The sequence below is a fragment of the Argopecten irradians genome, chromosome 4, assembly GCF_041381155.1.
Source record: "Argopecten irradians isolate NY chromosome 4, Ai_NY, whole genome shotgun sequence".
NCBI classification, from domain to species: domain Eukaryota; kingdom Metazoa; phylum Mollusca; class Bivalvia; order Pectinida; family Pectinidae; genus Argopecten; species Argopecten irradians.
The window spans coordinates 23,281,114-23,333,339 of NC_091137.1; the positions used below are offsets into that span (position 1 = coordinate 23,281,114).

The following is a 52,226-nucleotide window of genomic DNA, read 5'->3' on the forward strand; positions in this document are numbered from 1 at the left end:
ACAGTATGTATAATGATTTAAAAATCTTGGTAATGTCTAACAAAAAAACATAAAACGAGAAATATTGAACGCTGAAGAACTAAACTTTACATCCCCAGCTATATTTAAGGTTCATTAATCTTTTCTATAAATTTACTTAATATGTATATCAATCGACAAAATTTGATAAACATAAAATCTTACTAGTAATGAGAAACTGATTTATTCAGTAATTAATACTGACAAGAAGGTAACAACTCGACAAATACATCTTCCCTGGCATCCTCATTACCTCAACTAGAATTACCATACCCAACACAATAAGCGCCAATGTCCTACTACTTCAACCCAATAAGCACCGCACCCCCCCCCCCCCCCCCCCCCCCCCTTTTGTGGCCTCAATTTAATTTTTTCAATTTTTCAAACGCCTGGGTGCTTATTGATTCGAATACGGTGTGATTTTTAATATACACTTATCAGTGTGAGAATATATATATAACGAGAGTCTGAAGTTTCAATTATTCTTCATGTACAATCTAGAAAAGAGACAATTAAAATATCACAACCAATCATATACACACGTATAACAAATAAAATGTTTGTAACATTATGTCTAACCAGGAAAAATTTATAAATGCTTGAAGTTAAAATCCTTCTAAAATATATGTAGCTCAGTCCCGCATTTACAAGAAGAGTTCAAATTAAAATATTCTTTTGAAATTAATATAAAACTCCCACTTAACATTTGACAATAACTTACAACATTAAAAATAATTATAGAAAAAAATATAAATAAATCAGTGAATAAAAAGAAACTAGCTAATTTAAATTATAATAACTATAGCACTAAACCTCACAACACTGGCAACGGATATAAAATGGGACTAATTCATGTACCATGTAATACCCAACAACGTTTGTGTGAGACTATAAGTATCTCCAGTGGTGATGGAACACAACTCTTTGTAATCTTCGAATTCCCTCTGAAATGACGTTAGCACAGGATATATATCCTCTATTACCATAATTCCATCACCAATAGAAGCAAGAGTCCCACAAAAATGTTATCAGGTATCACATAGTACATGAACTAGTCCCATTAAGAACTAATTTTATGAATAGTATTTGGCATTATTGACAGAGATACATAGCTTTATAGCAATTACTGATATGGCATATATAGATCTATATGCTATTCACTTTCTGCAGATATAAATATATACATTGGATAGTAAATTGACCCTCCAGATTTTTAACACTGCTCAATTAATGGATATATTGGTTCATTATTATTTTTGATGCTTTAATAAATCATTTATAAATATTCAACTTCAGTAAATGTGCCATGCTTCCTCAGATAAATTAAATGTTTTTCTTTAAAAACTATCATAATGCTAAAAAACTTGCCTCGATCATTAGTGACAATAGTAACATACATATCTGGACATTTCCTTTCTGAAAAACCAAATCATCAATGAGTGGATAAAGATCACCAACTATACTGGTAGTACCAAAAGTTTTTGTCACTTATATATAAATATATATATATATATGAAACAGGGTGCAGGATTTACAATAACTTTAATACCTGCCTCTGCTAGGGATCGAACTCGGGACCTCTGGATTACTAGTCTGACGCTCAACCGATTGAGCTAAAGAGAAGTTCTCTCTAGCCGAGCGATATATTGCGGCTAGTATTGACCAGGGTTACATACTCCCCCTCCAGGAATCAACTCGTCCTCGAGTTTCCAGGGGTCACAATGATTCCTTCACAGGTATCGTGAAGTATCATTCCCAAGTCCCGACATGGGCGCCAATGAAACAGTGTGCAGGATTTACAATAACTTTAATACCTGCCTCTGCCAGGGATCGAACTCGGGACCTCTGGATTACTAGTCTGACGCTCAACCGATCGAGCTAAAGAGAAGTTCTCTCTAGCCGAGCGATATATTGCGGCTAGTATTGACCAGGGTTACATATAAATAAAAAATGTATATGTAAAGAAACGAAAACCAGTTACAGTAACTGCACAAATGTAATAGAAGATATCTTTTTCTCTTTTTATTCCATTAAGACCAAGACATTTTACTTAAAAGTTTTTTGCAGTTACTGTAAATATTGCAAGACACTGTCATTTATACCGATAAATCATTTCACTTCAAAAATAAAGAATACCGATAAATCATTTCACTTCAAAAATAAAGAATACAATTACAGTTGTACTTGTCATATTATCCAACATCCTTTAACCAAGCCATCAACACAAAAAATTACTCTTGTCAACCTCCATTTAGTTATTATGATTGTTAATAAGAAGAAAAAAAAACATCATCTTTTATTTAATTGAAATATAGCACCATTTACACATGTTACTACGTGTATATATATCATTAGTACTGCATACATAATAATTAGCATGGACCGATATGAACAATTGAAATTAATATATGTATGTAGATCTATACATATATTTATATAATTAATGTATAATTGTTACATTTTTTTGTAAATAAAGACATTGGTCAGTACCATATACCGTGTAGGTACTTGAAATAAAATAATAATGAAGATGAGACTTGTGTGATTTTTGGATCTATAATGATTCTGTAACTGACATAACTTATTGTATGGTGTAGGATCTTTATTTGCACAAATGTTGCGCTATAATTCTCTTTAGAAAAACTTGGCCCTGATTTTTGGAATACCTGTTAAATGGGAAATAAACTTAAACTGTAAAGACCAACTTGAATGCGCAGTCACTTCTAAGAAGAGATGTCTTTTCAGGAGATCATCCAGCTTATAGATGAAGGAGCTTCCAGATACAGATGAGCTACAAGTGGTCGCAAGTTATATTCAAAAGTAGTAGAGGGCAAATCGTGTTAGGGCTGAGGTATTGATACTTCATACTGTTGAGACCTATGAACATGATAATGTTTACTTGATTTTTAAGAGATATGAGGCACATAAAAATGCAGGTGGTGTCGTACAACAGTATTAAAAGACACATATTATACTATGAATTGTCAATTATCATCTTGGTCAATGCACATTCCTGCTAAGATAAATATCCAACACAATTAGTGTCCAAGTTGCTATTAATTTTGTTTTGCAACACATTTCACTTTTGTATCAGCTGCCTGTTGAAGAAAATACAAACATTTTTAAAGCTCTATAAAATATTTGTAGTTTGTTTACGAGGTGGTTGCACTAATTAATCATCATGTCCAACATAAGTCGAAATGTCTAGTCAAATGGGCTTTTTTGAGTCTCTGCATGAAGATTGCCATATTACACTAGTGCAGTTAGCACTGAGGAGCTTGTGAAAGATTTCATAGGCTCAATATTAATGTACACTATGGTCAAGTAGAGAGCTTGTGGGATGAGGCCTCCTTAAATAGAGCACAGGTTAACCAAAAATCCTGTAGGACTGCTAAAGAGCAGAAGCTATGAGCCCATTCATGAGTTTATACCATCAAACCTTTGTAATGGAGAACAAGTCGAAACTGGTTCACCCACCAGGACCAGAAATTGTTACATTAAAGGATTTTCCTTGTACTGTCATCCCGGCACTTCTGGTAGAGATGATAAACAGCAGTAGAGGCCAACACCTTTCTCTTTTATGACATGCAAACATATTAATACTGTACTGAGCAGCACGCTTTATGAAGCCTAAACATCACTGTATGGAACACACACCACTAGACTTCTGAGAAGGCTGTGGAGCAGCGGACGGTGCAATGAGGGCTCGTCGTCTTTGGGCTGAAAGTTTATTACAGAATTAATACTCCATATCCGGCTTTTAAAAATTACAAGCTGTTTGAAATTGAACTGTGAAGAAAATTATTTTCAACATTCATTTCCTCTTTCATTGTCCATATAGTTGAGTTTTTTCACTTTTATTTTTATGACATGTGACTTCAACATGTCTGATTCCAAACCTCTATAAATGAGACCACTAGGGGGAGATAATCTAGTGGGTTTTTTGTTGTTGTTTTTTTCAACGAGAACTATTTCATGATTTGGACATACAATGTATGGCAATTAATATTTTTCAATTAATCATAGTTCTAATTCAGAATTGAGTTCAAATTATTAACGGAAATGACAATAGTAACTTATCAAATACCCTTGATACAGTAGGTATGTATTTTAAATGAAACACATTAAAACTGTTTTAATAACACATTACTTTATACTTCTTATTAATAATTTTGTCAAATTATTCTTAATGCATTTAGATATATTCTTAAAAAATAATTAGTAGTAAACATCCGTAAATTTTGCTCTTAGACTAGTATATTTATTTTTCTGCATAAATCAAATCAAGGTATAAACATAGTTAATGTATAAACATACCTGCCACATAGACATCCCGATCAAATTTACCATTGGCAAGCTGTATGCTGTAAAACAGAAAATATGAAAAGTGCTAAATGTTTCTCATTTTGGGTATATTATCGTACATGTCTATAACTTTAGTAAATGTGTAATTGTCAATTACAGAAACAAATAATTTCTCTTATTAAACATTGTAAGATATACATGTATCCTATTATATTTCAAAATACATTTCTACGATACTTTTTTTTCACGGTGATAGACTCAAATGTTTGATATCAAAGATATGTGTTGGAATTAATACGTCTATATATTTCTTGTGAATCTGTGAGTTATTTCCCCTTCTCATACACTGACCAGTAATAATACTGTAAATATATAACAGAATTTTCATTTGTCAAATATGACTGACAATATATCCATTAGGTAAGAGAATTATTAATAATAAAAAAGAATTAATTTTAAATTCTAATGTAAATAGAATGGGTACTTACTTATCAGCGCCAGGTTTGACAGCAGCCTCGTAGACACCGTACACAGGACGATGATCCGACACTCGGATGTTCATCACAGCATCATAGTGAACACAGCTTATGTGGTTCTTTTTCTTTGAATGATAAAGTATTCGGTCCTGTAATCAAAAACATGTTGTTTTGTTATAATATAATTCATCAATTTGGAGCATCAGTAAAAATGTCTCCAAGGCTTCTGTATACAATAATCATGAATAATGTATATGTTTAGTGTACATAAATAATTATCCTAACATTGAACTGGTAATATCCCTTCACTTACTGTATAGGAAGGTATCCTGAACTTCGGGGAGGTGTCATACGCCTCCGAATCTAAGTCAAACTTGTATGTTGGTTTGAAGTTTATTCTTCCCTCTGTGAATCCTTGGAAGGCTTTGTCTAAAATCCAATATCAATTAATTTTATTTAATTGCGATGAGTAATATATTGAAGGCTGCAGTGCATTGTACATGTTATAGATTTGTACAAATGTATATCCATTTACAACAAAATTATATTGTGGGATTTCCAATAATTCTTCAATTATCAGATTCACTAAGTCCATTTTTTTAGTTGCTGTCTTCATTCACAATGAACAATCAAAGTTTTATTTTCAGAATCAATAATGACAAGAGTAGAGCTGGTTATATTGACAAATCATGCTTAATTCAGGAACAGGTTTAACCATTCCAAAAGGGGAGATATTTACAATTGTGTGACAAAATACATACCAAGGAAAAACACCATTTAGATGATGAAATAATTAAATAGATTACACAGAAATACATTTAACAAATATCTACAGGAAACTGAAAGTTAACATTTAATGAATGTATCCCTTTTAATTAGTACTATATTCCTCCAACTAATCAATTATGGACAAGCCTTAAAGTAATGACTTAAAATATTGAAACCAATTCATTGGTGTTTGAAGCTCAAATGGATTCAAATACTTGGATCACATATCATGAATCAAGAAAAACCTATCTTACCTTGGTAAATACACTGTGCTAGCTCATCCCCGTGAAGGAGGTCCTCAAAGTTTGGGTGCTCCTGTTTCACGATAGCATGTACTAGATCCTCTACTGTATGTCTGCCCTTCTCCAAACGGAAGTTCAAGTCCCCAAACCAGAAAACTGAATCAAACTTTGTAGTGGCAGGCCCTACAAACCATGTTTGTTATAATCAAGTTTGCCGAGATATTTAATGCATTAAATAATTATAAAATATTTGTTCATAATCTAGAATAAAAATTTGTCAATTAAATTAATTTTACTACAAAATAGTTGTTTATACCTTGTAGGTTAGACTGTGAGCCTGATGCTGTTTTCGGCAATTTCAAGGATGTGTTGATCTTTTGAAAATCGTTGATTCTTTCTTTTAGCTTTCCTGAATCAGCTGAAAAGTCATTGAAATGGACAATATACGGTAATAACATACCGGTAGATTACAACAGTATATATACATTACAGTTCATTTTGGATAACATGACTGTTCAAATATTCAAAATAAACATTGAATTTATATGTATATAGTATAGACCAATATATTGAAAGGAAAACAACAATATTTTAAATATATATATATACATGTACTAGAAATATTTACAGTAGTACTATCACAATGTGTTATCCGAAGAATTAATTACCATAGTCATTAAAATCCTGATTTCTTTTATGATTTTTTCACTTGTACAAATATATTATATAATCTTGAATCAATATCTCAATTTTATCAAATGTAATAATATTGATAAATGCAATGTAAACTTTAGTTTTAATAATGGAAGCCCCAGTTGTTTTTAGTGTACTCATTAAAATTTAATCTTCAGCAAATTGCTAGCTATATACATGATTTCCAAAATGACAAAGATCAATTCAACATAACAAGCATTCTCTGTTTTCTTCTAAAGTGCACACTAAAAAGCAATCTGTGTTCCAGATATAATCATACCAGTCACACTACAGTGCAGACACAAGGGAATGGGTTTGTCATTGAACTCTGGGAGTGATCCAAATCAAACGCACAACATAAAGAAATAGGCTCAAAAGAGAGAATAGGAACAACACCTTTCAAAGGGTTCTACAAGTAGCATTACAGGTAAATAACATTACACTGGTTAAGTTTTTCGGGTGTTAATTAAAGTTTGGGATAACTCAATCAATAAAAGAAAATACTAACTAAATGTCTGATTTGACTTGTTTGCTATCCAAAGAAACAAGATAAAATCACAAGGTATAGAGATCACAGTATAAGTAAATATCTGAATATATGATGAAAATACAAGAAATGAAATTGACAGGTCAATTAATTTTTCTGCAAACTTACAGTGCTGTCAATTTTAATACAAGCAAAAACTACACAATATCTAAATAAGAGTATTAAGTTTGAAATTCATCTGAACATGTATGCATATCACCAAGATAATTTATCTTGTTTCATATTATTGTTTGTTTTTGTATATATAATAATGCTGATTTAAACATTCAATGTTAATTCCCTGGTATACAGGTTTGTATTTCACATGATTAGGCCCATAAGCATTAATTGGAATGTTAGCTTCATTTTATGTCCACAAATACAATGTATGTGTATCTTCCACTCATTTTAAAACAAACATATTTTAGATGTGTTTTATACATGCATATTAAGACAACTTATGTGTACATGTAGTATCTCTCAACCAATTTTCAAAACGATTAAGATATAAATAACATACAAGAAGTAACTAATGATATCACAGGAAAAGAATAATCCCTTTTTGCAAAGACTAACTTTGAAAGATGAAAAGACTAAAAAGACCATCTAGTAATATAAGTATCAATTAATATTCATGTTAGATTCTTACAGTGGGTACTTCTGTTTGCTAAAATAAATAATTGATAATGTCAATCAGTTTTAATTTGTAATAACTTCTTTAGAATTAGGACATGACGTTTTCGAACACAGACTATTGAATTTAAGCTATTTCTTAAACATAGAGTACAATATACATCTTAATGCATAGTAGATCAAAAGGAAGGACTATAGACAAATTTGCCTCCAAGACAATAAAATGATTTAAAACACAGATTATCGATTAAGAAATCCTTTTCTGCATTGGGACAATGTTTGTGTGCTGATGTTCTACAATTTTGGTAGTGGAAAAAAAACCTGAGCTCTCAGAGAAAAAGAGGAAATCAAAGACTGAATTATTTAGTACATGTTTAAAGCCAATGTCTCAAACATACTCATAAATGACAGATTTAAATTTAATTTTAGATTGTAAGATACCTTCTATCTCAGCACAGTAGCTCTTGTGTTGTATGAGTACAGGAAATAAAGCTTTTCGGAAATGAGGACAGAAATTTTGTCTTATTTTTATAAAACAATCAATTAAAAGCATTAATTTGATGAACCAAGACAGAAATGTGAAGAAAACAGTGTCATCATGCTATATTTTACTGGCATTATCAAATGAGAAGCTAAAATGAATTAACAGAAAATGAGCTAAGATTACTAAAAAAAACAATAAATACACATCCAAATGACAGCCATACTTACAAGCAAAATGTGAATTGATGAAAAGAAACGAAGTTCCAAAGAATGTAAATGAGACAGCAACAGCACCCTTTGTTTTCACCATGGTAACAGCCCTCGTTGTTACTTGGTCCTCCTCAGGTTCTGTAACCATAGCAACCCAACAAGTAAACAACATATTCCTAATATATTTAAGTTTTATTCATCTCAGCACAATTAGTTTATGTATTTAGCTTTCTGAAAGTCATAGCATATGATTAATTATGAATATTATGTATATAAATTATATTAAAATAATTTGTTGTAATTTCCAAATTGATGACTAAAATGTTATATCAATTAAAATTTATTTCTTTTTTAAAACAGTTTTTTACATACCTGAACAAAACCAGATGAGATCCCTGCGTATGAAGATGGCAAGATGGAGTGAGCCATGAGTGGCCGAGTAGAAGAGTACATGAGATGGACCGAGTGTTGTCTGTATAATCACTTCCCATTCCTTCCTGTTCACAGAGATTAAATATTTTACAATAATCAACATGAAAACAAATGGCGAAAAAAGTAGAGAAGAAATAGTTAATCATCACTAATGTTAGCTCGAAATCAAAAAATACAAAACACGTTTACATGTATTTATTAGATTGGTTACAAGACTATAAGTTTTTTTTATAAGATTTCTCAGCTGATTATCTCCCCCTAGTTTGAAAAAAACTAGATTCACACATGTTGCAAAGACAAAAATTAACAAGTCAAATTTTAGTGGTATTTTGAATACATTGATCTAAAGCTTAAGGCTGGTGGTGAGTCTTTCTTTAACCTCACAACTTGTATAAAGTTGATGATCCTGTTTTAATTAATTGTTAGTAAAACTGTACTTATTTTTTTTTAATCAAATAATAAACAAAACAATAAAACAAAAATTTAAAAAACAACCTTCCAAATTCATCTTGCTGGGATATTTTCATTTTTTTTTAAATATATTTATTACAATGTTATGTTTTTTTAAGATAACAAATTTTGATCAGATACTAGATAGAAGATAGATGCATAAATGTAATGGTTTCTGTACAAGTATTGTTATGGTACAATTAGTGAAAGTCTCAAAGTATATGGTATTGAGGTACCGGCATGTATCAGGCACACTTTTAGGAGATAGTATCAAGAAACATTGACATCTATTGTAATTTCAGATACAAATTCATGAGATGACAATAGCTTTTGCACAATATTATTTGCAGATTAAAAAGTTTATTTGAGATCATATTTACTTGTTCATGTTATTTTCCTGTGTTCCTATTGCATACAGGTCCTGTACAAAATCACTGGCTTCTGGTAGCAGAAAATCTTGTAGACTAGCCTTGAACTCCTGCAATTACCAAAATGAAAATTTATCAAGTTCAACTAAATCTAAAACACAATTCACGTCAGGAACCGATGTACAAAATTCAATGTACCAGCCTGAGTATACACATTATATTCATTATCATTTCCAGGTTATTACATATCAAGTAATTAATCTACTTTTAGTAAAATATTTCTCATTAGCATCATCCATATTTCTCTCTTTTAGTAAGGTTCACCATATATATTATAATGTAAATATTTTGCTGAATGAAATACAATTGTATAAAAATCAATACCTTACCTTAATTTCTCCCATGTTCCAGCTCCCTATCCACACCTTGACCCGCCTGTCCTGTAGATATCGGTCAAGTTCAGATGGACCCAACAAACTGGATGAGACACTGGCATTTCCACTCCCCATCCTTCAGAGAAATAGAGAATGGCAAAAGATGTTTAAAAAAGAACAAACATGATGGAAGATTTAGATTTTTAAGATTTTTTACCTGCAAATATTGTCAGAAATTTTTGAAAAACAATCTAGTGATAAGAAAAAAAACAACACTTAATAATATTTAATGTTTCTTATATTTTTTATCAATTATATGGTCAGTATTCTTTAAAATAGATTTATTTCCCCCATTATCAAAAAGAGTGAAAACATTCATTCTGAATAATATGAAAACCTGAAAAAGAATCTAATAAACAGCAAAAAGAATTTATTCAACCTTGGAAAGACTACAAGGCAAAACAACAAAAAGATGATTCCTATATGTTTAGACATTATGGTGACTTGAAAAAGTATATTCAAAACTTATTCATTCTGAATGTTTAAGCAAACCACATATATGCAAAAATAAACAGTATTAAAATATTCCTACCTTGCTCGAGCCTCTGTTATGGGGATTTGGTGGAGAACACTTGATGATGACATTGATCTCTGGGACATCGTGTCAAATGGTGGATGATGTATAGGGGGTTTCTGAAGGGGACTACCTAAAACTCTGGGAGAGGCTGGGGGTACACTCTCTAGGTATTTATTCAGGGTATAAGATGAATCAGTCTTGTAGGCAGTTTTTAAAGCCTGTGAGGAAATGTCTTCAGTCAATGGCGGTGGATGGTTCTTTGATGTAATTGGTTCTAATTGTCCAGTTTTTCGCGGAAGAGAATCACCACTCAAAATATTTTGGTACCTGCTATTAATGTCTTCTTTCAAATCTACTCCTGAATCTATTGTAATATTTGGGTCAGCTTTATCCTTTGTCTGTTTTTCAGACACAGAAACTTCATCCATTTGCATTTGTTTTAAATCAGTTTGTGAACAAGATTGTTTTTTCGATTTCGCTCCCACCTCTAGTTCCTCACCAGAAGAATTGGGATCACGGAATCTTTTCTCGCCTTTCTGTTTGATAACTTTCTGTCTCACTTTTTTATCACTTTCAGGTGTAGATTTATTAGAACCACCTTTTTGCTCTGAGCGTGGGGTAGATGGTGGTTTCGGTGTAAATGGACTATTTCGTAACGATTCTACTGAATTGGTTCTCTCATTTACATTGGCCATCTTCAAGGCCCTAAAACGATGTATTGTGGCATCAGAAGGTGCCTTCCTACTAATGCCGTCATGTTTATCATCATCACTGTCAGAATCAACGTCCATAGGAGGAGGAGGAGATAACTCCTCTGGTCGTATTACGCTATCACGTTTTTTATCCCTTGGTTTAGGTGTAGGGGTAACTTTTACACTGTCTTTGTTCCTGGTGGTTTTAGGATCAGAATCTTTCCCACCAGCTGCTACCTTTTCCGATTCTGTCTTAGAATTTTTATTATTGCTGATATCATTATTTGAGTTGGTGTTTAATTCTGTTTGATTGTGTCCTGTCTCTTTGCTTACAGTTAATTTACTTGCATTTGATTGAAGAGAATATGTAGAACCAAATTCACTTCCACTTTCATTGTTGCGTCTTTTCTCTGTTATCTTTGAAATTGCACTACGTTTTTTCTTTCCTTTTTGAGGAGCAGGGGTACCAGTTTCTGTAGGAGGCTTCTTAGAATTCTGGCTTATTGTAGTAATTTCCACCTCCATCTTGTTTCCATGATACATCAACAAATTCAAAAATCACACACACAGTTTTTCTTGCCAAAGATTCCATGGAATCTGTAAATGAAAAAAGAAATTAGGAATACATTAAATTATTCAATGGCGGAAAAAACCCCAAAGAAATCTCATTACATAAACATTATACTAATAAACAAAGTAAACTTTTAATGGTAAAAACATATATACTATGTATAGATATAAAAAAAAAATCTTTCTGTGTCATTAAATAATTCACTTGATAAAAAACAGGGATATCTCATTGCATACTAAACAAAGTTAGCCTAATTTTAATGTTAAACATATAGTATATCATACATCAGTTTCCTTCAGTGTCAAAATAAATTAAGAAATAATTAATTGAAAGCAAAACATATATTTAAAGTATAAACATCATACTCCATCCCCTTTAAAAAAGAAGAGATTTATTTAAAGTTAATATGATGTTCTTCTACAATGATATTCTGTAAAAATGAACCCAATTGATTCCACTGACTTAATTGATATTATCACATTATGGGCACAGGGACCTGGCACGAAAATTTTTAAGCAACAGTATACATATATATATGTTATAGTATCAAGGGTATGAACTCGGCGGTCGAGAAAAACGGACCTATTTTTTTAAAACCGTGATTATTTTCATAAATGGGTTCTATACAACATTGACGGATATCTTACCTTAAAGAGAAATATTTTATCTTTCCATTGAGTGCTTGATGAACAAAATTGGCCAAGTATTGACGAAGTTATGGCTTGATATATCAGGAAATTTACGAAAAATATGCTAGGTAGACATTTCCCTGTCCGGTCGAAATGTTGTCTCGGCTCTAATGGGTACCTCAAAAACCAAGCCAAAATCACAAAATCTACGCTTGTAGTGGTAAACAGTACCCATAACTGTGTTCATCCAAAATCTCCTTTGGAGGTGTCATGACCCGTACTTTGTAGAAACTACATTAAAACATTGTGTAGCTCACTTACTTTAACCGTCACCGCCATGTTCATTTTTCTCTCGGAACGCTTCTCGACTTTACATATCGTGACTACATTATGCAAGTTATGTAATGTTGTGCTTTTGGGTAAACTCGAGAAGCGTTCCGAAGAACAAATGAACATGGCGGTGACGGTTAAAGTAAGTGAGCTACACGATGTTTAAATGGAGTTTCTACAAAGTACGGGTCATGACACCTTCAAAGGAGATTGTGGATGACCACAGTTATGGGTACTGTTTACCACCACAAGCGTAGATTTTATGATTATGGCTTGGTTTTTGAGGTGCCCATTAAAGCCGAGACGACATTTCGACCGGACAGGGAAATGTCTACCTGGCATATTTTTCGTAAATTTCCCGATTCATCAAGCCATAACTTCGTCAATACTTGGCCAATTTTGTTCATCAAGCACTCAATGGAAAGATAAATTATTTCTCTTTAAGGTAAGATATCCGTCAATGTTGTATAGAACCAATTTATTAAAATAATCACGGTTTTAAACAAATAGGTCCGTTTTCCTCGACCGCCGAGTTCATACCCTTGATACTATAATATGTACAGTATATGTATACTGTTTGTTTAAAAAAATCGTGCCTGGTCCCTGTGATTATGGGCACCAATTAAAAGATCAAGGCAAACCAGAGGTACTCTATCTACTGAATGACACGGATGTACTGCTTTAATCAGTTACTCTTCTTTGTAATATACCCACCTCAAATTATTTATAAAATTAGAAAATATATATATTATAAGTATATATACATGTACAGTGTATCTGCCTGCACAGGAGTTTGGTGTTCTGTCAATAATACACTTGATTTCTAAATATAAACACACAAACACTTCTTTAAATACATGTTTTTCATAGTAGGTCTAAATATTGGATATCATTATGCTTTAATTTGAAGCTTTAATATATTTCATACAGAACGACAAACTCCTGTAGATTTTATTCATTTCTTAAATAACCATTAACCAATACAAAACCTTTTGTGAACTCCTTTTAGCATAAAGATCTTTGCAAAAGTGACTGATACCAGTACCTGTCTCAGCATCTTAAGTTTACAAGCATAGTGGAGATACACATGTACAGTACTGCCTTAGATCTTCCCTTCCAAATTCTAGTAAGAACACTCAACATCATATGTAAGGATATGATTTACCTGTTTCCATGGCCATGACCAGCCGAATCACTAAAATATTTGACAACAGGAAGTAAATAATATAACAAAATTTCCAGAAGAAACACCCAGTAATGATTAACATTAATGAGTAATGTAATCTCACCGCCTAGCCACTGTCAAAACAAAAAATTGCAAATATTGTTATGCTTAGCAACTTCGTTGTCGATGCCTTTTGAGCTGTTATGCATATTTAGGCTCGCCGGATATTCTATATGCACTTAAAACTCCACCAATCGTTTTCAAATAACATGCAACATACCTGGTAACTTCAATATCAACACCGTTATTTCCGAAACTTTTCAACGAGGACGCGATTTTTGGTGTTTTGTTCGTCCATGTTGGAATTTTGGAAGCTGCACTTGCGCAGTAGGTGTGTTTAGGATCATCTTTGATCTGGGTCATTTTAAAACTTCAATACATGTACGTTAACGCTGATTCAAGCATGTCATGTACCGTAAACGTAAAGATATACTTAGATGTCGCACACACGTGTTTGTTTAAAATCAAAATTATATTTAAAAGATATCATAAACTAATTAAATCTTAATACAGTTAACAGATGCGATATCTCTTATGAATTGTAATTTGACAATTTAGTGTATAACTCTCGTAATTGCAAGTCGCAAATAAGAGGCACCACAACATGGGATCCATAGCAGGTGCTCGTATATGCAATTCAATATTTCGTTTATCGACAATAATCGCATGTATACAAAATCTAAATTTACCCTGAAATATGATAACCTAAAAAATGATATAAAGAGTTCTTTTTGTGCCTTAACAAACCATATCGGTATGCTATTTTTGTTTTTGTTTACAGATACGAATACAAGTTCCCCGTATTGGGCCTCATTTAAAGTGTGACTGGTAATGCTTGATTAAGCTGACTGCTTACCAACACGAATTGTTTAACAATGGAGGACGGGCCTTGCTATAAGGGTGCGAAACGTCAATGTACCAAGAGTGTTGCAGATATATAAACCATACATATGAATGTGATCAATAATTCTAAATGACTATTTCTTTGCCCGTTGGTGTCATGACAGCTGATGAAAAGCCAGAATCAAGCCATGAATATAATTTTTTTCTCGATAGACAACTTCAGAACAAACTTTTGGAGTTTGACGAACAGGATATAGATTCAAGGTATTTTCAAAATGTCAAACTTGAAGGAAAAGCTTACAGAGCACAGGTGCGAAGTGAGGAAGTCACAGGATGGGTATTTGACACTAAAACTAACTTTAGAAAACCAGAAAAAGAATCTAATAAACAGCAAAGAGAATTCATTCAGCCTTGGAAAGACTACAAGGCAAAACAACAAAAAGATGATTCCTATATGTTTAGACATTATGGTGACTTGAAAAAGTATATTCAACAGTATCGTGAGGAGCATTCAAATGTGTTTGGATTTCGACCTCCCGGAGTTCCAATGAAGTCGGATGCTCCAGTAGGGGAAATCCGGAAATATCTTAATCATCATTCTGCTCCAACTCCCAGTGCCGGTGCTACACATCATAATCAAACCTCAGCACACAACCACACCTCATCACAAACTCAGGTTTCAACTGTATGCACGCAGTGTACAAATTCCAGTGGAAATCAGCAGTTACTAACTGCTTCTATGTACTATACTAATCGGAAAGATAGTTCAGTTTCCTTACCAAATGGTGCTTCAGTGAGTAACTCTCGTAACAACCATAACAGTCATAGCCACGGACATCATTGTAGTAAGCACAACAATCATATAAATCCGGATCATGCCTATAAATATAAGTTAGCCCCTGAAGCTGCCTGGCGATCAGATTCAGTTCAATCTTCATGTGTTGATTCGGACCGGAATGATGGTGTTAGGACTCCAAGAATAAACTCTGCGAAAGGAGATCGAGGAAAATCCCCGACTAAGGTTATGGTTCCAGCCGGTGCTTCCAATGGGCCCCCTAAAGGCCATCCATTGCAGAGCGTCACAGTGTAAGTATGATCGGTGGGAAATTATAAATTTACCGGTAATATAAAAATTTAGTTAGCAAACAGTACATAGTATGTGCATGGTCTATGCTTCTTACAGCGCTGTAAGGCCATATTATCTTAGATGCCAGCTAGACCTTGAAATTATTAAGAATAACAAAATGTATCTAGTGTTGGCTGCAGCTTCACCCTGCATCAATAATTTACTAATTTTAACATTAAGGTACTCGTCAGTTAATTCAAACTCATGTATGTTATAGTCCCTGCATGGGACTTATTAATAATTTGTCTGCTTTATAGAATACGATGATAGCTTTTATGATATTAATTTTGAGTAAGTTGATTGGGAGGCTAAATAAAAAATAGTCAAGGTTTCCTTTATATAAGATGCCTTTAATTTATGTTGCCGGCATGTATGCTCCACAAAGTAATTGTGGGGCCATTAAAAGCTGACTATATGTTTCCAAAACAAAATTATCAACAAGTTTTTCACCAACAATCATAACACCATGATCATCTAGATATTGATGGCATAGACTAAATTACAACATGCTGTATGTTAGTTCCCCCACATCTGTATAATGAATTTAGGTCCATTTTGGTGTTTGACCCGATGGCATTGTAATATAGTCATTGAACAACTGTGTGGTGATTAGGTGGAAAGACAGGGAAGTGTAAGACAACCTGAATAAAATTCTTGTCTACAATACATATATGTACATGCAAACATCAAATTAATTCTTTCAGCTGCCTGCATAGGTTGAAACTTTGAACCAGTATATATTTTCAATCCTTTTTGAAGACCTTCAGTTTGTAGCATATATGGAAACTTGTGGCAGGTTTTATAGTACTGGTCAGTAATTTTGCTTTGTGTTCTACACAATGTATTATCATGATCACTTTGTTATCAATCATTTATAGAAATAAAGTGAATCAATGATATATAATGTTACAATTAATTTTGGTTGGTATTTCATGTCATGGTAATATCATTGATGATTTTAAGTTTCATTGCTGCTTTGGTCTTTTTTGTGATTTTGGACTACAGCATTACATGTTTCAGTCTTAATTAACTTTTAAGTTAAAACACAGAGTATTCATTTAAAGAAATTCTAAGAAGAATTCAAAGTGGGGAAATATTCTTTGGCAAAGAGACTGTAAAAGCTTTAATGTGATAAAGAAGTTTTGTATAAAAATGTAATGATGATTTATTCAATATACAATGTATTATGATATCATTTTATGTGTGTTGTTTAGTTTTGACAATTTATTCATATCTAAATAATGATAATAGATTGAGGCTCATATATATATAATTGTTTTTCATTCATTTGGATAGTGAAACTCTTACATCAATACTAGTACTAGATAAGGTGTTGAATTGTTCGTTATCAATACATTTTTTTTTAATTACCATATTTGATTAATGGCACGTTTCTCAGCATGGGATGTTTACTCTGCTCTGTGAAATGTCTGGAATACATTGATCGAGAACTTGTGGCCTTAACTTACATGTCACCAGGTGATAGAACTTTACCCAATTATTTTGATATTGATTAAACATGTCCAGGAATATTGACTGAACATCTTTCTTTAACTCAATAAACTGTTTGCCTGTACATATTGTTTAAATGTTGTCAAAAACATAAGTAGATTGGAAAATTTGTTTTGGGGCAATCCTATTATCAAATATTTTTGGGTGCGGATAAAGTGTAAGGAACATTTCCAATACACCATACTGTGCACGCTTAAGGCCTAACTTTTCATTCATGGATTAATGGTTAAGCTTTTCAAGTCAATATATATTTATTTCTAGATAACTTTTTTAAAGATATATACTACTGGGATACTTTAAATGGAATTAATTTTAGTGTCACTCATTTAAAAAACTTCACAGCTTTGGAATTTCCCACATTTCTTTTTCAAGATACCATTCATGTGATTTAAAAGTTTGTGAACTGTAGCATAATTTATCAAGATTACCATCCAAATAATGAGGTTTTATTGCTCTTCAATCAGGTTCTGTATATTCTTCCTGAATCTGGAGGAATTGGCAGTTTTATAAAATGTGATTTAACAATAGTCATTTGTTAAATACATGTTTAAGCAATTACATCAGATACATTCACATGTACATATATATATATACAGTTTTTACTTTGTCCCGCATTACTATCCTATTATGTAATTGTGTTCGTTTTGTATGTCTTGATAAAAGGGCAGATCTTCTGAAAATTTGACAATTTTGTTTTGTCCACATGGTTGGAATTATACTCTCTTGTCCCATATATAGCTAGCTATAGGTACAGTTTATACATTCAGAGTATAGAATTAAAACCCAATAAAACCTGACTGATGTATCAAAGTCATTGGATGACAAGTCTGGGACATTGTTATAAATATTTGGTTAGATTGATAGAACCATTTTCTTTATAAATACTCATTACTGTACTGCAGAACATGCATGTACATGATAATTTTTAATGACAATGAATTCTGCCTCAAACTGATTAAATACTTTACCCGGTAATTTTATTTACATTCATTGGCTTTCAATTTCAAGTTAAAATCAACCTTAAATAGTAAAATACAAAGATATGATACAGTTAGCAACACAAATCTGATGGTGATATTCAGAAGTATCATTTGTTTGTTCAGACACTTTCTAATCTTCATTGTATATTGTCTATTTCTTCTTGTAATATGTTAAAATGTTCCTAAGGCATATAATTTTATATATGAAATATAGTATATGCATTACTTGTAGCTTTTGATAGTGTGAATTAAATGAAACCAAACAAATGTGAATATTGTATTCAAAATATACAGGTCTACCCAATATTTATTTATTTATTATTACTGTAACTCTTTGATCCATATGGTCGTATTCAGGATAGTGTCTGAATTTAAACTGGCAGCTAGTGTGATCATCTGACGCTATTACTATTAGTAATAATTATTCTGTGGTTTAAACTTTGTAACACCACATCATATATAACAGTTAACGTGTCATATTTATATAATGTGCACAGTATATTTTTAATAACAAAAACCTCTGATATGTACAGCATGTATGTATCGATTATCTCGCTGTAATTTAGTTTAATTAGTAGCTAGAAGAACAAATTGTGGGAAAATTTTGAAATCTAATTAATTTGACTGTGATACCATCACATTAATACTTAATTGTCTTGATTATCTACTAAACAATATATATCATATGTAGATATGTGTACAGTGCATATATGTACATGTATGTAGGCTCAAAATTGCTTATCTATTTTTATTCTACTCAGATTTAAGTTAAAGGGTCCATAATTATAACACATAGGATCACAATCATCACATGCATTATATATCTAGCTAATTGTATTTATTGAAAATCAAAATTTGCAATTATACATTGTCAAGTACACTTTAACTGATTTTTATTATACTAGCTATTATGGTACTTGAAAAGGAAGACATTTCTTTGTTCAAAGGTTTTATTGTACCCAATAAACCTAATTCTCTCATTATATGTAAACTTTGCAATCCTCATGTGCATATTGTATACATTTCAATAGGCTGAGAGTGCAAAGAGTACTTCAGGATATATCATGTAGTGTATACCTCTATAGATAAATTACCTTTTCAGATTGACTGAGAAATAATACTATGGATGACTAGACATGCATGTTTTACTGACATTCTCTCTCTATGACACTGTAAAGATAAAAAGATGTCCTTATCTTAGTAAACAGAATGGACATTAATGCTCATGTCGTCTTGTAAAGCAATAAATTAACCTTACTGGTGATCGTATTTAATTTGTACATCACCGAAGAAGTCTGACCGTCTTTACAAATGCAGATTCTTTCCTAGGAGAGAAAATCCTAATAGGTACAGTACATTGAAAATAAAGCCTATTTATTGACTGTTCAGTGATTTATGTATGCTGTGTTAGGTTTGAGCTTAATGTTGAAAGCTAATATACACAAACGACCATATAAATTATGTCAGGTGGAAGGCTAGTGTTGAATTGGTTATACCTGCCCCAAAGAAAACCTCTTAAGCCTGTTACAACAAGCAATTGTAGAGCTGTTCAAGAAAGTTTAAAAGGAAAAGTGAGTACATGGGTTTTTTTCTATTGCAGTAGATGTCATTGGATTTTGATGTCAATTTATTGTTGGGATGATATTGTTCAGCACTACTGAAAAGCAATTGTATGAACACATTGATCTAAGACAGATTTTGTTCTCTTCAAAAAATTCTTCAGTGAAAAATTTTAAATTTCAGACTTCCTTTTGTATATTTGGAATTGTTAAGGAAGTTAATTCACAGACTAAAGGAGTTCTCAGGAGTTGTTGGTTGTTGAAATTTGTTTTAAACACTCTGTAAATTTACACTATTTTATTAAAACAGGTCCATTGTTGACCTTCTTTGAAACCAATATTTGTTACACCAATAGAGCCATATATCCAACAGATGAATTGGCTTTCCTTCTTAAGAAATAGATATGTTCTGTTTGTACAGTCTGTGTGAATATATATTTCAAAAGAGAGCTTTGTTTGTTTGTGTTTGATCTTATCATGATACGACATTAAAGGTATTTTCAGTGTTGATTAGTGAAACAGAGACGGTTCTCGTTTCCAAATTGGACTTTCACTGGATGTGATACCTGTGTAGCTAAATCAGGTCTACCCAAGCTTTTTTTCTTGTGGGTAAATACGCTCAGTTCATCAGAACTACAAGTAATTGCCTTTGGTCAATTAAGATAAAATTATATGTTACAATCCAATAATATATTCTTCAATAACTGCATTCAAACACATTTTTTAATTACTAGCTAATAGTAATTCAATCCATTTATACTAGTTATAATGATATTACTCATCTGAGCTTTTGAAGAAAAAAGTTAATTGAAAAATTTTGTCCTAGGCTTATACATGTATATACTTTGAATGTTCATATAACTGCTGTAGAATCTCATATCTTATTTTCTTGTACATTTTTTTTATCAGATCTTTTATCTAGAACATGTAGTGACAGAGATTTATTTGAAGTCGGGTGTGTGTTGGTTTCAATTTGGATACCAGTTATTTTCCCAATCTTGTTGACTAGTACGTGTACAATCCTAGGAATTTTAAATGTTACTGTCAGGTTACAAAGCTAGCTTTAATATTCATGGACAGATCAATTATTGCTTTTTTGAAAAGCAATATCTATCAGTCAGGGTTAACTGTTGTTGGTGTATGATGAGTTACAGTTAAATAACACTTTACATTTCCATTAACGGCAAGCTTTATCAAATTACCTGTTCTGAGAATCATCATACATATAAATATTTCATGGCCTAGTTGTATAAGTAATACTGTTTTAAAAATCACTGACGAGAAAGATGTTCACATGTTAGGTTATTTATCACGGAAGTTTCAACAATTTAATTCATCACATTAAAATATTTTGGTAATAACTGTAAACGAGAGTTCTTACATTAAAATGTTTTTTAAATGACCCATGTAAAATTAGCTTCATTATCCATTATAAAATATGTTTACATAATGACCTGTACGTAAACATTTGTGGTAGGTACAGCAAAATAGACCAATTATGTAGTTCAGTAATGGTAATTATATATGAAAGAGCTATACATGGAGGTAGTTATTAACTTGTTTTCAAAGTATTGGCTTTGGGCCTGTGAAATGCTGGGATGAATGGCTACCAAGTTTACTCAAGTGAATGGCCTTGACCTTCATTCAAGTTCAAATGGGTCAAATAGGCAAAAATCTTTAAACAACTTCTTCTAAATAACTAAAAGTCCTAGAGACAGGATATTGAACTTGTTGCATGATGCAATCATGGTCTAATTCATCAAATATATCAGAACCTGAACTTCTTCTATTAAAAGAGTTCCTTGTTTAGCCACTGCTATATATTCTTTGAGGTGTTGTATTATGCCAATAGTCAGATGACCGTTAAGGTCTATGGGTCTCTTGTATAGGAAAAAAGTAGATTTAAGTTATGTGATTTTTTTTTACCCAGTAAGGAAACATTGAGTCATTACAATGCCTTAAAACATCTCATAAAAAACGTCGGAGATTAGCATAAATCAGACTGAAAGTTCGAAAAAGTGTACAATAATATAAAGAAGCCTTTGGGAAAATAACGTCTTAGGGCGAAACTCTTTTCAAAAGGAAAATACCGATCAATAACAGAGAAAAACAAACATGTTTTTCATAAGCAAATAAGACCACAAATCAATACTAGTAGACAATAAGGCATTGATAACCAGCATAAACCTTTGATCATCAACATAGAGGACTTATATGGGTCAAAGAGGGATTATCATTTGAATACAACATTTAATAGACTGTTGGCGGACACGAGTACCTACCAGCGGTATGGATTCCCCGTGAAGAACAGTGATGGTTAAAGTTTGAAATGTAGAAACGGGAGAGAAAACCACTGTTGAACATGAAATATAGCTAAATACAAAACACAAATTGCCATCAGTGTATAAAATATTAAAAAATGATAATATAATATAAAAAAAAACACAAATAATGTTTGCATCATGTTATTTTCCTCGGACCACAGTAATGACTTTTGTTAGATAATCTTAGGATAGTTCAAACCCAACTATATAAGCACTATCCTCGTAATTTAATACATCTGTGTTGACCAAGGACCGAAGAGGCGTATGTGTGACGGTGTGCTCTTACTGAAATAAGATACAACGCAAGAGTACCCTCCAGCTGCAGTAAAAACCGTTGACCAGAACATATTCGCTTATGTTCACACTGATGCATCTTTTTAGACATTTTCCAAAATTCTCAATATTGTAACTCTCCTTTCTGATTCATTCCGCGACTTGGTATTTGAAATTTCCTCAATGAGGATTGAGCACGAATCTGCAGCAACTTTCTTTTCACAAGAGAAAGTCCTACCAATCCCTGTCAATTGCCATCAAAAAGTTATTGTTGCTTTTGCCTGGTTTAGTTTTCTCGTTTCCCTTTGTTTAAAAAGACTGTTAGCTATATTTAAGCTGCTTGACCGTTTCCCTGTGACGTCAGCTGTCATAAATGTATTCAAGCATTCTGACAAAGCCCAGGTTTGATTCTTGTGGTTGAGGTTTATCCTAGTTTGAATTCCTGATATCCTCATCTGTATTTCTAAATCTAGAATATAATCCATATATCATTTATAGTATTCCCACCGTGGTCTTATTTCCTGTAGTATTCTACCTTTGATATAATATCAGACGATCATTGCTGCTCCTGGTTACATTATGTAGCTTCGATTAACTTCCGATACATTTAAAAGACGGGCGATTGCAATGTGCTGCATTTAACATGTGTTCATTCAGAAGTTATGTTTTTTTACAAATGTGTTGGGAATGTTCAAGACACTGAGATTTTGGTCGATAAACACGTAACTGTACAGAAATCTTATCATTGTCAAAAGAAACGGGGAAATATGACTGCAACGTCGAATTAGAGATGTATGTTCACTCAAGTTGCCATTAATGTGTTCTGTTTGAAACCCCGTATAAAGGAGATGGAACGACTGCTACGTTCATTGTTAGTATAATGTGAGTTGTTTAGGATATGCTAGCTGGCTTCTCTGAAAGTATGGACAAGAGTATTGTCACCATTATAAAGACAAACAACACGAACACACTGCAGTCTCCTAAGACAGACGTACACTCGCCACACCGTCGCAACACTCTATGGTGATAGTCCTTAAATACTCTTTGCTGTTGATTTATGATTTATACTCACAAATAAATGTTATTGTTAACAGTATAGACAGTTAAAACGCTTTTATATATTCTATTAGATATACGTACTTCGTCTATCTCCATGAATACGTTCTATATCGTATTCCAGCTTGTCAACATGTCTGTATGGGGTGGTTTCAACCTTAAGGTCATATTCGATTTTATGTCAAAAATCATCTGCCAGGTAGTCAATGTCAGTAATTCTAAACGAAAGTCACTGAATGCCGATTCTGTTCCCCCTTCTTGTGGCTCAAATGGCTCAAACGAATACTGATACTCTACAAATGGTTCGATATGATTCAAATTATTACCGCATAGTAACTTATATTGAATGTAAATAAATAGAGATAAACTCAATGTATCGCTGAACACAATCGGCGTATAGTAGGTACTGTGATTTGGTTTTTTGCCTCGCCGCTCCATAAAGTTGACAAATCATGAATTGGTAGCATTAAAGAGCACTGAGTTATTAAATGGAATTTGATAAAGCGACAAAGACCAGGGTTACCAGATATTTACATTGTCAGCACGATATACATTACATTATACACATGTCAATTGTTAATGGCAGTTGATTGCAATCTTTTATCGGGCTTATTCACCCTTTACCGTTATATTTACTTAATACCTAACGCAAAAAATGAATAACTGAGGAACTACGGAACAGTCTATTGCATTCAGCAGGGATATATCAGGTAGCAAATATAATAGTTTAAAGATAATGTGTCATGACTAGGATTGTGTATTTAAAAAGGTTTAGGGTTATGGTTATTTCTGGATGGACAAATATGATAAAATATCAGTGTGTTATGTCTGTGTAAAAATACACATGATTGGCCGAGCATATCGGGCGTCTGGGGTAACACGTGAGACTACTAACAAATACAGGATGGGATATATTTTAAATTACCAGACAGGCTTACAATCCCTGAAACTTCAGCTATATGAACACATTCTAGCAATATAGTACAACCTCTGAAACTTAAACTATAAGAATCCATTCTAAATCAACAATTACATGAAAAGTGGTAAGTCGTTGATACAAAATCATCAGAAAACTTAATTTTCACTTTATTGTAAATTATAGTCTATAGCCCCACTTCGGAAATTCGATTTTTCAGTTCATTAGCTAGAGTGCTATTAGACGTTTTCCTCAATGAATATCTACCAAGATTTGGAATGAGTGTTGCTTTTTAGGAAGATCAGAACAAACAAAAAAAACTATTATATATTAAATACAGCTTAAACATATCTCACTATTTAATAGTTCATTGCGTCACAACAGAATGTTTCAGTTGTATGTAAAATTGCAAAATTCTTCGGCTTCATGTATGATGACATCTGGACCAACGATTGACGTTTGGTTAATAATACAAGTAGAAATATTTGATTATTGAAAATTGATGAGTGTTATTTCATTTCATCAAATTTATAGTAGCTAGCATATATGTAGACCTTTTAATGACACAAGTGCTCGACAGCTATCATAATTTCAAAACTAATATGCATTGATATCAACGTGCTCTTACTGGTATGTGAACATGTACATTTATCTCTCTCTAGTGGATCAAAGGGTCATGTTTAAACAGGTTCACGTTCACGTTACGTTAAATATTGTTTTACGCCCAGAGGCATGAAAAGCCACCTACTATGTAAGTACAGATTACTTTATGTACATGTTTAGGTGTCGGTTTGATCCTCTGTATGGATGTATCCGCTCGGATGGGTTCCATTGTAAGTGTAGGATAAAACAAAATAAAATGCATTGCCCAGCGGTGTTGGGATTCACTATATATCATGTGTTTTATATAACATTTTGATCTGACTTTTCATATATATGTATACATTTGATGTGGACGCTATGTGTGACTGTTACTCAACGATACTTAATGAATCCCAATGCTCCCACTTCATTATTTGATGCGCTGTTAGCTATCTAAAACATACCTTATCATCAGGTATCTTATCACCATCTCTCGGCTTTATATTAGAATTTAGAATATTATTAAAAGGCGACTAAATTTGAACACTTTTCTGTTCTATTCTTTATCATTTGACTTTTTCTTTTTGATTTAACGCTTGATACTTCTCCACATTTCGTCTAGAATTGATCGTTTGCCCATGGGAGGAATGTTTGTGTCCCTTCCTTCCGTTAACATAAATTTAATAGTTTGTCCGTTGGCAGCGTTATATGACCTGGTAGTGTCATCCTCGATATTTCAGGGGTTCCGATCATTTACGATCTCTACACCCCTGGACTATCTCGTAGAAAAACTGGAGACAACAGAATAGAACAGGCAATTTAGTCCTTTGATGTACATCAAAAGAGCCGTATAACGATACACTGTGGTTGACTTTGGGCTTTGAAGTTGGGCGTCGCTCTCTCTGTAGTAAGGTAAGTAAAGGTAATCTTTGCTGGTCTCTTCAAAGGTAATCTTTGCTGGTCTGTGATTGGTTCAGATCTGTTCACCTGAGCTGCTTTCAGTTTTACTATGAGATAGTCCAGAGGTGTAGAGATCGTAAGTGATTAGAACCCCTGGAGTATCGAGGATGTGGTAGTGTTTGCTCTTAGTTAGTCCCAACAGTACATGTATGGATTGGTCATTACAAGGAGACGCGAAGCTAATTTTTCGTGTTCTCCAAAGACCGTCCTTACACAACCTCTACTATTAAAACTAGTACATATACTATGTATTTATCTCCAGATTCTAATATACCCAATAAGCAGGTACCTCAACATATAAAGACTTTTGTCAGAGAACAATTACGTCAGTATTTTTTCTTACTTACTGAACCTGTTGTGTATTAATTAATTACACAGGGCGTGGAGACTACCAAGGTAAGTGTTATTGGGAATATATAGCCACTATCTCTGTTCTCTGTTTGGTGTACTAAGCGGGACTATTGCACTCTTCAACCTTTTTTCAAACAATTATCCAGAAAATCTTAATCAATTACCATTAAAATGATTAAAATCATTAAAAACTTAAAATTGCCAATGACCATTTTGAACCTTCATTTAAAGCTTTGGCTACTTCCATTCTGTTTTTATCTTTTCTTGCATCATGCTTAATTGTGAACGTGTGATTGCAATGATACTACTGCAGAATATCAAATGTCCAGTTATTCCCAAAACAATATCGTACTTAGTTACATGACTGAAATATTCTTCAGTATACCCATAACAAATTATATAAAAGAAGTAATCCATAGCAGTATTACCTGGTGTGAGAGAATTATTATAATACCACATTCCAAATCATTGGAAGTTTTTTTCTGGATGCTGTGTTGACAAAGGTTGCTTAATATTGAATTATATACGTCTCCCACTAGTAGGAATGATTTATCTATACGGATAAACAACACTATCATTATTGTAAAACTTCTACTCAACATCAAAATTTTAGTACTTGTCATGAGTATCTAGTGTAGTTGTTAGTCTTCCTTTTCATATATCCATTTAGATAGATTTCCTAACACATGCAAATATCCTTTAGATTCAAATTATTTGTAACGATTACCTCCCTTGGTATTGTTTATTCTGTTATAACTCTATGAATAAGTTAGCATTTAGACTGGAGCACGTTTTTTCGTGGACTATATAACATTCAGTTAATGGAATTATCTGTCTATATGTTTGCCAGAGGAAAAGTACGGCGTTGTGCTTGTAAGGTAGAGACATTTTGCTTTCCATCACAAACATATATCATGCTTCAGATTTTTGCTATATAGTTAGACAGTGTCATAAACTAATTAGATGTAAATACTGTTAGCGACGGCAGACGACCATTTCAGAAGAAAATCTGTGTTTGGCAGGATCTGACGTATGTTTATGTTACATTTAAAGAGAATGCATGATCTCCCTTGCGTTTGTAAAATAACGGTTTTGGAATGAATGATGTGATTCTGGTTAATTATGTCTGATATTTGTGCATTAGGATTTGTAAGTACTGATCACAATTTCGTTCATCGTTTCATTATTATGAATGAAATTATATAATTCGGTCATTAATAAAGAGATCTTATTAAAATACATGTGCATACAACATTTATGATACTCTTTCTTTAAAAAACAACAATGACAAAGGTTATTTAATTAAAAAATGTATTCCAGTTATGAAAAAAGGTAACACAATACTACATATATTTGGTTTATATACTTGTGAATTTTTGGTTTTGAAATATATAGTTTTGGGGTTAGGAATTTTGACATAATTTCCGTTTGATTTTTTAATTCAATTTCATCACTGTATTATAGAATTCATTTCTATTAAATAGCTACTATGCGTTTGATCATAGTATTGTTTATTAAATGGATGGGGCGTTTTATCATTTTGTATTACAGTAATTTGCTCCTAAAATGGCGTTTCTGTGCGTTGAAGTGAATTCATCAAGTTAACAATATGTTTATTTTTGTGTGATGTTTGTTTTGTCTTAAATGTATTTATACGATTTGTTTTGTAGGATTATATGTGTGTGAGTGAAAGTGACTGGGCAAATAATATGTTTTAAAATTTTGTACTTAACCCAGTAGGATAGAGGTTAAAAGGACATGTGTGGGAATGAGTTTAGTCTGTAACTCGATTTCTCAAAAACAAATTGTTAGTATTTTTTGTTTTATATTGTTTGTTGTTCAAGATAATGTCAATCTAAATTTTTAAATATAAGCATAATATGTGATACGTACTCTGGAAATATGTCACATCAATAATGTTAACAGACAATAACTACGAGTAACGGATTTACTTTTTTATTCAAAATTGTTGATTTTGTTCATGAATGTCTTTGCCATTAGCTCTTTATCTATTTATATGTTAAATTGCGTTGCTGTTAAAAAACAATTTATACTGCTGCATAAAGGACCATTTTTAACGACACGCATAGGTAATGTGTTCCATATTCGTTGAGTAATTTGTTTTTTCTTGACATCTATATATATATTCTTCCTCGTAGTAACAACTTCTGTCTGTATTTGCATCAAAGTCGCTCAGTATGCTTAAAATAATGCGTCTTTTGATGTGTTATATCATTAACAGTATTCATACATAGAATCTATTCAATTTTCAATTATATTTTTATAGTCAAGCAAAACAGTCGGGAGACCACGCACAGACTAGCGGCTCGTCCAGAACATTAGACACACTGGCTTGTGTAGCGGCAGAAAAGCAAGTGAGTATCAATATCTCCTACGTCATTAAATGGATATATAATAGAACGTCTATGGACAGTAATATTGGATTGTTTGTTTGTTGTTTGATATAACAGCTAGTATATAAGCAATGAATTATTATATTAACTTTTAAGTATTTATTTATATAAGTAGAACATTTATCAGTTTTGTTTGGGAAGTACATTTATTTTCATTTCTATTATCTCTATTATGCCTGGAAAGAATGCATCCATTTGATATTTGCTTATTCAATGTTGAATATTTTATAACAGTTGCATATATGGAGTCTGAAAATGCAGAGAATGGCTTTATAAGTTAACAGTCGAAAGGTGAAGAAAATCCTATAAAAATGTGTTGTTGCATGGGGTGAACTGTTTGTTACATGTTATACCACAAATAGACTAGGATGTGTTAGCACATAAATTGGTATATATATCTACAGTTCCAAAGGTATATTATTTGATTGTTTACAAATCTATCTTAGTTGATCAAGGATTTACTTTCTCGGCAAAAATGCAAAAAGGTAAAAATTAGTTAAGTTCTGATTATAAACACAAGCACCTAAATAGGATAAATTAGCAATGATCTTATTCAAGTCAAAAGTTAGTACTTTTATTGCACATTTCATATGCTTTTGTCACAGCTACGTTATCTCAACTTATGTGATTTAAAAACATGTAAATCACTGATTCAACAGTTATAATAGTGTTCGTTTTTAAGTGTTCTTAGCATATTCGTTAACTGTCTTGTGTCTGTGTGTAAAGGTAATTTTTACATCCAGGAAAACACATATAAAATTGAAATCAGACTCACAAAATGTGAAATTTTAAGACCACAATACGTCTTCATCTGCTCATGATGAAATGGTTTTAAAGTAAACGCCATTGAATTATTTTTAAAACAATTGACAGATAAGCAAAATATTAAAGTATGCGTTTATTTTTTTACATCTTGTGTTTGGTCTTTGCATGATGACCTTTATTTCACTTGCGTTGAACACTGTTTCACAGCTTATATAGGAACGCATAATTTCTTAATCACAAGGACTATTAAGTACTGTATATAAAATTAATACAAAAATGCATAAAATGTGTACATCACCAAATTAGACTATTAGAAATATTCAAAGAATCAAAATACATGTATAATCAATGAAGAGAAAGAAGAAGCAATAAGAAAAAATGCCTTAACAATGTAAATATATCTAGTTGAAATTTGTGTAAATTGCTTAGTTATGGAATTTGTGCTATAGATAGATATCACACACATGTATAATTCGTTGCCAACACCTTTGTCAATTTTCTTAGCGACGCCCCTTCAGCACATTTGCCAATATTAGAACACTTGGGCATGTATATCTGGATGTCAGACCGTCCACTGCGAAAGGACGCGCTTATACGCGTCCTACAACACCTTTCTCAGTAAATGGTCGAAGTTTTTCCAAGTCTGAGAGTAAAGTATGATTCCTTTGCAGATTTATATATAGATCTGAGTATGTATATACACCCTAGACTAGATGTGTTACGGGCAGACCAGATGTATACTTTTATAAATGCGAACATACAGTGCTACAAAACATGATCACATATATGCACTTTCATCACAATGTGCACAAATTAGCATGACGTTTTCTTTCTCAAAACCAAGTACTTTAAAATTACTTAATAATGTTACATAACATCTTTGTTTTAGGTCGTTTCTTAAAAACTATTAAATTTCATTAATTATTGTCGTTTAAGGATGTGTCAGCATTGAGTATTAGATGATATCGGAAATATATAATGACAAAATCAAAAACTGTTTTAAGTAGATATACAAGCTGTAATCCAGAGTTAACATGCTAGTGGTTACGTGTCAGATACTGTATATAAACTAATTAACGTTTTACCTTTCATCACCGAATATGTATGACCTGTTCAACAGAGCAATCGTTGCTTTACCGTTTGATATGTTTATATTTATTAATTATTTTAATTCCACGCTCAACTTTCGTAAAGCGACTTGCTTCCTCAATCACTGTCATTTTATATATTTTTTTAAATATTGAATTGCATGGCAAACATGATCATGTCTTGTAGAAACTTTATAACTGCATTTTTATTTACTGATCCCATCGAAACTGTACGAGATGATGCGTACATCAGATTCACACGCACTGTATTCGTGCTATGGAAAAATGGTATGATATATTGTATGTACTGAAATACTAGATTTAACTGTTTAATCACGAATAATCATTGATAAAATGTGTTATGTACCTCATCAACTCCAAACAAAAAGTGTCGACATTCCAATAAATAATTGACTCATTTTGTTAAGTGCTTATCGATAGCATGGTCAGCCTGTTGGTAACTGCACCCTTTAATACACATTCTTGAGCTAAGGTCAGATATTCTCTCTCCTGACCGTATTTTTCTGTCAAAACTTGTCCCTCCTAATATCTGTTAGGACGACGTTTAGTAGATGTGATTTATCTTTTTGCTTCTCCCAAGCTTTCTACTTCTCTAGTCTTACCTTAAGAACTGCATGTCCCTCCTATCTGCTAACACATGATAGGATGTATTAGTGTAAGGTTACATCGAATAGACAGGTATAAAAGGTATATAATGCATGCAATTTCATTTGTTTTCCCTTAGGCTTTTGTTTTTGTCATTTTGATATAGTTGAAAAACAAAATAATGTAGATGAAAACTAAGAATAACAATTTTAATTCGAATATCTCAGGTTTGCCTTTTTAAATACTTTAATGAATGCTTTTTTGTTAATGTGCTGGATGCGAACCATCCTCGACATTCCAATGGTCACTATCACTGTCGTTATATCCACCCATGGGTTATGTCATAGCATAACTGCAGACTCTAAGTGAGACAACAGGTGAGGTAGATGGTTTAGTACTTCGATGTAACCAAATAATCTAATAATGATGCATTGTATGATTTTTAAGTTTGGCGTCGGTCTCTGTTGGCATGTGATTGGTCAGTTTGTACTCTCTTGCATTGCCTTCAGGTTTGCTACATCTGCATGACATAGTCTACTGGACATAACTAGAGTGATAGTAATCCCTGGGATATCGATGATGCATGAGAACTGATTATACACTTAACTATGATTATAGACTGTGTATTTTGTAACATGGTTACCAATATGTAACGATTTTCTGATTTACACCAGATTGACCAATGTAAATGAAGATTTCATTCAAGAAAATGACGATATCTTCCTCTCTAAATTTTCAGAATCCGATCGTCTCGGCTCGTTCGAACCGTCAAGTGCTAGTTAGAAACTTTTTGTTTTCCTTATTTCGTTCACATTTTCTCTGGTGAAGGCATGTATGATTGTAATTAATGGGATGTGGGATTCCTCTTTTTATACCGGGATAATGGATGTTTTGTGTGTTATAGTTTGCATGTAACCAATGGTGACAAGGGTATTGGACAATAATCATTCTATGAGATAGACTCGATAAAGTCAACGGAGGGGTTGAAAGTATCTTCAACGTAAATTATTTGGTCTTTTACTGGACGTAGGTGTTGTTGAATGTTGGATAATAACGAGTCATTTATAGGTGTGTGATAGGTATTTTACATACTTACTTTAAAGATATTATCAGATGTTATCTTCGTAATTACCAGGGTTATGGCCACGAATACCCAATGTCCCCACATATGAGCTTCTCCCCTGACAACATGGACAACAAGAGTGATATAAGTTTAAGTAGACTTTCAACAACATGCCTCGGAGCAGAAATGAAGGTGCGACTTAGTGAAAAGCTAGAGCCATCCTGTACATTTCATCTGTTTCCCGCTGACGCTGTTATTGACGCACCACCGATTATTCTTAACACGGGAAAACCTCTGATTTGGAATCCCGCAACTTCTTCGCCGGGACAGCGAAGAGACAGTCAACGAGAGGCAATAATTTCGTCCCCGTTTAAAGGTTATGTTAGGGTTATTGATCCAAATATGAAATTGATATTGAATAAAGAAGGAGGCAAGGTGGATTTCCCAGCTCTCAAAGCGAAAAATGGTATGCTAGTTGCCTCTGATATTAATCTCGGTGATCAAGCTAAGTTTAAAAGTGAAACGGTTCCTTCAAAGAGTCAAGACGAGCATTTTCTTTCAGAAAGAAAAACGCCAAACGCTTCTTATGAGAAAACAAGTAAATTGTTTTGCACAAAAAATCTCAGAAGCAGATTTGCCGGATACATCAAAGGAAAGAAAACGCGTGCCAGTTCTTTACGGAAATCTGAGAGCGCAGCTGTTAAAAGAAATGCTTATTCTGCAAGAGCCGTTCGACCAGAAAGAAGTGAAGTGACTGAGAGCGTTCAAGGAGATGCAAATAATTCCGGACTAAATTACTGGGCAGAGGAGCCGGAGGAATTTCAAAAGAAAGCTTTAGAGGAAAACGTTGACATTTCTGAAATTCAAAGTAACGAAAGTATGAAAAGAGTTGCTGAATATATTTTAAGAGAAAGCAGTCGAGGAGGAAATAGCGTAACTCCTCTAGAAGTCGTAGCCGATTCCCCTACGCCGAGAAATGGGGTATACCTTGTGTTTCTGATGCACAAAAAATAATAATCAATACACCTATTGCCTTCTCCATTCACTAACTAATACGTAATTGGTACAACGACATTATAGGAACAAGTATGGTACATTCCATAGGAGTTATAAATCTTTAATAAGATTCGCGAATATGTCACTATCCAGAATGAAAGAAATTTGATAGCTGCCAACTGATAAACAGAATGAATGCTACTTCGTTATCAAATTAATAACGTACAGTCTAACTATAGGTTAAGATCTAAAACAAAGTGATTGTTGGTTGTGTGGCTTCTGTTTCATAGCTGTAATAGGCATATAAAGTTCGAATTAAGCACCATATCAGCGATTATCACATATGTGGGGAATTTTTATTGTGCATAGTTATGCTTATTATGCAAAATGGAATGTCATTCCGTATAACAAAATAATATATTTAAATATGAAAACACAACCCGACACGTCGTTGCAGGTGTACTGTTCTTTAATACTCATTTTACACATTTTCAGAGCCTGTCACATGTGCTCACTACCAAAATGATATTGAGTGAAATGTCAAATGATAATGAGAAATGTGTTTTGATGATTTTTTTCTTGATTTTATTGATTGATTTTCCCCTTCTATCTGTTTGATCTTTATTTACTCTCCGGAAATACCAGTAATCAGGATCATCGTTTATAAACTAACTTGTGGTTGCCTTATCTAACACTTTGATGGTTGTTTTCTGATTTTGTCACAGCATGGTTTTGTTATGATATAATAATAAGTTTTATTGCCTCTTACGCTAATAACAATTTCATTTTAAACTATATTTACAGTTTTATATATTTAAACCATATCTCGTATTCAAACATTAAATTGAGTATTCGCAATAAATATTTCACCTAAGTATTGTTTAAGCATTTGTCTTATCCTGTAGATGCTTTCAGATTGACTCCCATTGCATTTTTCTCTGATTTGTTAATTTAGTTTTGCATCCAAGCTAGTTATTCTTTACATTCGACAGAACAGTTCCTTCTTATTGAAATATTTAATTTTCTTTTAAAATGTAATTTCGAATAAAGTTATACACCAGCATACCAATATAAATTATATAATATAATATAAAATTATGTCCTAAGATATAATCGGAGTATCTATTGAAGTGATCTACATTTCTATCTGCATGCTGAATTTTGCTGTGTGTGTAGGTGATGATTTACTGTTTGTGTTTGTGTGTTTTATTTATGACTTACATGCTTTTCAGATGTGGTTTGATTCAGCTGGACGAGCTTATGTGAGCCTTGCAGCTCGCTACGACCCTCTCAAGAAATGATCATTTAATGTATTGAATCATCAAGGTATTATTTCCCATCATCCCATCTGTATTGTTCGTTACATAATACCGTCACAGCTTCCTTAAAACCCTCTTATATGCCATAACATTATCTTAGTATTGTCCACTCAAATGTCGCCGCATTAAACTTACAAATATCTTTCTACGATCTTGTCACATTTAATAATCCTTTCCCACGCTTAGTCGGTATAAAGTGTTGGGGAATTAGTTTATTAAGCAAATGTATATGTATTTTATATGGATAAGGGGAGTTACTCTTACTTGACTCAAATTATCTTGAAAATATTTGATGTTTGTGCTCTACATCTGGTTTCTTCCACCACTTAAATGTATAATATTTCCTCGTCTTCAACCTTTCTTTACAGCTTTGCTTATTCTTTTCATGATTCTATTTCACATTTCCTTGCCATGTTATTTTACATGTGAATCTCCATGTATTGTGCGTTCTCGTATTTAGTAATTATGCTAGCTAAATATTTACACCCTATACCTGTTTCATAGAACTGTCTGTTATCCGTTTTGAAATATACACAAAAACACTTTAGTAAATGTTTACACTTGGAAGCATTACACATATATTATTATATATATATTCATGTTATTGTTCATTGTGTATTTAATTGTCCCTAAGTGCGTAACAGTCGCTTTTATGTCACTCCTCTCATTGCATTGCTCAAATTATTATCATATTTCTTCATCATTTTGCACCTCTTATAGCCACATGTTAATTGTGTTATAATTTCTTTTTAAATATGTGCATTGTTTCAAATTCAGTCTCATTTTCTTCCAATTTTTTAAAGCTTTGAAATGAAGCTTACATCCACGGTAGTACATGTAAATCTTCTCGAGTTTTCAAAGCCTTTGATATTTCAAACTACAAAGAGGTGATATGTCTTTCTTGGTGATAAACGTAAATGCATTTTCCGAAGTTAAATTTTTATGTTAGACATTAACATAATTGGCCTAACAAAATTACATTATATTGATTACTTTATTCGTCAGGTAATTTTTCAGATTTTTAATTTCTTTTGATGTAGATGTTCTTGCTTTCAATTGTTAGATATATATTATGTGTTTGTTGCTTGTCGTTGGTGTGTTTTGATTTGTGTGTTTTGATAAGGTTTATTTGCGTTTATGACTTAACAGAGAAAAGACCCATTCTCAGATTTTTTAATTGCTCTTTTCTGTTGTTGATAGATTTTGTTAAATCGTAAATTTGAATGTCAAATATTATAATGGTTCTCTGACCTATAAATGGCTTACATCTTCCTTCTTTCACCAGATTGAGCCCGAGTTTCCTCCTGATAGTGCGGGATTGACCTGGTGTGAGCGACTGGAACTCCTCCGTGCGGTAAACAAACGACCAGAGAAGGTCAAACCGAAACCACCGAGGATACGATTCTTTAAGGATCCGCCAAAAGAGAGCCCAGACGCGTCCTCTCCCCTGGTCGCCCAGTCTACTCGCGCACATCTTTACGAACAACGGAGAATGAAACATTTGTTAGAACAGGCCAAAGTCAAAGGGACTGACCAGTTTGAATGGTTGACGGACAGCGTGCGGTTTCGTGGTGTGACATCTGATGTTTCTGATTCATCGGACGATGATTCGGATGAGTGTAGTGCTGGTGGATCTGCAGGGTCACGATGCACGTCCACGAAACCGTATGGGCCTGGTATGGACGTTAATAATGCAGAGAGTGCTTTGCTTCAGCGTTACAATATGCCTTCGGTCAAGGGAGGTGGGTGGAAAATGACTCCATATCCTGTAATGATACGCTCACGTACTACCCTGTTTCAAAGCTAAAATCTCTCTCGCCTTTTAATGATAAACTATGCATTATAACATAAACTCTACCTTGTGGTTGTGATATGACTTGACATCTGTCTTTGTTATGGGCTTGAAAATGTCTGTTTTGATTAATAGTATAATCTGTGATACATTGCAGTAGATTTTTTCAAAGTCTCTAATCATTACTGATGTTTTGAAAGACTTAATTAACTAATTAACAAAGCTCTAACAGTTGAAATTATGTCTGTGCTGAAAATTGCTGCTACAGTAACAGTAAATAAAGTGTTCTAAAAGAGTCTACTTTGGTTAAATGTTATGCAGTATTATAATAAATATTGATATATCTTTATATTTATTTTATTTGTAGATTGAAATTAAAATTTAAACTGTTTTCAGATGTATCATACCATATTGAACAGCATATGTTTTAAGATCAACTGTCAATGAATCAGCTTCTTAAAAGCTTTTATAACCATAGCAAATGAGGTGCTACTTGCTGATTTAAAAAAACCTGTGTCAAATATTTTAACGATGTTAAAAGTTTAATTTGGATCCAAAATGTTACATCAATTTATTGTTGATTGTTATCATACACAATGATATAAACAGAACAATGACCGTTTAGCCTAATTACTGTATATGTTGTTCACCATTGCCAAATTGTTTTTGATATCTTTATACATGTATTATATATTATCTGGTTGAGTAATGTGAGAAGTGAGAATCGCAAGGTCGTTGTTTGATGAAGTATGCACAATACTGATTGAAATTAAATGTTGGGTATTGCTGGAATCTGTCATCAACTAATGCAAGGGATTAATTCAAAAAATAATTCGCTCGATATAGTGCTTTAAATGCAATACTACAAATCTGAGACAATTACTATTTCAGTCGACATAATTCGAACAATCATATACTTTAAAACATTTAATATTATAGAAAAGAACCACATTTTCAAACAAATCAATTGACTGTCGTGTTGAATGACTTCCAGTGTTAGATGTCTTTCCAGAGTAGAGTAGTAGTCCTGAATAAGTAAGAATTATATGTTTCAAAATTAAATTATTAAAACGCTGTAATGTCGTTATATTTCATGTGAACAACTAAGCACAGATATGTTTAATATTTACACAAATATTTTGCCTATTCTGTTATCTAAGAGTAAAGCAAATACATATTTAATATGCCAGATATAACAAGAGTAAAACTTTGTTAGCTGATTTAATTATATTCAACTTCCAAACGAAGCCTACGGTAACTTGAATTTTTTCTTTTTTTGTAAACAAAAAGTGTATACCAATAACTCCTATGTTTATGTGTTGTTAATAATAGTCATTTACATAGAGCACTAGATGTCCAGATATAAGATTTAGTGTAAGAATATATGACATTAAGTTTGAGAATGTACGAGGTATGCAACACTGTTAAATTTGGTATATGGTGTACCGTGCATGAAGAAATTATTATATGATGAAAAAGAATTGTGAATCGTTTATCTTATTTTTGGGATGAAATAAAAATTTTGTAACAATGAAAAAAGTTTTCATTGTTTATTTAGTATGAGTTAAAATTCTAATAGCGATAAACTCCAACAAAATTTCCGAATACGAAAGAATTAACTGCTCCGCTAGACTTGCTACCAAACTGTAGAACTTTAAACTGAGCGCGGAAACTGGGCTTTATAATTTGGTAAGTATTTCTCGAAATTTCACAAATATTCAGTATGATGTGCACACGTCTTTTTCCGAATGTTCAACCATTCCCTGGCTTCTGATTGGTACAATTAGGAATTCGTTAATTCCTGTGAAAATTGGCATAGAGGTGTTTTGAGTTGTACCGATTGCAATGGTATTGTAACAAAATTAAAAATAGCGGCTTTGGATTAGTCAATATTCAGATTTCAACCGATTTGAGTTTTGATTAGTATTTATAAGGGTTTTGAAGGATGTTAAATGCAATTGCAAAATTGCAGCGACTTTCAGTGGACTCGTCCATTACAATTAGCACTTGTTACATATGTTGTTCAATCGTACTAATAATGAATATTGTGAAGCGTTGATGTTGATTTAAGATGATTAAAGTAAGGGTAAAACCAGTCGCTTCGGAATAATAAGTACTTCCTGCTCCATCGACGACAGACGTACGGTAACAAAATAAACTACTTTTTCAGTCTCATCACATATAACAATTAAATTCAGCGTTGTAAATAAGAATTTTAAGAACTTCAAAAATTATGCTGTTCTGAATGTTTTTGACATGATATGCTAAAAATTACTAGATAGAATTCCCAAAATCCTTTTGTGGTAGTATATATTTATAACATCTAATGACATTCTTGCTTTGATATAGCATATAAACACTATTACTTAACATCTTCATATGTTACGCGTGACAAGATTTATACATAAGCAGTTTCTGCCATGACATATGTTTGTCAAGTTGTAATATATGTCAACATTACATATTCATGTCGATTTCAAAATGACCTTAAAGTTGACTCGAGATAAAGAATATATACATCACCCACAACTTACCAGTGTCTGCCTCCTCGTACTAACTGTTGAAAACTGTCTCCGTCTGATATGTTTCCATTTGTCATCATATTGATCGAGTAATTTTGAACAATTAATGTAACCTCAGCATAAAAGATGACGGAGAAATCAGATTGCTGCTTCTCTTTTAACACAAAATATATTGTATTTTTTGCGTATTGCTCGCTCTGCAAGATAACCCACACTGGCTTGTGTTTGTAATTAAGTCTCTATCGTATTGCCAAAGGGATATTTACTATATTTTAGTCTTATCAATAGAACATGTCCCGCATCTATAAACAATTTGGAACCAATTGTGGTATTTGCAAGTAATTCTGCCATTTGATATTTTAGTAGGATTAGCGGATATCATTAGGGCAGGAGAATGAAAGTAATTATAATTTCTTGTTAATATAATTTTAAGAAAGACATTTGAATAAAATTGCTTCAAATAGCCGGCCAATTCACGCATTATACATTATTTTATACACTGGTGCCTGAGCTACATCGGTAGATTTTCGGCAAAACGCATATTAGATAACGTGTATGTGGTTTTTGTTTGGTATCAATATGCCAATGGCTACATCATTGAAGAAGGGACTGATTGCTTCTTCTATGTTTGTCGTTATAAGGCTACGGCATTTCTTTAATTAGTAAGAAATGCTTAGTGCGTTGTCTTATGACTACTCTGGCTCAAGGACAGCGGACAGATGTCTTTCGCTGTGTAGAGTTTCCAATAATGCTGAATTGCAATTTTATTGTTTCAAATCAAATAACTCTTTCACGAATTCTACATTATAATATTTACACTTGCTAGGCTTGGTCACTATACGCTAATACTAGCCGATTTTGTTTACCATAACTGCATGGTAACATTGAACTTTGAACTTGCGTAAGGAAATGTTCTGTGCAACGTAAAAGGACTATTTTTTTTTAAAAAGAAACACATGGCTTTGTTTACATTTTGACGCAACATTACGTGTATATTGTTGTTTTTCATAGAATTTTGGAAAAATGTAAACAATATATACATGTTTTATATTTATATATGATTCAAACAATTTTTAAATTAACAATTGTATAAAGAAACGGAAAAATATCCCGACCGGGGCGACGTGCTTTCATTTTTGTTAAAAATGATGGGTGCCAAATGTAAACATTACCTCTGTGCCTATGTTCGTCCTACGATCGAGCCTTTGGGGTGGACGGGTGTGAGACCCTCTGATAGAGGTCAGTTATAAACATATCCTCTTGTCTTTGTTCTTTGAGTATTTACATGTAATCATGTGTATTATAAAACATGCACCGCTAATAATCCACGTGTTGACAGTTCCGCGTCACCACAAATACATTGTATCCATCGAACACAGGTGAATTTATTTCATCTATCGATGGCGATATGGATCTAAGCGTAGATTATATAATCACATGGCTCCCAAGGATGTAATATCGTCAAGTCAGACGACATCTCAAACACATTGAGCTACTTGAAAATCGGTGTTTTGACAACTTCGGCAAACTAAAGTGTGTAAGCGTGCGTCAGCTTCGCCTCGCTGCACAATAACGGTCACCGAGTTCACACATGTGGCCGTGTACAAATTCTATATGTTATTACGCTATATATTAACTTTTAGCAAAATTGAAGATATATTTAAAGTTCTGATCTGATTAAATAAAATTGTCTCTGAAATTTACTTTGTTTGTCATGTTTATTTTACACTAAAATATTGAACTTTTTTGTCGTCGCGGATGAATAATTCTACCTTACGTGAAGCGTCATCATTCGCTGTTCAATTGAGTAAGCTCCTCCCACTTTTGACCGACTTTTATTGAATAATTACATCACTTTCAAATGACGATTTTTTTTGCATAAAATATAAATAAAAAGTCGTGTGAGTGTAAATATAGGGATTGGATTTCGTTTTTATGTTAACCATGCTTGTATGGAGCAATTCCTCTAAGAATATATTCAATGTGGGGCGCTTCTAGCATTTCTCACATAGCTAGCCATGTGATATAGAGTTGTCCCATGAATGACAGCTATGTAAGATAAATCTATCTTACATAGCTATGACGTCACAATTGCCGAATAATCAAATTACGTCATATCAGCCAAAGTTGACGTCATTTTTCTTCTATTTCGATTGATTTGCCGGATTTATTCATTTCATTTGTTTAATTTGCATTTCAAACCGTTTTACCTAAGATATTTCGTTTATATTTATTAATATAAACCAAACTTTGATGAGCTCTTTCGAATGGCGTTCTTATTTTTAAAATCGATCAATTATTTAAGAAGTTTAGATTTTGTAACAAAATGGCTGCCTCACCTTTCGTGCAAGTAACTCGACAAGCAATGTGAGAAAATAACTCTTTCATATGTAAATTATGTAGGATAAAACTATTCCACCCTCGGGTACAGAATTTTGGGTCAAAATTCTGTACCCTCGGGTGGAATAGTTCTATCCTACATATGTACATATGAAAGAGTCATATAATCCTACCGTATGCCCAACTGCGATTGGAACTTTACACCGATTTGGTACAATCACCGATTCATTTGTATTGGCATGTATAAGAACCAATTCACCTAAATCAGCTATTAGTATCTGATTATACATTTTGTAGTTTCTGCGCTTCTACATGTGCTTTTATAAGAGAAAATCATACATGCTATTGGCAAATGATCTCCCAAGCCATTAATTTCACCAAACGCGAAAACTAGAAATATCCATTTTGCCTCAATATCTGATTTAAAGAATATTTTGTTGAGGTTATGAGGTTATAATGATAATGGAGCAAGTGTAAATTATGTAGCCCCGGCGAAGAATTCCAAAACAAACGAATGCATCAATCTTTTACCTGCAAGAGGGTTTGCCAAATTATCAAAACGGGACCTGCCATCACAAACAGAACACCGGAAGATTGTCTGGATGTATAAAAACCAAAAAAGCTGCATCGTTAAAATATGACTACCACGAAAATATATTGAGTTTGAGCATATAGGGATCTTCTTTTGTCTGTATTACGAATATGTTGTTGCTGGCTGGAAATAGATATACATTATACATCACAAAGACATTTACGGTACATTGTAGCGAATTCAATCGGGATGTGTGGCTTTGCTTACGTCAGTATTGTAGAGTGTAAACAAACAGTATCATTATCTGCACTTGCCCTAAGCTAACGCCATATCTATTTATAACCTTACACGACTGCCACAACAACTTTATAAGTATTTCCGATGTTACAATGTTTTATTATAGTTTATCTAATAATGCATGTATTTGTTTCCAAATAATTAACTTACACAGCTTAATATTAATCTGAGGTTTAAGATACGTTCGCGACATTAACTTAAACAAAGGAGACATACAAATTAATTTGACTGATCCCCCTTCTTTTGCACACGGCACGTCGAATCCTCAAACATCATGAGTCGTGTGAAAAGTTCATTCTTCCTTCAGCAAGCGTTCAAATTACTGTGTAAATCAACCAAGAAACATGCCTCCTAAATTCGTAAGTATTTCATTTTAGTCATTTGTAAGATGTGCTTGAAATCTATCAACTTTCGCAATGTTTTGTCTATTTTCATCGTTGATTATTAATTAATGTATAACTGGTTATGAAGAGGGATGCTCGTCCATTACCTTATAGATAGATCTTTGTACCTTATCAGCTTATTCAGGATTGCTAGCTTAATGTGACCTCGATGAACTTCATATCAAGTGTTTCTGTACCTCGTCAATCATTCCTGTTGACGTAATTTCAATTCGATATAATGTTGACATGCGCAATAGCCACGAAATATCTTAAATGACAATATGAATGATTTAATTGGGGATTACTCGCGGTTATACATGTTTAAGTTTTTATGTAGAAGATAAGAAGCAAGTGGTGAATATGTTATTTTCATTTTATTACAACATCATGTCTGTATACCACTCGAGAAAAACACTTATGGTAACATTTGATTGAATTTTTTATTTGAAACGAATTTTAAATTTAGAATCCCATTTAATTATGGCTTGAATGATACATCCGATGATCTTGGGTATAATGAAGATAAAAAAACTGTCTTGCCTTCTTGTGGTGTTGTGATGTGTTAAAAATCACATAATTCAAATATATTTAATATGTAATAAGTGAAATCCGTTGTCTCCAAATAACACATATAACAAAATAATATGTATTTGTTACATGTACAAAAAACTTCCTTCCGATAGTAATTGTAGTGGTTAGTGTGAGAGTATATATACATAAGAATGTGTTTCATGTCAACTGTAAGCTATTTGTTTAGTCTCATTAATGTAAGTGGTCTCCTATAAACAATTTCACTCGGCGATAAGAGAGTATTGCAGTCCTGGGAACACATGTTTACACGACTAGTAATTTCCTGGCCTTCTTTACATGCTTAGTTAGTCCGGGGAAGGATGCTAAGAGGAATAAAGGCTGACCGTCCATCAACATTAATATATCTGTATTTAATAAAAACACGACGCTCTTTAACGATAAGGCCCTGTAATCCTAAAGAATGCAAACTTCATTCTTTAATATTTTTAGATTTACGTAAGCTATGGTGAGTTGTGAGTTCATACGTTTCAACAGTTCACAAATATTTTGTGATATCGACTCAATTGATCGCCAGGAACATCTAAATACGTGTTTGTAACATAATTTCTCACCATGTCCTGATATTTGATGATTGAACAGTTTAAATTTGTGTGATGCGTTCAATGATATAAATTCTATAATAATTTCAATGGTAAAATATAGATTGATTTATCGATCATTTGATTACTTTTAATTACGCGAATATCCAGTTGAACGTACAATGTAATATAACAAGTAGTTTGAAAGTGAAAACGGTTGTAATGTCATCATGACAACATGCTGGAATGTTTAATATAGGAAACGCGTGTTTTTTGTTGTTGTTGTTTTTTTTAAGTATGAATCATTACATTACATTAATTACCGTATTACTGTCATGTTGGTTCTTGTATCAAGATAAATTTATCTAAAAAAAATATAACTAGGCACCTTTAACTTTCATTATGTTATATAAGTATAGTAGTGACGTTTTTACCTATGTTATAGGGCCTTTAACTCCATGTAAACACACCGGTTACATCCTTGTACGATGTCTTTCCTGTGTAGATGCCAGTAAGATAATCATATTCACTACCAACGTCAGAGATATACCTCCAACAGAGCTTATACCGCGCCTAGAATTAGTGTCAGATTTGATCTGAGAATAACAGCGTAGGAGGAAAGAACATAAGTAAAGCAGTGTATCCCTGCTTTTATATACACAACCGACTATTTTTGTTGCGTATTTATAGCATAAAATATAACTTGTTGGAGTGTATAAGTACGATTTTCTGTTGCTTTGTGTTGTCCATTTTACTGCGATGGTATCTACATTAGTGTTATTGGTGGGGTGAAAGTCTCCTCTCTCTGACGGCCACTCTACAAACACTGAAAACTGATACAGGCACGCTGTGTTCTCCCTCATCCCCTTCCAAGACTACACGCACTTCTATACACTTTTATTGAGTGCCAGAATCACTGGTATGGTTGGAAATACGAACTATTAAAAGTCTGTTTAGCTTTTCCTGTAAATTGTGTTCTTTGTCTTTCTATCTGCTAACAATTATTCCACTTCCATTGTTTTTCAATCATCCAATGTGGGTTGCCTTCCATTATTAAAATAATGATTAACATTTTTTTTTTTTTTGCTTTGGGATCATTAAAGAGTCTTCTAGGCGGACATGATTGCGCTATGGTGTCGCTGGTGTCTAAAACATCGAAAATCTAATCTTAAAAAAATCAATATAAGGAATAATCTACACCAATTAATTCCCACGTTTACCATAGTTTGTGTCTTGATTTCAACATATCTGCCAATATATAAATCCGCGGTTGTGAAGTGTATTTACAATGTTTACCATTAAATTTTGTAACAATATTAGCAAAACAAATGAATTCGTGTTTTTTGGCTAATTTGTGGGATTACATGGAATTAAAAGTAATTACACGAAATTACACGAAAAGTTGCACATGGAAAAAGTTGCATATGGAAAGGCCTTTACAGTCTTACGTTGGGGAGTATAATTTATTCTTTCATTGTTTTTAGGGAAGAAACTGTATGTTTTGAACACCATTTGTAATTCATACATAATTAATGTGTTTATTCAGCCGCCCTGGTCATAAACGTCAGATGTTCCTTGATATATATGTATTCTAGAAAAATTGTAAGAAATCAAACACGTTGCCATTCTAGTATATATAGTATTTGTATTCTAGTAACACCCAGAGATGAATTATTCCGATTGATTATACAGCTTTTCCAGCACGCCCAGTGGTAGCCTGATAGAACAAATCGTAGCACCCACGCGGTAAAGTCATTATGCGCAATATGTGTTGCTAGCATGAACACCTAGTAATGGAATGTCTGTCAATTCCAAACCCATTTATTAGCTACATTGAAAATACGTTAAATGATTATTTGGGTGTGTTACATTTCATACCTATTTGATGGCAACATTTATAATTGTATACATTTCCAGAAATAGATTACAGAGGAGAAAGTAACTGAATTGTTAACAGGGAAAAACAGAAACTATTTGATAAGGACCAATTCAAAATATGGCTGTTCCATACTGATCGATCTGATGTTGTATGTTTTATATCTGTTTTTATGTTGTAGAAATGTACTAGCATTGATTCTTTTACCTTTATACTTTATGCTGGGAATAACTGAGTCGACGTTTAATATTTAGATAAATGATAATAATTAAGACAATTTGAAACAACTAGAGCGGAAGTGAACGTGTGTCTTTGTCTAATTGTTATGTAATTAATGTAAAACATAACGAATAAACATCTGGCTATAAGCAAAGTTCTTAAAAGACATATTGTAAATATCTTACAGTGACATTAAAGGGGAATGGAGACTGCTGCGTTTCCTCCATTCTACCATTATTAGATGTTAGTATTATAAATCTATTGATACTTGTTAAGATCGAAACTCTTAGAAACTGCTGCTCTTTAGTCATCCGAGATCACTTCTGTAAATTTGGGGATGAACTTAGTGAATGCAAACATATCCGAACGTTGTAGGCAAATTCAAAAACCCCATCTGCTGAACTATAAAGAAGTGCTCTTCAGAACGGATTTCATGGGATATAAGATTCGTTATCATCAGTTTTTATAAAATATTTTAAGAGTTTAAATACCGATTCTGCACATAGTTAACCGACTTCGTCATCACTCAAGATTCCTGGCAGACGACGCGCATGTGATGTTATCTTAGGTATCGGTACATCAATGACAGACAACAGCGTTAGGTCAGGCTCGCGTACATGTCGATGTGTACAGAGATGATGTAATCTATTACAGCTAAGACATGCATGCTTAGAGAGCTATGGGGCATGTCATGGCACAGCGAAGGACTTTTATATAAGAGGTTTTATGATAAAAACTGCCTGACTTGTAACATCTAAATGCGAATTCATTGCAGATGTTCTGGACCATTACATCGACATTGTAAAAGAACAACATTGAAATGAACAAAAGATAGTATTCATCTTTAGAATTTAGACAAGGATCGGAAGCATGTTATACAAAGCGAAGCCCATTGTAGAATCATCAAATTACCTACATGTGATAAAATGTATAATTGATTTCATGATCTGATGTTGAGGAACAGTAGAAAATTAAATATCTAACTAAACCGGATATATACTATATAACCTGAAATATTCATAGGTAGTTTCTTTCGTAGTTTTCATTGATAAAAATACTCTTGTCTAATGTGACAACAATGAGAGATTGTACACAACGAACAATTCATGTTAAACAGTATATGAGACGTTTACACCCAATAGTTCCAATTTCTGATAACAATTGCAGACAACCGCACATAATTCATTAAAACCGTTATATTTTCTACTTACATGTACACGTACACTACATATTTGTATCTACACTGATTGCTAAAGTCAACGAATGGTCGAAATATTATTCCCAGTTTGGCCATTCACAATATACCAACTAGAAGTTACACATGATAATTAAACACTCTAACCAGCACTATAGTGTGTCCGCTTTTATTGCAGGGTGGAAGTGAGAAATGTGGTATCTGTGAGAAGTCAGTATACGCTAACGAGAGGATGGAGGCGGGCGGCCTCGCATACCATAAATTCTGCTTCAAATGCAACGAATGCAAAATGCAGTTGAAGTAAGTACGAACATGGAAAAAAAGGTATCAGTCACACCTACTTTTGTAAAAATTGAGATTGTCATGTAAAAATAGCAATAAAACTGAAATTTAAGTTTAAAATGTTTATTTTCTGAACTTCTATACTAAATAAAATGCAAATTGTGTATGGAAATTGATATACAATATAAACAATATACGTAGCATTTGACCTTTGAAAGAAGGAACCTACGTGAAGTTAGATTTTAATTATGCAAAACGTTTGTTGCTTTGACCTACTTTCTAAACATGTCATGGTGAAAATGTTTTTATCATTCTATACTTAGTTTTGGCTTGTAAAATAAGTTCACCCTTAACCAACTATTCTGAAATTGTTATGGGGCTATGAAAATACTGCTCATGGTCATTGCAACGGTATTAAGATTTAGACTAGAAGCAATTTCAATTGAATTGGTATTCACCCTTCGATCTACCAAACTATAAAGACTTAAGCGTTAAACGACTTTAAATATGAATTGACATTATAATTGAATGACTTTTAAATTTCTCTATGTACCATATTTCTAGACATCAAAACTTACTTAGACCAATGTCATTTTAAAAGAAGTAGCATTTACAACTGGTATGATATCGGCTGGATAAGCGTTGCGATTTATCAGCGTACACATTCCAGTTTATAATGTAGCATTGGATACCTTGAAATATAGCGAAATTAAGCCTCGCTAATATTGTGCGAAGGCTGTAGGTAAACTAATCCGAATGGTCATTACCCTGACTTCGTGTTTCACCAGTTGTCGCGCACTGTATTTAAAACTATTATCACAGGGATTTGGAGCGCAAACCCATTCTATTTCAATGAGACGAGATAACAAATAAGGAAATATACTAGACTGAATAATGCCTTTTCAATGCTTTATATCATATATATACATCATGTTAAATAAATTATTCATAAACTCTTCAGTGGTTATGTATTTCATTTGTTCAACGTACGTGATGTTGGCTCAGGTATCGGGACAGCGTACATATTATACATTCAAATCGTATTGCTTTACCATTTGAAAGTTCAACGGTATCAATTAAAATACTTATAGTATAACAATGACGTGGAATATATTAATATTGTATGTTATATGTTTCATAAGGAATGTAAAACAATACATTTATGCCATGTTATGCTTTGTGGTATGTAACAGGATTAACGTGACTGAATTGTCCCTTTAACAGTTATTTCAATATTGTCTATTTCAGTTTAAACAATTATGCCCAAGACGCCAAGACGTTATATTGCAAGAAACACTTCGCCTCCATGGTAACGGCAAAAAACACACAGGCGCCGGTGTTTTAGTGTTCCAGGATGTAAACAGAAGAAGGGAGACCACTCCGTACTAACCGTCCAGATTGTCCTCTTAACAAGAAGATGTACATGTACGATATTTAGTTAAACGGAAGTAGTTTTTGTGAGAGAAAATGAATCTAACGTGGATGTGATAGAAGTATCGTAGATCTTTATTTTGCTTCCTTTTTTGAACTTGTAACATATCACTTCTGAATCTTCCTAACTGCACTTTCCCCTAAAATATTCAAAGAGTATATGTGTCCTTCTTGTACATTGTATTTAACCATAGTAGAAAACCTCTGGCATTCGGTTACATATTCAATCACTCTGATGTTCTGTTTAAACTTGTTTCTTTATTTAAATGTAAAGTTCGATGGACTCCAACACTCATAGTTATTCAATATATAGGTCGAAAGTAACTTATTAGTATGCCAAGTAACAAATATTGAATTCATAGACTGTGAGGATATATTGAGGTTTACGGCCCGATTAATTCAATTATCATTTTGATATATAAACTTGCAAAATTCATCTGTGTGTCTCACTAAGTAACGAAAACCGCCAGAAATGGTAACGTTGGGAGGGAGATAACTCTAATCGAAAGTAGATGTAAAGTAGTTCATTACGTAGCGTATTTTGTTTGTTTCTGTTTAAAACGTATCAGTTCTTATTTATAACAAGTTATGTTTCAATAAACAGTTTTAAAACTTCATATTTGCTTTTATGTGTTCTGTCCGTTTCCCGCACTTTTCGGAAAGTAGATCTGGTGCAATGTGCATAGTTAGGAGCCTGATTTCACCCATCTAGGATTTGGAAAAGCCGTTACTGCTTCAACGCAGATATATGGTTCTACATCAACTTTTATCTTGTGTGCGAACTTTGTGTTGTTAAATAGATTGAGGGGTCAATACGAAAGGGATTAATTGCTGGCTCTCGATCCTACTCATTCTTTAGTGCTCAAACATAAACTGATTTTTGTAAGATCAAGACAATTGACCTTGCTGTCTACCTTCAGCAAAACACAAAGTCGCTGAAGATTAATTTGTGCAATTAGTTTATTTCTGATTTGATCAGAAACCGCACTTGAATGGATGCCCATGTTAAAGCAATTATTGGAGTTTACTAAACGTATTTCTAGATTCCAACAATGTCGGACTCCTTATGCATCACATTGCTACATTTGATTTCAAACACCTACCTGTCGTTTGAAACTTGAGCTTGTCTATTTCTGACAGGGAGTAGTCATTTCCATGCTTAGGTCAGCGGATACACACTGTGACTAATAATATTGTGTAGGTAACATAAACGCTATTACTTAAAAGTGCATACATGAAGAAACGACTTTATTTTTTTTTTCAAATTGGACTGTAAAACGAATTTGATAATTTTGTAGAGTTCCAAAGTGTTTAGCTTATCGTTAATACTACACATATTATCATCTTCTGAATGAATTAATTTAATTAAATTAAATCTTAATTACCGCGCGTTATTTGCTATCACTGCGCTAGACGGCAAAGCAGCGAAATCATTCTTCATTATTTACATAGATTACACACGAAAACTTCCGTTAGTTTGGTGTTCTAACCTCATCTTAGGCCACGATATATATATTCTTATATTATTATTGTTTTAATTTTTGCTTCGGAAACGTACTTGGGTTTTTAATCTCACCATATATTGTATGTGACAATCATAGACAGTTCGAGATCAGCAATGACTATCGTGACAGATGTAGGGCAAGTATTATTTTATGCAAATATATGTATTACGTATGCATTTTGATTTTATCATTAATAACCTTTATTTTGACCTTTGACCAGGTGAAATGTCTACATCATGCAGACATCACAATAAGGTGAATTCTTTACACATATAAGTATTGTTATAGCCATATTAACCCCAGATGCCTGCCCGAGAAGACGTAAATCATAATATGTCCTTTTCCTTGTGTATTCTATGTAAAAAAAGATGAGATAATGTAGTGAGGATGCTGATTACGAATCCGACATTGCCATTTATTGTTTTTTTTGGCGGATTAAGATTTATGGGGAAGACACAAATAATTAATCTTATAATCATTATCATTTCAACAAATATTATGGCAATTATATTAAACGTTCTATGAACAACCACAATCACTTAATGATGTGCCATACCAGTCCCGGATAACTCGCCCATGCGTGTTTCGAACTCGCTACTTAGCAGTGGAGGGGTAATGATAATTTGGTGGAACCACGTACACTTGGCCATAAATCTGTGTCATACTACTTCCTCGTTGCAAGAGAAACTGATCACATGTTCGTCTTTAACCTTTATTTTTTGTATGTGGTGTTTTCTAGCTACAAGTCATTGGCCCAATATTACATTGTGAAAAATATGCTTAGATGGTGACAATAAAATGCGTCATACATGTTCGCAATTTTTATGAACATCTTCCAAGTATGATCAATTTAATTACAAAATATCGTTTTATGGACTTTATAGTCTGTATAGATACCAGTCAATATCCCTAATGCGCGCTAGCATATACATCCAGATATACTTTACTTTGTTTTGATTAGTTTATATAGAAGTGAATACAGATATTAAACACTCGTGTTAAATACATCCGTGTTGCATGGAAAGTATTTTGTTTTCAAATATGATATTTACTATGACTAGATCAAGTGGCAGTACGGAATGTAAATTGATGTATGGTGTAAGAGCACAGGTAATTTACCACAAAAACAAAAGGGAAAAGAACAAATGAAAATTGTTTCTGGAAAATGAAACTTGAGCGAGGGCCTTCTGATAATTGTGTTTCTTCTTTGGCCAGATTTTACAGTCTTCAATTGTTTTTAAAATACTAATATATCAACTGAAGCGATTGCAATTTTACATTCTTGTAATTGAATAGCGACATAGGTATTACCTGATCTGTTAAAGTATGTTGTGCAACAAAAATTTTACCGATACCTGGTATGACTTGGGATATAGGTAATCACTTGCTTTTTTTTCGATTTAGTTTTACTTTTTATTACATTTTTCGCAGTGAATTATGAGGTTTTACGGGTCAATATCATTTTGATTGTTACCTCATTAGTTTGTGCGCAAAAATGCCGTCATATTTTGTTATGAAGAAATATCAAGAAATATTTAGTTATGCCCACAAGAATACGACGTAATAATCGCAAAGGCAAATACATATGTAACTCTGTAAAATACTATGGCTGAACTAGCAGTCGATGGTCTTTTCTGTAAATAGAAGCGAGATAATTTTATAAATAGAATATTCCTTGTTTCTTGATGAATACCAGTAATATTCACACTCATGACATATGATGTAATATCAATGTTTTAACCCCACGCAATGAAATATAAAGGATATTCATCAAGAAACAGGGGATAACCTATATATGACTACTTTTGGTAAAATGTTATGACACAATCTTAGTTATTTTCAGTAAACCAAACGTCCATTTCAGGAATAATTACCCTTTCTGTAAGAAATCGTGTAATTCAATCAGAAGCATGTGATATGTTGATGCGACGTTTTTCACCAAAAGAATTGTCATAATTACTGGAGAGTAGGCACGGGAAATATCTCTGGATATGCTCCGGATACCATG

General features: G+C 32.9%; 3 protein-coding genes across 9 annotated transcripts; 2 read left to right on the forward strand and 1 right to left on the reverse strand.

The window, feature by feature from the left end:
- Window positions 1-2,156: 2,156 nt before the first annotated feature.
- On the reverse strand, window positions 2,157-14,354 carry LOC138321016 (phosphatidylinositol polyphosphate 5-phosphatase type IV-like). Of its 4 annotated transcripts, none has more exons than XM_069264393.1 (13): window positions 14,223-14,354; window positions 10,571-11,844; window positions 9,994-10,114; window positions 9,617-9,714; window positions 8,727-8,851; window positions 8,373-8,492; window positions 7,011-7,034; window positions 6,126-6,227; window positions 5,822-5,992; window positions 5,113-5,228; window positions 4,812-4,948; window positions 4,336-4,382; window positions 2,157-3,738 (listed from the first exon to the last, which is right to left on the reverse strand). In XM_069264393.1, the coding sequence occupies exons 2-13, from the start codon at window positions 11,788-11,790 to the stop codon at window positions 3,656-3,658; spliced, it is 2,364 nt and encodes a 787-aa protein (XP_069120494.1). In that variant the 5' UTR covers window positions 11,791-11,844; window positions 14,223-14,354; the 3' UTR covers window positions 2,157-3,655. The 4 variants fall into 4 exon arrangements, with proteins under 4 accessions (XP_069120494.1, XP_069120497.1, XP_069120496.1 ...); XM_069264396.1 differs by lacking the exon at window positions 7,011-7,034 and adding an exon at window positions 7,678-7,695; XM_069264395.1 differs by lacking the exon at window positions 14,223-14,354 and adding an exon at window positions 13,943-14,071.
- A 431-nt stretch (window positions 14,355-14,785) lies between these two features.
- LOC138321021 (uncharacterized) lies at window positions 14,786-38,066 on the forward strand. 4 transcript variants are annotated; one of them, XM_069264400.1, is made up of 7 exons: window positions 14,786-15,931; window positions 26,512-26,529; window positions 27,464-27,514; window positions 28,772-28,859; window positions 32,493-33,401; window positions 34,649-34,742; window positions 36,021-36,159. In XM_069264400.1, the coding sequence occupies exons 1-6, from the start codon at window positions 14,976-14,978 to the stop codon at window positions 34,715-34,717; spliced, it is 2,091 nt and encodes a 696-aa protein (XP_069120501.1). In that variant the 5' UTR covers window positions 14,786-14,975; the 3' UTR covers window positions 34,718-34,742; window positions 36,021-36,159. The 4 variants fall into 4 exon arrangements, with proteins under 4 accessions (XP_069120501.1, XP_069120502.1, XP_069120504.1 ...); XM_069264401.1 differs by lacking the exon at window positions 27,464-27,514 and having other exon boundaries at window positions 14,788-15,931; XM_069264404.1 differs by lacking the exons at window positions 32,493-33,401; window positions 34,649-34,742 and adding an exon at window positions 32,097-32,135 and having other exon boundaries at window positions 14,802-15,931; window positions 36,021-38,066.
- Window positions 38,067-42,420: 4,354 nt separating this feature from the next.
- On the forward strand, window positions 42,421-49,330 carry LOC138321022 (uncharacterized). The gene is made up of 3 exons (XM_069264405.1): window positions 42,421-42,577; window positions 47,179-47,300; window positions 48,531-49,330. The coding sequence occupies exons 1-3, from the start codon at window positions 42,563-42,565 to the stop codon at window positions 48,625-48,627; spliced, it is 234 nt and encodes a 77-aa protein (XP_069120506.1). The 5' UTR covers window positions 42,421-42,562; the 3' UTR covers window positions 48,628-49,330.
- The last annotated feature ends 2,896 nt before the right edge of the window (window positions 49,331-52,226 follow it).

Excerpts from the sequence above, each read along its gene's own strand:
- LOC138321021 (XM_069264400.1), top strand. The coding sequence starts at position 14,976 with ATGACTATTTCTTTGCCCGTTGGTGTCATGACAGCTGATGAAAAGCCA. Across the intron at positions 27,515-28,771 it reads TGTGTTTGGCAGGATCTGAC|TCAAGCAAAACAGTCGGGAG; the intron begins GTATGTTTATGT and ends ATATTTTTATAG. Across the intron at positions 28,860-32,492 it reads GTGTAGCGGCAGAAAAGCAA|GGTTATGGCCACGAATACCC; the intron begins GTGAGTATCAAT and ends CGTAATTACCAG.
- LOC138321016 (XM_069264393.1), bottom strand. The coding sequence starts at position 11,790 with ATGTATCATGGAAACAAGATGGAGGTGGAAATTACTACAATAAGCCAG. Across the intron at positions 8,852-9,616 it reads CAGGAAAATAACATGAACAA|GAAGGAATGGGAAGTGATTA; the intron begins GTAAATATGATC and ends CTCTGTGAACAG. Across the intron at positions 3,739-4,335 it reads TCGGGATGTCTATGTGGCAG|CCCAAAGACGACGAGCCCTC; the intron begins GTATGTTTATAC and ends ATAAACTTTCAG.
- LOC138321022 (XM_069264405.1), top strand. Across the intron at positions 47,301-48,530 it reads GAATGCAAAATGCAGTTGAA|TTTAAACAATTATGCCCAAG; the intron begins GTAAGTACGAAC and ends TGTCTATTTCAG.